This window comes from Eumetopias jubatus, unplaced genomic scaffold, assembly GCF_037043125.1.
Source record: "Eumetopias jubatus isolate StellerSeaLion01/CBP00866 unplaced genomic scaffold, mEumJub1_p1.0 scaffold_4, whole genome shotgun sequence".
In the NCBI taxonomy this organism is placed as follows: Eukaryota; Metazoa; Chordata; class Mammalia; order Carnivora; family Otariidae; genus Eumetopias; species Eumetopias jubatus.
This window is the reverse complement of record NW_028274810.1, coordinates 89,448,141-89,509,088: the sequence shown is the minus strand read 5'-3', so window position 1 is coordinate 89,509,088 and position 60,948 is coordinate 89,448,141. Positions and strand designations below refer to the sequence as shown.

The 60,948-nt window shown below is 44.7% G+C and overlaps 2 protein-coding genes and 1 long non-coding RNA gene across 5 annotated transcripts; 2 read left to right on the top strand and 1 right to left on the bottom strand.

Moving 5' to 3' along the window:
- Window positions 1-2,218: 2,218 nt before the first annotated feature.
- Window positions 2,219-25,109, bottom strand: CNR2 (cannabinoid receptor 2). Its single transcript, XM_028114029.2, has 2 exons — window positions 24,982-25,109; window positions 2,219-5,200 (listed from the first exon to the last, which is right to left on the bottom strand). Exon 2 carries the CDS (start codon window positions 5,153-5,155, stop codon window positions 4,073-4,075), a length of 1,083 nt encoding a protein of 360 aa, XP_027969830.1. The 5' UTR covers window positions 5,156-5,200; window positions 24,982-25,109; the 3' UTR covers window positions 2,219-4,072.
- LOC114217210 (uncharacterized) lies at window positions 24,346-27,800 on the top strand. Of its 2 annotated transcripts, none has more exons than XR_003610927.2 (3): window positions 24,346-24,755; window positions 25,354-25,481; window positions 26,472-27,800. It is a non-coding gene; the product is annotated as an uncharacterized LOC114217210 (long non-coding RNA). The 2 variants fall into 2 exon arrangements; XR_003610926.2 differs by having other exon boundaries at window positions 24,722-24,785.
- Window positions 27,801-54,342: 26,542 nt separating this feature from the next.
- Window positions 54,343-58,671, top strand: PNRC2 (proline rich nuclear receptor coactivator 2). 2 transcript variants are annotated; one of them, XM_028113640.2, is made up of 3 exons: window positions 54,343-54,689; window positions 56,151-56,356; window positions 56,624-58,671. In XM_028113640.2, the coding sequence occupies exon 3, from the start codon at window positions 56,642-56,644 to the stop codon at window positions 57,059-57,061; it is 420 nt and encodes a 139-aa protein (XP_027969441.1). In that variant the 5' UTR covers window positions 54,343-54,689; window positions 56,151-56,356; window positions 56,624-56,641; the 3' UTR covers window positions 57,062-58,671. The 2 variants fall into 2 exon arrangements, with proteins under 2 accessions (XP_027969441.1, XP_027969442.1); XM_028113641.2 differs by lacking the exon at window positions 54,343-54,689 and adding an exon at window positions 55,089-55,282.
- The last annotated feature ends 2,277 nt before the right edge of the window (window positions 58,672-60,948 follow it).

The window sequence follows — 60,948 nt, the reverse complement described above, 5'->3', positions numbered from 1 at the left end:
TGCACCCTGGGAGGTGTTGGGCCCTGTGTTGACAGAACCAAGCACTTCCTCATTTTAGGAGTGATAAGGAAACACAGTAGCTGTTGCTGATTGAACAGCTATTTTATCTTCGGTGTTTCTTTCTCCCCAAGATTATGTTGCAATAGTGCCCAGAACAGTAAGCAGGGACACCTCAAAAAAAAAAAAAATCAAAACAAAATCCATTTTGTTTGCACACACCTTCTAGTGATCAGAGTGAGTAATGGTCTTTTTGATGTTAGAGAACTCATCATGGGGAAGATAAAATGGGACACCGTGACCTTCACTTCTCCTTATCCTCATAACCAACATGTAAATCTGCAGGGACAGATGAGGGACGTGATGACAGAGGTGGACAAAGCTGGAAATTGGGAAACCTGCATTTCTAGCACTGGATACCACCTTGTTGGGGCTTCTTGGGCAAGTCTTGTCCACTGTCTGGGTCCGTTCCCTCATCTAAACAATGAGGGTAGCTCTCTGTCACATCCAGGGTCCCCTTTCTCTGCTTGCTCTCCTCCATAAACTAGTTCTCTATTTAGAGCAGAAATGGAGTGTGAATGTGAAAAGAGAGATGGAGAAAGTGTGGAAGTGCATTTAATTCAATGATTTTTAAACTCTAGTTTTATTCATTAAACATTAAATATTTACTAGGTATGGATATATGCCAGGCACTTGGGCATTTTCTTTGATAAAAGGAAAAAAGACCCCACCAATGAATAAAGAAAGGTATGCCCAAACTTTAAGGAATCGCAAATTTACCTTAAAAACTCATGCCACGTCTTTGCCTTACAAAAAGATAGGTATCTGGATTAAAAGAAAATTTGATGTTCCAAAATGCTTTTCAGGAGAAGTTTGATTCCACAGATATTGACCCGCCCTCTTAAGACTCTATGCTGTTGGGCACCTGGGTGGCTCAGTCAGTTAAGCAGTTGAGTGTCTGGCTTGGGCTCAGGTCATGATCCCAGAGTCCTAGGATTGAGTCCTGCATCGGGCTCCCTGCTCAGTGGGGAGTCTGCCTCTCCCTTTGCCCCTCCCCACTCCCCTCTCCCCTGCTTGTGCTCTCTCTCTCTCAAAAATAAATAAAATATTAAAAAAGACTCTATGTTGTTATCAACAATAGCCAAATTATGGAAAAAGCCCAAGTGTCCATCGACTGATGAATGGATAAAGATGTGGGATATATATAATGGAATATTACTCAGTCATCAAAAAGAATGAAATCTTGCCATTTGCAATGACATGGATGGAGGTAGGGTGTATTATGCTAAGCGAAATAATTCAGTCAGAGAAAGACAAATATGGTATGATTTCACTCATGTGTGGAATTTAGGAAACAAAACAGATGAACATATGGGAAGGGAAAAAAAAGTGAGAGGAAAGCAAACCATAAGAGACTCTTAACAAAAGAGAACAAACTGAGGGCTGATGGAGGGATGTGGGTGGGGAATGGGCTAAATGGGTGATGGGTATTAAGGAGGGCGCTTGTTATGTTGAACACTGGGTGTTACATGTAAGTGATGAATCACTAAATTCTACTCCTGAAAACAATATTACACTATCTGCTAACTAACTAGAATTTAAATAAAATTTTTGAAGAAAAAAAAGGCTCTATGCTGGATTGTCAGGGAGCACTGGGGACCAAGAGATGAACATGGAGCTCATCTCATGGGGAGAGACTAGCAAGTGACTGCCACTTAACACAGTCCATGATATGGGCTGTAATTGAGGAGTTGACTTTGTCCTTGGGGGGCTGTACTGAGTTGTATAATGTCCCCCCCCAAATTTCATGTACACTCAGAACCAGTGAATGTTTTCTTATTTGGAAATAGTCTTTATAGATGTAATTTGTTAAGTTAGGATGAGGTCATACTGGATTAGAATGTGCCTTAATCCAATGATTGACATCCTTAAAAGAGGACACCAAGAGATAAGGTGGGGAGAGGAGTGTCCTATGAAGACTGAGGTAGAGATTGGAGTTATCTTGCCACAAGCTGAAGAACTTCGGGAGCTGCCAAAAGGCGGAAGAAGCAAAGAAGGATACTCTCCTTGAAACTTTGCAGGGAGCGTGCCCCTGGTGATGCCTTGATTTTGGACTTCCAGCTTCCAGAAGCTTCCATGAAGGAATAAGTTTCTGTTGTTTTAGGCCACTTGGTGGAAAAATGTTTTTTTAAAGATTTTTATTTTTAAGTAATCTCTCCACCCAACATGGGGCTCGAACTCACAACCCCGAGATCAAGAGTGGCATGTTCCACCAACTGAGCAGGACATAAAATGAAGTAGGTTGAGAAAAAATGGTGAGTTAAGATTGCAGCAATCTGATGTTATAGAAATCAAGTATTATTCGTAATCAAGCAGCATTTGGCTGAACCAAGCCAAGAGGTTAATGGTAAAGGCGGCAGGCTGTGGAAACCCCAGCTTTGGGTACATATCAGCAGTGTGATCTCAGACAAGTGATTTTGCCTCTTAAATGTTTCCTTATCCATAAAATGAGGGTACCAGGACCCTTGCGGTCAGTTATTGTGGAGACTAAGTAAAACACTTCATTTGAAAGCACTTATCCCAGTGCGTGGCACATAGTAAAGATTCTATAAAAGCCAGCTGTGGCATTTACGTCCAGAGCACACAGTAGGTCTACCCTACCTAAAGTTGCCTCAATGAATCCCTATCATACGACCTGGATGATTTCCTTCATTGTACCACCAGTAATTATCTTCTTTAGTGGCTGTCTTCCCACTAGAATGTAGAATGTAAGCCCCATTAGACAGGGGCAGAGTCTCGTTTATGGCTGCACAACCAGGACCTAGCACAAAGCCTGGCATGTATTTGTGAGAGGGGTGCATTAGTGAATAAATAGTGGACACCTTGTCTTGTAAATAGTAAATGAATATTTTTAATATTCATGTTTAATCAATATCTTTCCTTTTATTCTATGGTCCCACATAATTGCATTAGAATTCCTCTGTTATCCTCCGCACCAACAATTTCTCTAGCCTATTGTTTTAAGTAAGCTGCTTTGGTAGGAGCCTACCTTCCCTGATAAGTAAAATATGGATGTCCTGGAATCTTCAAAAGCATGGGGCTATGTTCTTGCTGGAGATAATGGACTGTGGGATGTCAGTCCCATGCCTGGCACGTAGTAAGGGAATTTCCCCCTCCTCCCACTTGCTCTGTTTATTTTTTGTTATATGGGTGTGGAAGAGACAAAGGAGCTGAACTGAGGGGCAACTGGGAACAATTTGGGGGTTTATGAAATCTTAGTGAATGTCTTCCTTTTTCTTGGAGTTAGACTGGGCCATTGCCTGCTTCCAGTGGAAGGACTTCAGAAGGTCCACAAAATTCTCTGAAAATTCTGTGTGTCAACCAGTCCCAGCCTCCCCTGTATTCCCCAGGGACCTAGGAAGTCACCGTGGCTGTGAATGGAGATTATCAGGATGTCAAGGGGGGCCATTGCCCTAATAACAAGATTCCCTGAACTAGAGGCCTGTCAATTAGCTGTGAAAGAGGTGGATCAACACCCTTGATCCTTATTGTATCAAAGTTTTTGATCCTCAGTAGGAAAAGGTGACCAGAAAATGGGGTCTTTTGTTGCCTTAGAGCCAAGGAGGTCCCAACAATCAAGCAAGAACGAGGTTGGCTAGCCATCCCATCTGACATCTTGAGATGCCAGGAAAATAATCCATTCATCTTCTCAGATTTCCTCTGAGTCCCTCATTGCTGAGCCTGAAGGCTCCATCTGGCTCCTGTGGTCTCTGGAGGATGCAAGCACTAAGCCATCTTGTTAGGGAGGTTCTCCTAACCCAAACGTGCACTGAGCCTGCTCAAGCCTCTCGCTTGAGCACCACTCTTCACAGGGCCTAGCTATCCAACAGTCTGTGTGCAAATAGGCATGGACAGGCTACCTGCCAGGGTCATTACCGTCAGTCATCAGCGAAAAGGGGTAAGTGTCCAAGCCTCTGGGGCCTGGCTCAAGTAAGACAATAGGATCAAGGCTGCTCTCTCTCCTCCAGGGAGTGAAATGATTCTGACTCTGTTTAAAACTGTGAAAGAGGACTCATCAGCATTCAGAAAAGTTTAGTCCTCTGGAATCTGGCCATGGGGTGATTTTCACATCAGCCTCTGTCTCAGTGACTGAGGACCTTGGGACTTCTTTGTTTCCTTCAAGCCCGAGTCTCCTCAGATGTTTCCTCCACTGGGCCAGCCAGTGGTGGGCAGAGGAGCGGATCTCCCCACTCCGCAGGGCATAGATGATGGGGTTGACCATGGAGTTGACAAGGCAGAGCAAGGAGAAGAAGGCAAAGACCTTCTTGACCTGGTCACTTAGGGTGGTAGTCAGGCTGTAGACCATGAGGGCCAGTACTGGGAGCCAGCATATGAAAAGCACAGCCAGCACCACCCCCAGGGTCTTGGCCAACCTCACATCCAGCCTCATTCGTGCCATTCCTGGCACCTGCCTGTCCTGGTGTTCAGCCAAGCTGGATACATGTTGATGGGCCTTCCAGAGGACATGCCCATAAGTGTAGATGATGCCAGAGAAGAGGAAGGCAATGAACAGGAGCCAGCCCAGGAGATAGTCATTGGGGATCAGGGGGAAAAGCTCAGAGCAGGGACTGGGACAGCAAGTCCATCCCATAAGGGGCAGGTAGGAGACCAATGCTGAGAGGCTCCACATGATCCCCAGAGTTGCCAGTGCCCTCCCCCGGGTGAGTAGGGCTTTGTATGTAGGTGGGTAGCACAGACAGAGGTAGCGGTCAATGGCGGTCAGCAGTAGACTGCCTACAGAGGCTGTGAAGGTCATGGTCACACTGCCAATCTTCAGCAGGAAGACAGCCTTGGAATCCATGCCATGGAAGACGTGGAAATTCACAAAGTTGCAGGCAAAGATCACACTGGCCAGGAAGTCAGCCACAGCCAAGCTGCTAATGAACAGGTATGAGGGCTTCCTGCGGAGCCGGTGGGAGAACAGGATCAGGTAGAGCACAGCCAGATTCTCCAGGGCACTTAGCAGGGCAAGGGAGGTACACAGCACCGCAACAGCTATCCTTTGGGAACTGTTCAGGACCATGTACTCTTTCATGGGGTTGAAATCCAAGCCATCCTTACAGCCATTGGCTGCCTCCATCACCCAGCGTCTCTCCATGTGGTGGGTCCCTTGGCTCCTGTTGGGCTTGCCAAGAAGCCTTTGCTGTAGTACAATGAGAAGAAAGGAATCTTTTTCAATTAGCGCAATAATGACTTCACACAACCAATAGCTCTAGACAAACCCTTTACCTGTGTAGATGAATCGTATACTGAAATAGCAATTTATATTTTGTTCCTTTATATTTTGCCCTCTTTCCATTCTACTGGGTCACTAGATCTTCCTTCCTGATTGCCTTAGGAGAGGTATGTGGGAATTCAAGAAGCAGAAGTGGCCTGTGAGGATTTTAGTCTTTTGTTTCCAAAAAGACCAATCCTGAGACTTCCCTTTGAAAGTAAGAGAAATCTCCAAGGGCCAAAAACCAAGAGGAAATCAAAACCAAGAAAAAATGGAAGCCAGAATGATGAGATGAAGGGGATTTTTTCATTGGTATTCTGTTCTGTTTTGTTCTGTGTGCCCACTTTGATAAGTAAGATGCTGAAGTTTTATTTTTATTTTTTAATTTTTTAAAAGATTTTATTTATTTATTTGACAGAGAGAGACACAGTGAGAGCAGGAACACAAGCAGGGGGAGTGGGAGGGGGAGAAGCAGGCTTCCCGCTGAGCAGGGAGCCCGATGTGGGGCTCGATCCCAGGACCCTGGGATCATGACCTGAGCCGAAGGCAGACGCTTAACGACTGAGCCACCCAGGCGCCCAAGATGCTGAAGTTTTAACAACAAAAACAAGACTTTGGCTTCACACCAGCAGCATTGACAGATAAAATATAAGAATCCAGATAAATCTGAATGTCAGATAACTAATCTTTTTTTTTTTTGTAAGTATGTTCTAAATATTGAGAAACACCAAACCAGAGCACCCAAATATTGTATGGGACATCATTAGAGACTATTAGAAAGCAAACTTGAAATTTTTCCAGAGGAATATACTTTCTAGCCAGGTCACACAAGTTTCCCACATGAAGCGGCCCATGGAATTTGAGCTCCCAATGCAAAATAACAAAATGTATAAGGACATGTGAACAAGAGTTCACAGAAATGTCAGACAGTAGAATGGGACTTTCAAGGACTTCATGTCATTCTTGGGAATATGTTTAATGTAATTAAACAATAAGGAATCAAAACCATGAGTACATTATGGGAGACTGCCTAGGCAGATTTGAAAAAGAATCAAGTAGAATTTCTAGAAGTGAAAAATAAAAGTCTTTGAAAAAAGAACCCTTAAATGTAGGCGAAAGAACAGAACAGATTAGTTGGACAGCATTGATCCAGAAGGTAGATCTGAAGAGATTTCTCAAAACACAGCACAAAAAGACGAAGAGATGGGACAGGTAAAAGAGAGGTTAAGGATTGAATGAAAAGTCCTAAAATATCTCCAAATGGAGTTTCAGAAGGGAAAAATAGAAGTGGGGGTGGGCTTTGGGGAGGCCATAGAGGGGGTTGCTGAGAGTGGAGAATTGTCCAAAATTCTCCTTAGATTCAGAAATCACGGTGAACTACAAGCAGAATCTTATTTTATTTTATTTATTTTTTAAGATTTTATTTATTTACTTGAGAGAGAGAGAACATAAGCAGGGGAGAGGGGCAGAGAGAGAGGGAGAAACAGGCTCCCTGCTGAGCAAGGAGCTTGACACGGGGCTTGATCCCATGACCCCAGGATCATGACCTGAGTCGAAGGCAGACACTTAACCAACTGAGCCACCCAGGTGCCCCTACAAGCAGAATTTTAAAAACAAACTAATTCCACATTAGTTTGTGGAATTATCATATGTATCATAATAAAACTTCAGAACACCAAAGACAAAGAGAAAAAAACTAAAAGCAATCAGAGGGAAAAGACACAATACCAGCAAATGAATCATAATGAAACTTAAAACCAGATTTTCCAACATCAACAACAGAAGCCAGAAGAAAGGGGGGGGTGGAACTAAACTATAACTCAAACTAAAGAAATACAAGTAGAGTTGTTGACAAACAGACCTTTACTGAAGGAACATCTAAAGGGTATGCCATCAGCAGAAGGAAATTCTTCATAGAGGGAAGAACAGAAAGGCAAGAAGGAATTGTGAGTGAATAAGTTTCTAAATGTATGAGTAAGTCAAAACAAATGTCTATATAAAGCAATAATAATAATGCTAATGACTGATTTGGAAGGTATAAAAACAAAATGGAAGTAAAATTGTGAATGACAGTAACACAAGCCAAGAAAGAGATGGAGATGAAGCTTTATTTAGGCTATCTTAGGCTTTTAAAAATCAAGCATCATCTCTTACCTGGTTGACTTTGATAGTTTACTAACTGGGCTCCCTGCTTTTAACCAGACCCATCTTTAGTCTAATTTCAACACAACTAGACTGATCCCTTTAAAATACGTCAGATCATGCTACTCCTCTGTCCGAAACCGTGTGTAGGGCCCATTTCATTTAGTGTAAAAGCCAAACAAGGTACTTACGTGGCCTAGAAGGCTTTATGTGTTCTGGCCCTATCACCTCTCTGATCTCCTTAATATCATGCTTTCCTTGGTCAGCCAGCTTTAGCCACATTGGCTGCCTGATGGGTCCAACCCCCTGCCACAGGGCCTTTGCACTGGCTGTTCCCTCTGCCTGAGCACTCTTTTCCTAGATATATGCTTGACTCAGGCTCTCACCTTTTCCAAGTCTTGGCTCAAGTTTTACCTTTTCAATGACATCTTTCCTACCACTCTAATACAGAAACTCACCCCACGCTCCTGCTTTTCTGGTCTCCCTCACTCTGCTCTATGTTTTTCCCCCCATATCACTTATCACCTTCTGACATATACTTTACCCTACGAAACTTACCTATTTATTATGTTTTATTATTTGTTGTCTGTTTATTCTACTAGCATCTAAGTTCCGTGAGGTCAAGGAACTATTTTGTCCTCTGATATAGGGTCTTAGAATAGTATCTGATACATAATAGGTACTCAATAAATAATTTTGGACTTGAAGTGAAATGAAATTGAATAGTGACTGATTCTAGCATTCTTTTCTCAGAAGCTGATAGATTAAGCAGACAACATACTAATTAATAGAATGTATAAGATCTGAACATGCAATTAACAACCTGGATTAAGGGCGCCTGGGTGGCTCAGTTGGTTAAGCGACTGCCTTCTGCTCAGGTCATGATCCTGGAGTCCCAGGATCGAGTCCCGCATCAGGCTCCCTGCTCGGCAGGGAGTCTGCTTCTCCCTCTGACCCTTCCCCCCTCTCATGTGCTCGCTCTCTCTCTCTCTCACTCTCTCTCTCTCAAATAAATAAATAAAATCTTAAAAAAAAAACAACCTGGATTAAATAATCCTATATAGAACTCAGCACCCAATAACTGGAGAATACACACTGTTTTCAAGCAAATGTGGACATTTATCAAAACTGACTAAGTCTTGGGTGAAAAGTAGATGTCAATAAATTCTGACTAAGTCTTGGGTGAAAAGTAGATTTCAATAAATTTAAAATAATCTGTAACATACAAACCATGTTCTCTGACCACAGTGCAATTTGTTAAAAATATCAAGAACTTAAACAACATAACAAACTTCATAAATACAAAGCTTTAAAAACACACTGCTGAATAATTCATGGGTCAAAGAATCCTAAAGGGAAGTAGGAAATACTTAGAATTGTAACATTAAAATCTGTGGGATATATCTGAGCATCAACGAAAAGGAAATGTATAGCCCTTTGTGCTCATATTAGAAAAGAAAAAAGACGAATGTGCTAAACATCACAAAATTAGAAAAAGAACAACAGTGTAAACACAAAGAAGGAAGAAGACAGTAATAATAAGACCAGAAATTAATGACATAGGAAAGCAATGGAGACTAGAAAAAACTGGAAAGACTGAAGCCAGTTTTTTGAAAAAATAATGAAACAGTCAAACCTCCATTAGATTTCTGAAGAAAAAAGAGAACCCACACAGAAGAATATAATGGCATGAAAGAGAAATGGTCGATGATCCTTTGAAAAGTTGTTGAACTTCAGTAGCAACCACAGAAATGCAAGTTTCACTCCCATCAGATTGGTAAAAAAACTCAACTTGATGATAGAGTGCTGGAGAAGGCGCGGACCAAGGAGGACTTTCAGCGCTGCCCAGGGAAGGGGTAAGTTGGCACAACCACTTTGGAGAGCAGTTCAGCAAAATCTGGTGTGGTCCACGTGCCTCCGCCCTTGGATGCATCAGCTCCACTCCTGGGACTATGCTCGCAAGGGACCCTGACACGTGTGACCGAAGAGACGGCTACAAGAGTGTTCATTTCATTCTCTTGTTCCATTTATTTATTTATTTATTTATTTATTTATTTATTTATTTATTTATAGTGTGGCAACTAGGAAATTGTAAATGACAGGTGTCTCCCGTTGTGTCTTCAAGGGTCAGCGCGGGCCCACGCCAACATGGTGTACTGGGCGTGGACAGCCAGGGGAGGGCATACTGCCTTGTTGCCGCTGCCGGAAGCCCCGCCCAGTTCTCCGTGCTCCACCGGATGCTCTACCATTTCCCAGATAGTTCTACTTTCTTGCCATTTTGCTCACACCTTCGTCCCAGGCTTCCTTTCTCTGGCCACCCTTCTTTCTTGACCTTGCGTCTGGACTCATCTTTCAATCCGTGAAGGCTTCCCTGATGCCCTGTCACTCAGGAAGCTCCCCGCCCTACCGTGCTTAGGTTGTAACCAGTTCCTCACTAGGCTTTTCTCCAACCAGATTAATAACGGAACTAACCAACATTTGTATGGACTTTAAATTCTACAAAGTAATTTACACAGCCACAATCTAATGTAATCCATACAACTTTATAATATAAAAATTATGGGTATTGGGGTGCCTGGCTGGCTCAGTCAATATAGCATGTGACTCTTGATCTCAGGGTTGGAAGTTCCAACCCCACATTGGGTGTAGAGCTCACTTAATAAAATAAGGGGCGCCTGCGGGGTTCAGTTGGTTAAGCAGTAGATTCTTGACTTCAGCTCAGGTCATGATCTCAGGATCCTGTGTTCTAGCTCCAGGTCAGGCTTCATGCTCAGCGCAGAATCTACTTGAGATCTCTCTCTCCGTCCCTCCCCACCCCCGGTGTGCTCTCTCTCTCTCTAAATAAATAAAATCTAAAAAATAAAATAAAATAAAATAAAAATTATGGGTATTGTTATTTCACAGATAAAGCATGCTCGGAGATATTAAACCACTTGGCAAAGACCCCACAGCTTGTCAAGGTCAGAGACTGGGCCTTCATTATTTCTGGGTCTTCAGTGCCTTGCACAATGCCTACACACAGTAGGTGCTCAAAAACTCCCTAATGAATGAACCCCATTTGGATGGAAAGGGGCTGCCTCAAATGGAGTGGACCCCAAGTAAGAGTGTAAGGGGGAGGGCAGCACATCCTGTAGCTTGAAATTCCAACCTGGTGGCCTTGTTCAAGATACCAAATGCCTTGGGTTTCCCATTTCTCATCTGTAAGATGGGTTTTGTAAGGATTTAAGTAAATTAATGTAATACATGGAAGTGCTTATTATTATTATTATGAGCATCTTCAAATGGGGATAATTCACATACTGTGTGACGTTATTAAGAATAATATGCCTGGCATATCCCAAGAGCTCGATAAATGGCAGTCCTTATTATAATCCAGTATATTTAAATTTTTTAGAAAATATTTTATTTATTTACTTGACAGAGAGTGAGAGAGAGAGAGATCAAGAGAGCAAGCACACAAGCAGGGGGAATGGCAGAGGGAGTAGGAGAAGCAGACTCCCTGCTGAGCAGGGAGACCGATGTGGGGCTCGATCCCAGGACCCCGGGGTGATGACCTGACCGAAGGCAGACGCTTAACCAACTGAGCCACCCAGGCACCCCTGTTTTTAAAAATTTTAAGAGAGCAGAACAATTTTTACAATCAATGGAACCCCTATTCCTAAGTCAGGTAAAATCTGCGTTCATATCACCCATGCCCTCTCTTCAAGGCAGTCTGAGGAGCAGATCGAAAACTTCATCTAATTCAGCTCCATCATTTTAGCATTGAAAAAACAGTCCAAGGGTGGGGATGTAGTCTCCTGATGTCACCCAACAAAACGGCAGTGGAGCTGGAACTAGATTTCACATCCCCCAAATCAGAAGACAAGACCCTTGCTCTGTAGGCACAGAGGTGACCCTGCCCACAGAAGCTGAGAAGGGGCGTTGGCCTGAGACAGAGCAATTGCTGAGTGTTGCCAAAGTCACACCTGAGCTGAGACAGGAAACAGTGCCAGTTTAGTTCTCAGCCCTGGTCACGAATGAGTGACAGACAGTGCAAGGCTTTCTCAGTTCCCATGTCCCCGCCCTGCCATTTCTGGAAGCTTCCTCCCTGCACCCAGCTGCCCCAGCCAAACTCCCCCGCTCTCCATAGTTCCCTTAGAAAACAGCCCCCTCCCATCCGGGAATGGCTTACCCCACGCCGAGTCCGGCCTAGAAAAGGGATGCCAGCGTGGTGGCTGCTGGCATGTTGAGCTTCACCCAGGTCTGGTGTGGCCACTGACCTGTGGTGGTGTCCAGATTAGGTTAAGGGCAGGAAATGCAGGCCTTTGGTTGGAGGGCCTAACGAGACAACATCCGACAGCAATAGGATGCACAGAGCAACAGGAAACCCAGCTCGCTGCCTGGTTTCCTTGTGGGCAGATAGAAATACCTTCTGGAATCAGAGTATCTGGCTCCTCAGACGGGCCTCTTTCCAGGGCAAGGATGCATCTGAGTACCCAGCATGGAGGGAGACTCTGCAGGGGCACTTAGTTCCACCCTCTGCCATGGCTGGTCATGTGACTCTGGGCAAGTCCCTTCAACTTTCTGAGCCCCTTTTCTTACATACCAAATGACAAGGACAATACCTGTCCCATTCTCCTTGTAAAAACCAATTGGCGGATGGCCTCTCCTGGGGCTTTTTCACTGGGTCAGCTGTGATGGGGTCTCCATCCTTCCCAGGTGTGCCAAAGACTTTACATCTGTGCCTTTGTCAGGGGAAAGGGTTCATATTTTTTATCCCTGTGTCAGGAGAGTTCCAAATAGTGGGAAGCACCGAGGCACACAAAACCTTTTTGTGACCTCAGTACAAAAGGATGATTAAAAGAGAACCGACCCACCAACCAAGTGCCATCCCCACCTAAGAACAATGCCAAAGCCCCCAAAGTACCTGACACGCTCTGCTCAGACAGCGTGTCTGTCCGTGCTCGGCGGGTGCCCCGCAGCCTGCAGCCTGACTTAGGCTGAGGGCGTGGGAAGGGAACCTTCAGGTGAGGGCATGTGGGTGGGAGGGAGTAGGGGGTTGCCCCTGGGGGGTTTTCCTACCTGAACTGAAAGTGTGAAGTGAAAATGAAGGCCATAGTTGGCGCCTGGGTGGCTCAGCCGTTAAGCATCTGCCTTTGGTTCAGGTCATGATCCCGGGGTCCTGGGATCAAGCCCCGCATTGGGCTCCCTGCTCGGCAGGAAGCCTGCTTCTCCCTCTCCCACTCCCCCTGCTTGTGTTCCCTCTCTCGCTATCTCTCTCTCTGTCAAGCAAATAAATAAAATCTTTAAAAAAAAAAAAAAGGAAAGAAAATGAATGTCGTAGTAACAAGCTGCCCCTGCATTCCTGGTGTTTAAAGCCAGGTGGGTAGACTTGGTGATTTCTTAGGTCTCCTCCTGGATATTCACCACATTGAATCCCAGTGTTGCAGGTTTTGCAACCAGACCTACCTGGATTCAAATCCAGCTCTCTACTTTATGGGCTGTGTGAAATTGGGCAAGTTACTTCACCTCTCTGGGCCTCTGTTTCATTCATCTGTAAACTGGGAGAAATACCACCCATATCACATTGTTGTGCAGAATAAGTAACAGAGGTTTACTAAATTTGTGGCACTGTGCCTGCCCTCCAGCACATGTCCAGTGAAAGGCAGGAAGTGACTCAATTGAGTTAGTTTATAGGATTTTACAGCCTGAGAGCTGAGGCAGATAAAAGCCCTCCATAGATTCTCAGCTGACATTTTACCACCATGAAGGCCAAGCCATCACGAACACAAAAACCTGTTTGGAGGCACCTGGCTAGCTCAGTCGGAGCAGCGGGTGACTCTTGATCTTGGGGTGGTGAGTTTGAGCCCCACATCAGGTGTAGAGGTTACTTAAATAAATAAAACTGTAAAAAAAATAAATAAAAATAAAAACCTGTTTAACCTGCATGACCTTCTTGACCTGCTTCCCAGCAGGCTGGGCTCTTGGTGCTGTGTCCAGCTGTAGGAAGGGAATCATGGGGGTTTCCTTCCACATTTCTTCTCGCAGTTCCCCTTGATGCTTAATAGCACTTGGCTGTAAGTTGCAAGGAAATTCTCTGGAATTTTGGGCTATAGGCTATTGTCTTTTGCCCAAATCTTATCTATTTTTTTTCAGGTCCTATATTAAGGCCACCTTCTCCAGGAAGCCTTCTCTGATTTCCCCCAACCCCCCCAGGTGGATGAAACTCATTGAGTCCTGCTGCATGGATCACCGTCAACCTTCTATTCTTTGTTTTTTGTTTTGTTTTGTTTTGTTTTTTTAAAGATTTTATTTATGTACTTGACAGAGAGAGACACAGCAAGAGAGGGAACACAAGCAGGGGGAGTGGGAGAGGGAGAAGCAGGCTTCCCGCTGAGCAGGGAGCCCGATGTGGGGCTTGATCCCAGGACCCTGGGATCGTGACCTGAGCTGAAGGCAGACGCTTAACGACTGAGCCACCCAGGTGCCCCCAAGACCAATTTCTTTTTTTTTTAAGATTTTATTTATTTATTCATAAGAGACACACACAGAGAGAGAGAGGCAGAGGGAGAAGCAGGCTCCCCGCTGAGCAGGGAGCCGGATGCAGGACTCGATCCAAGGACCCTGGGATCATGACCTGAGCCGAAGGCAGATGCTTAACCATCTGAGCCACCCAGGTGCCCGAGACCAATTTCTTTAATACATTTTTCCTGGGATTTCCAGCATTTGAGTACAGGACCTGGCATAAAGTAGGCACTTAGATATTTTGAAATCAACTTATTGAATAAATGAATAAATGAATGAATGAATGAACAAATGTCCATTGGGAAAAAAGCAGGCTTCTTCAGAGAGACTTTGTGTTTTCTTTTCTGTCAGCTGCCAGGAAGCTCAGAACTAAGGTTGGTTCCTGATCCATTTCTTCTTCTTCTTTTTTTAGTTGTTTCTAATGCTTTGCTTTTATTTCTACTGCCCTAATTCATAATATAGGCCACCTCAAGTCCTTTAAGGAAAGAATTTGTAATTTATAGAATTGGCACAAAGGATCATCATTAAGGCCGTTCTCAAACGTCTAGTGGTTGGCAAAGAAACTCACTCCTCGGGCGCCTCGATGGCTCAGTTGGTTAAGCAACTGCCTTCGGCTCAGGTCATGATCCTGGAGTCCCTGGATCGAGTCCCGCATCAGGCTCCCTGCTTGGCAGGGAGTCTGCTTTGCCCTCTGACCCTCCCCCCGCCTCATGTGCTCTCTCTCTCTCATTCTCTCTCTCTCAAATAAATAAATAAAATCTTAAAAAAAAAAAAAAGAAACTCACTTCTCATGAATCTGTCCTGTGGGGCTGGAAGATTCCATCCCAAGTCCGCTGTCCACTCACCATTCATCACTCCCACCCAGGAGTCTTTGGGGCCACCACCTGCTGTCTGGACATTCATTCTCCCTGGACCTTTCTTCCTCATCTGTCTGTATCATCTCCAGCCTCCCACCTGGGAGGAATTAAGCTAAATGGTGCCTGAGGCCTCTTTCCACTGTAGCAAAGGTTAAGGGCTAAGGCTTTGGAATGAAACCTCGCTGGCTTCACATCCCAGCCCTGCCTTGGGTGGGCTGTGTGACCTGGGGGCAAGTTATTCAAACTCTCTGAGCCTCAGTTTCTTCATCTGTGACTGGGGAAATTATTACTACCTGAATTCTTGATGTGCTGATTAAATAATGATGTAAAACAATTAAGCAGTAGCACGGGTGCCTGAGTGAACTGCAGTGTGTTTTTGTGTGATATGGTGGAAAGAAAAGGGTTCCAAGTTGGAACCGGATGCTCAGGGTTTGAGCCTGGCTCTGGCACCCTTTGGTTCTTTGGAGAAGTCACTTTCTCTCCCTCTCCCCAGCACTGCTATTTGAAAAGACGATCGGAGGATAATGATGATGAGGCTTGGCCTTGGACTAGCGCTCTCCACACATTATCTCATTAAAAAAACAAAACAAAACTCAAAACAACCCTGCAAAGCTGGTATAATTATTTTCTGTATTTTACAGATGAGGAAATTGCAGTCCAGAGATTTAAGAAACTTGCTGGGGGCCCCGGGAACCTGCACTCTTGTTCATTCCTTTCCTGTTGTTTCACATTCTTTAATTCTTGGTAATCAACTAACTAATCTGAAAACTCCCCACAGGACAGTTTTGTTGAGTCTTTTAAAATATCTTCCTCCTGGGGCGCCTGGGTGGCTCAGTCGTTAGGCGTCTGCCTTCGGCTCAGGTCATGATCCCGGGGTCCTGGGATCGAGCCCCCCATCGGGCTCCTTGCTCCTCCCTCTCCCACTCACCCTGCTTGTGTTCCTGCTCTTGCTAACTCTCTCTCTCTCTGTCAAATAAATAAATAAAATCTTAAAAAAAAATAAAGTAGATGAACAGAGTGAGGCTTTAAAAAAAAATCTTCCTTTTTTCAGCTACCTTATTCTCCACCAACTTCCCTTTTAGAGAATGAACTAATAATGCCCATATCATATTTGACAGTTGTGCACAGTGGGGGAGGGCTTGTGACTGTTATCTGAGGCAGGTAGCATTTCTTGAGCAAACAGGTTCAGAGAAGGCACATCATCCCAAATTTGCAGCAAGTGACGGGTAAAGCTAGGACTTGAGCCCTTGTACTATGACAGAGTCAGGATGGTGAAAGGACAGGATCGAATGTATGACCCTGCCCAGGTTGATTGCCCTAACAACAGTCGCAGGCAATCTTTGGTCTTTAGCCCCAGGGGCAAATCGCATCGTTTTTCTTTCTGGCCTTTTCCTCTTCGGACGAATTTCACTCAGTAATGCCTCCCTCGCTACATTAGCAGGTCTAGATTTTAGTCTTATCCCCACCAACCTGGTGGAGTCCTGATATCCTCACCCCCAAGGATTTGCCAGTCAGGCTCTTGGGCTTTGGAGTCAGACAGACCTGACTTCCTGTCCTGGCACAGCCAAGTGTTAGCTCTGTGCCCTCAGATGAAGTCATTCACTTGTTTTCTTCAGTTTCTTCATCTGTAAAATGGGAATAACTAATAGTACATACTCCACCGGTAGTGGTGAGGCACAAGAATTAATTGAGATAGCATCATGCTTAATACAGTGCCTGACACACAGTGAGCCCTCCACTGATGGCAGATTGTATATATTTATAATATATAGTATAGAGACAATATATATAAGATATGCATGCATATTACAGCTTTCTCCTCACTTCCCCAAGTTCTTTGCTAATTGGCACTGAACGAGAGTGACAACGTCCTCTCTGTCATGCCCGTGGGCTGGTGGAGGGGGGTCAAGGAGAAAGGTTGAGAGACGGGGGTTGGGTGGGACAGTGTTAGGAGAGCAGGGGGAGAAGGTCCTGTTTCCATTCAGGATGTTTGGAGTTGAGTGAACGTGAAGCTGGGAATGTGCCGGGGAGCCTGATGGATTATTAACGGGGCTGGGCTAACCAAGTCCACACCTGTCAGCCTGAAGTCTGGACAAGAGGCCTGGGCCAGGGAGACAGGATTCTGGCTCCCATCTGGGGTGGGAGTGACGGCTGGGTAACCTCAGGCAACACCTCTTCTCAGGATGCCCTCTGCACCACCAGTGGGTTTCTGATGACACCTCAAAGGGTCCTTCCAACTTGGAAGCTGTGCAGTTAACCACACGGGACAGGGGAGTGTTGTTAGGTTGCAGACGAGCTGGAGGTGTGAGAAGGCCAGCTCAGGAAAGCCTGGAGCAGCAGTTCTTGAACTCTGCGATCTCAGCACCCCCTTTACCCTCCTAAAAGTTACCCAGACCCTAAAGGGCTCTTGTTGAGGTAGGTTTACATCTTTAACTATTTACTGTATTAGAAAATAAAACTGAAAACTTAAAAAAATATGTTGAATGAACCTATTACATGTTAACAGAAATAACATATTTTTAATGAGAATTTCTTTCGGGGCAACCTCTTAATTGTCTGGCAGCTGGATTCTCATCTCTGCTTCTGCATTCAGCCTGTTGCCATATGTCATTGTGGTTAAAGTAGGTAAAGAAAATGAATTTGTCACTGTCCTTTAGTACTTTCTTTGTGGCAGGCACTCTAAGAGGCTTTTTACCTGTATTGTCTCCTTTATCCTGTACATTGCACTTGTGGATAGATTGTCTTATCCCCCCCCCCCACCTTTTTTTGAGAGGGAGAGGTGGGGGGAGGGGCAGAGGGAGAGAGAATCCCAAGCAAGCTCCACGCCCAGCACAGAGCCCGATGCGGGGCTCAATCTCATGACCCTGAGATCATGACCTGAGCTAAAATCAAGAGTCGGACGCTGAACCGACTGAGCCACCCAGGCACCGCTTTCCTTATTTTAAGATGACGAAGCTGAGGCTCAGCTAGACAGATTTGCCCAAGGTCACACAGTTTGCAGGTGACAGAGTCAGAACTCATAACTAGGCCACTATGCTGGTGGCCAGCCTGGAAGGAGGGGTATCTCTCCCATACTTTGAGCAACAATCTCTTCCCTCTCCTTTTCATCCTTTCTTCCTTGGACTGTTTGCTCCAACCAGGGCCTCCAGCACCACCATTAACTGCTAGTGCAGTAGAATCTCAGCGCAAGGGAGCAGGTGCTCATCGTCTGTTTTGTTCACTGCTGTGTCTCAAGTGCCTGGCACACTGCCTGGCACGAGGTAGCTTCTCAATGAATATTTGACGAATGAATTGGTTGAAGGACTTCTTCCAATACTTGTGAAAATCCTCAAGGAGGGTGACCTTCTTCAAGATTTTCAAAGGGGACACAACGGATCTCTTTACAGGGGGAAAGAAGGCTGTTGGAGTATATATCAGCAAGAAGGGCATGCCTGGCTTAGCATTTCAGAAGTGATTCTCAAAAAATCTGTGGCAAGAAGACTCAGGACAAGCCTTTCAGAGCCTTGCCTGCCCTGCTGTAGACGTGCGTGGGGGTGGGATTGTGGGCGACCGTGCCTTAATACCGACAGGTTGCTATGTGCCAAGCATGGCTTTGCTTGTGAATTCAGCTAATCTTCACCATATGCAAGGGAGGGGCGGTACTGTTATCATGGCCTCTGTTTGCAGACGTGGAGACAGGAGCACACAGAGATGAAGTGACTTGTCTGAGGTCATACAGAAGGGCAGAGCCACTTCGAACCCAGGCTCAGGCCCATAATCATCAGACCTTCTGCTCCCGGTTGCTCAGCTGGCTCCTCCAGCTTTCTCCTGGGGACCTCTATCCTTTCTGGGGGGCTCCTTGAAATTCTGTGAGTAGCATAAGGTTCCCTGTTTCCCGCTTCACCAGATCCCAGGGTTCAGGGTCTCAGGATGGGCTGTCTGATGACATGTGTCTTAGTTCTGTCCCAGCAGGGAGCGCCCCTGTGACTCAGGGCATGTCACTCTGAATCTCTGCCCTTCACCTTCATCTTTATAATAGGAATTAAAAGGCCTCTACCTCTCTTTCAAAGAAAACTTGTTACAGAAAATTTTGAAGCCTCAGTCACAGTAAAGTCTAAATGACTGATCACAGCTCACGGATCTCCCTGACCCTGAGGGTAGCTTGCTACGGGTGAAAGCTTGGCTCTCAGTCACTGGGAAGAGTGTGTGGTGTGGCGTGTGTGTTGGGTGGGGGAGGTGGGAGTGGGAGGGCGTTAGGGAGCATTTTTTTTTTTTAAGATTTTATTTATTTATTTTAGAGAGAGAGAGAGAGCACAAGTGGGTGTGGGGGGGGGTGAGGAGGGGCAGAGGCAGAGGGAGAAGCAGACTCCCTACCGAGCAGGGAGCCCAATGCGGGGCTCGATCCCAGAACCCTGGGATCATGACCTGAGCCGAAGGCAGATGCTTCACCGACTGAGCCACCCCAGGTGCCCCAGCTAGGGAGCATTGTTAAAATCACACCTGGAAGTGGCTGGTTACCCCTTCTGGCCATGAAGTGCCTCTCTGTAGGGCAAACATGTAAGGCAAACAAGGCCATATAACCAGGGAACAGAGAGGTGTTTGATGACGAGGATTTTCAAGGGGGCTTCTCTATACAGCAGAGAGTAGGCAAGGGTTAAATGAGTGGTGGGTACTCAGAATCACCTGCAGCTTCCCCCAGCCTCCTCTACTTCTTCCTGGCTGGCCCTGATCCTAAAGGGCGGGGTCCCTGCCCTAACCTTGATTCTGGTTCTTTCTAGTTGCAGCAGTGGGGGTCGCAATTCAGACTGGTTCTCCCAGCAGCGGTGGGAGTGGTGGGGTGACAGAGCTGTGGAGGACAGTTCTTGAAACACAGTGGTGAGCATGACAATAATAGGAAGTAACACTGAATGAGCGCTTGTTGTATACTGTGTGCTGGACACTGTTCTGTGCACTTGACATATTAACTCATATATTCTGCATGACAAGCCAACCAGGGCACTGGTAGCACTCCCGTTTTATAATTGGGGAAACTGGGGCTGATTCCCAGGCTCAAGGCCACTAACGTCTGTGTGGTGACAAAGTGGCTAGAGATCCCAGGGATAGCTGGATGCAGGCTGATGAATGAATTAAACCTGGTGTGGGCAGTCAGGCCATGGAGAGATGAGGAGAAGCCAGAGATGAGCCAGACATCTGGGGAGGTGATGCTCACGCACACTCCCCCTACCCCTTTGTGACAGAACGAATTAACGTGCACTTGTGCATCTGTTTGCTTTGGGGCCCGGGGCGGTGAAGAGGAAAGCATGTTACCATTTCTGGCCTGGAATTTGGGATCCGACCCAGTGTACTGATTCCCTTGGTACACTAACTTGCAAGGAGACCTGGATTTCCGTCTCCTGCTTCCGTAAAGAGAGGTAGTAAACAGATAAGGATCAGCTGAGAATAAGAAGAGGCGCCTGAGAATAAGAAGGGGCGCCTGGGTGGCTCAGTCGGTTAAGTGTCTGACTTCGGCTCAGGTCATGATCTCGGAGTCCTGGGATCAAATCTGGTGTCAGGCTCCACGCTCAGCGTAGAGTCTGCTTCTACCTCTCCCCCAGCCCCTCCCTTGCTCATTCTCTCTCTCAAATAAATAAATAAAATCTAAAAAAAAAAAAAAGGAGGAATTTACAGACAGAGGTTTAAGAGGCAGCCTTAAGTCACAGTTGTGAGTTCTGATTCTGTCTCTTACTACATCTGTGGTCTCTTGGCCAAATTGCCACACCTCCCTGAGCCTCAGCGTCCTCATGTGTGAAATGGGGATAATGAAAGTACCTCCACCGTTGTGAGGAGTAAATGGGGAAGGTGGCATGTAGCAGATGAGTAGCACAGTGCCTGGCTGACACTTAATCTACCCTCAATGAATGTTAACCATTATGTTTATTGTCCATGTGCTGGGCTCTCTGAGGATCATGCCCCAAACGAAAGAGTAAAATAAAATATAATGAGGGGGTCGGACTGGAATGTCTCCAGTCTCTTCTGACTCAGGAACTGTTTCACAGTAATATATCATGTTAGAAACCCCAAGCGGAATTAGTTGAGGCATTTCATGATTTTGTATGGCCTGTGAAGAAGGAAGCGATTTTAAGTCAAATGTACTGTTTTCAATAAGCGTATCAGTTCAAAAATTTCCCTCACATTTATTTTAAACCATTTAAAATATATGCATGATATGTGAAGATAAATTCTAACTTCTCCTCACTTTCCAAGTGGCACCTGTGCTTGATCTACTTTACATAAATGACAGAAGAGAATGCATGGTTGGTGAACACATTTTGAAGTGATGTTTTATTGGGGGACCAAATGGACATTAAAATAGGCTGAGATGTAAGAAGAGAAGGGAAATCACTTTCAGGACCGGAGGGTTTAAATTCTGGCATCTGATGCTTAGAAAGCCGATTTGTACCTTTTTAGAAGAATCTTAATGTTTGTCTTATGCAAGAGAAAATAGATCTCAGGTCTCTGTAGGCAAGCATCTCTCTGCCATGTGCCCTGCAGGCGTAGATCACCTTTATGTCTGACACAGGTGATGAAAGAGCACATATTATTTTCTCTTTTTAACACTCTTTGAAGTTTTGCGAAGTGCAAGAATTTCCCTGATAAGCTATGTAAGAAATGTGATCAGATAAACACGATTTATGAATCTTGAGGGAAATTTGCAGGGGAGGTATCAGCTTCCTTCTCCTTATTTCCTTGTGTTTCTGACATCAGAGTTCCTTTTGCGTCCTGACTTTAATCACTGGTTCATTAAAGGTATAAATTAAATAATAACCGATGAAGAATAAGACCAACGTAAAACCATGTATCAGCCAAAGCCACTGCAGTGGCCAAATGATAAACATCCTGGATGGGAGAAATTAGATCGTCATTTGTTTGATCACCACTAACTTTTGCTTTTGATTCTTCTGTTTATCCTAAAAAGCTCTCACACTGAGAAAAGTATCTTTTAAGTAGCAAAATAATTATTCACTAATTTTTAAAAAAAATGGAACCAAGCTCCATGACCTTCGATTGGTGTGAACCTTCTGGAACACCTCCCTCCCTGTTGGGCAAAGCTAGCGGAAAGTAGTGAAAACACAGATCTGGGCTTGAGTCTTGTCTCTGCCATTTACCTGCTGTGACTGAGCCTTGGTGATCTCATCTGCCAAGTGGGTACTATTAAGATAGGACTCATGTGAAGTCTTGGAGAAGGTCCATGAAACACCTTGCACCCCCTCCCGGTTCTCAGCAGGCTCTCATCCCCTGCTTTCAGCTCTGTCAGACGCCCCGCCCCCCCCAGGACCCAGACAGATCCACGGGGACACACAGAGGACGGATTCACTGTCTGGCAGAGGCAACACTGTGAACCAGCTGTAGTTCTCAGAGGAACTTTGGGGCGGACCCAACCCCCCAGGGAGAGAAGGGCAGAGGGGAGGGGGGAGCTGTGGTGGGAGGGGCCGCCTCTGACTCACTGTGTGAGCAGAAGATGGGGGGCCTCATCTGTAGGAGTAGGAGCAGGTAGGGGAGGAGAAGAGAGGCAGCAAAGCCCACAGGACGCCCAACCCAACTCATTTCTGCCCAGAGGTCTCACCAACACTCTCCTGATTCGGATGGGATCCTGGCAGCCTTCTTTCCCACACTTGGCTTTAATGAGACGGGGGGGTGGGGGGTGGGGTGGGGATCCTCCCCTTCTGGTCTACCCCATTGATCTGCCCTTTTCTTTCTTTGGCATTTGGGGTCTTCACTGCCTGGGGGTGGGGCAGGATACACCCCATGCTCTGTGGACCCTATCTTTCCAGAGGAGATGGAGGGAAGAGGGAATAATGGTCTTAAATTCTTTCCTGAGCTCAGCTGGAAGAAGGCTGATGGTTCCTGGAGCGTGCCTTGCACCATAGCCCTTTCGAGGAGCTCTCCACGCCCGTGTCCCCAGCTGGTTCTCACTGCGGTATAGCCAGTTCTGCATTCAGACAGCCCCAGGTTTGACGCTTGGCTTTGCCATTTACCACCAGCTATGTGACCTTGGGCAAGGTCTTAATCCTGTGTGAGCTTCATTTTCTCACCTCTCAGATGTGGGTGGTGACAGTGTGTCTCTCTCAGGGCTGTTGAGAGCACTGGACAAGGCAGCAGTGCTGAGCTCCAGCACGTAGTGAATGCACTGTAAACGTGAACTTAAGAAAATAAATGAGCTTCCCTTTGAGGCAGGTTGGTAATGTTTTGCTTCATTTTTGGAGTTGGAGAAACTACGGGTTGCATGTGAGGGACGCCTGGGTGGTTCAGTCGGTTCAGTGCCTGCCTTCGGCTCAGGTCATGATCCCGGGGTCCTGGGATCGAGTCCCGCATCGGGCTCCCTGCTCAGTGGGGAGTCTGCTTCTCCCTCTGCCTCTCACCTTGCTCGTGCTCCCTCTCTCAAATAAATAAATAAAATCTAAAAAAAAGAGAAAAGGTGATGTGGCTCATCCAAGGCCACCTGACGCCTTGGTGAGGGGAACTTGGGTTTTCCACAGGATCCTGTGATCAATAGCACAGATTTTGGAGTCCACAGAGCTGGACTTGACACTGGCTGCACTCTTCCTTGGCCAGGCGACCTTGAATGAGTCACCATTGCCTCTGAGCCTTGATTTTCCTTCTCTGTAAGTTACGGCTGCCTGTCTCCCTTCCAAGAACAGCCTTGGTGTCTCCTGGCCCAGGGACGTTTTGCAGGGGTTGAGGTAGAAAGCAGAAGTTATCTGAAGACAGCCCTTTTTTTTCTGTTCTTTGTGGAAACCTGAGTTCACTGAGAAGGTAAAGCCAGGGTCCCAGGTGGCTGGGGAGAAGAGTGATCCAAAGCCAAGGATGCAGGAGAGATGGTCCCAGGGTCACGGGTCCCTTGAGTTTTGACATTCTGGGCTCTGCTGCCTTGGGGAGGTGGTGGGGCCTCTGGGTGAAGTTACCGGCTGGTAACCCAATCCTGAGCTTAAACCCAAGGCACAGTGGTTTCAAATCTTGGCAAAGAATCTGGACTCTAGGCACACGAGGGAAGTGGACAGGGCTGGACTTCAGGGGATCAAATCCCTTTGGACAATGGGCATCCCTCATAGGGGGAGCCAGGGTGGCATGAAGGCCAGGTGCCCTCCCCTGTTCTGTGCTCTGTATGAGACTCTAGGATTCGATGTGCAATGCTGGAAAGTGAGAGAAGCTCACTACACACCGAGACTCCATCTTTGACCAGCCCGGTAGGGTGAGAACTGTGAGTCCCATTGAAGGTGCTGTGACAAGAATGAACGAAAGAACATTCTGCGTACATCTGAGAGCACAGGGTAAGAGTGACAGGTGCAACCCGATGAGGAGGGAAGGGAGGAGAACCATGCAGGGCTCTGCTCAGCTGAGCCACGCTACCATTTTGCCCACCTTAACCACCTGGTCTTAACCCACCAAAATGTGGTTCATTGGTAGAAATTAGTGCTGGGGCCAGGGTCGTTGGGGCGCTGCCTCCCAGGGCCTGCCCAAATTCCTCTCGAGCCCCTCCCCTGCCTCAGTCCTGGCCTTTGTGTTCTCGAGGTGTCCACCTGCCACGCATTCGAGGGGAAAACAGCTTGCAGCCTCATCCTCCTCATCTGCACTCGCCAGCAGCGGCCGACGGTGCGAAGATCAGAATCTCCGCCATAGCCATTTGCGGGGCCCGGACACCCATCCGGTGCCAGCATCATCCCGCCAGCCCTCACCACAGGCCCATGAGTGCTGGTCTCGGGCCCAAGATTCTCAGAAGAGGAAGCTGAATGGGAAAGAGGGGGGCTGACTTTCTTGAGCCATGGGGTGACCAGTGCTGAGATTCACCTGGGTGCTGGCGCGGGGCACACTCGTAAACACTGCTGAGCAGGACCTCCACGGAGCGGAGCCCTGGCCTCCTGGGTCTAGCGTGGTGCTAACTCCACTGAGCCGCCCCCATCAGGCTGTCTGCGTGTCGGTGACTACTTCCTTCTGTGAGTGCTGATTTGCGGTCCTGTCCGACGGTGAGGCCCGCACCAGCCCCGAGCCGTCCTGTGAGTTGTCCTCACATACGTTAGGAGTCCTCCTCATATGGTATCAATTTCCTGGCCCCAGACAGGCCTCCCAGCTTCTTACATCCCTGGGGGGGGGGCGGGGAAGGGGTAAGGTAGGAACACAGGTTTCATACAACACAGGTTTTCTGAAATGAGGAAGAGGCCCCAAATAAAGCAACAACAGAAAGCTACTCACGGGGTGGTCTCTGGCTGAGCTCCCTGACCCTGCTGGGTGCTGAGGAGTCCTGGCGGTTGTGTGTCTAGGAGCTGGCCCTGGGTCCTGGTCAGAGCTCCTCTTCAACAGCCACCCCAAGTCAGCTTTCTCTCACTTTTACTCTTTCTCACAGATGAGTGAGCATGAGGAGGTCTGGCCTTCTGTCCCTGTCACCACTTCCCCTCTGGGTCCCCAGTGCCACAGGCTTCTTGTCCCTGTAATTGAGCGATTTCTCACAAGGAACTCTGCCCAGGGTGGGGCAGAGGTATAGGCCCCGGAGTCAAGGGACTTGGGTTCTACTCCAGCGGAGCTGTTGTGACCTTGAGCAATTCATTCCATCTTCCTAAACCTTAGTTTCTTCATCTGCAAAATGGAGGTACTGCATCAGCCATACACAGACCACCTGGAAGGACATTCCATTCCAGTCCCTCTTGCCTATCCGATCAGAGCTTTGAAATCCAATGCCTATGGGCGCCCGCCAGGTAACAGAGATGGGTGAAGGGTGCTGGTATGGGGCAACAGAGAGTGGTGGGGACTGTGGGGGGACAGGGACACGTGACCTAGCCGAAGGCACTGGCATCTCTCAGGGACAGCCAGGACTCACTGCATGGGAATGCAGACCCAAGTGCCAGCTTCCAAGCATTTGGAACATGTGCCTCATTTTCCAAGAGAGGATAGAAATCCCGACTTTTATGTAATGGCTTCCAATTTTAGAATGTTGACCACAAAGTCAAATCTTTTAAAAATGCTATGTGGGTCAAAACCAATCCCATTTTTCATTTATATTTGCTAGACCACGGGCTCCCTGAAGGCAGGGATCATGTCCCTCATGCCCAGTCCTGGGCTTAGTAAATACACAGGTACCTGGTCCAGATAAAAGTGTTTTCAGACCTGTTATCAGATAGAATAAATATTTATTTATTGTTTAAAGTTTTTATTTAAATTCCGGTTAGTTAACATACAGTGTAATATTAGTTTCAGGTGTAGGATTTAGCGATCCCTCACTTACATACACCACCCAGAGCTCAGGACTACAAGTGCCCTCCTTGCTGCCCATCCCCCATTTAACCCATCCTCCCCCCCCGCCCACCTCCCCTCCACAACCCTCAGTATGTCCTCTATAGTTAAGAGTCTGTTTTATGGTTTATCAGATAGGTAAAATGAAAATCTACTTCTTCCTAGGGGCACAGAGATGAGTATGATAAGGTTCCTGCCCTCCCTGGTGAATGGCATTTGATTATTTCATCAGATCTTTTTACTTACTGCCCCCCTATCCCAGACCCCAAGGGATGGACCTGGGCCAGTGGTTCTCAGGAAAGGAGATTTTGCCCCTGAGGCAGAGCTGCCAGATTCAGCAAGTAAAAATATAGGATGACAATATCTGACATACACAAACTAAAAAATTATTTGTTGTTTCTCTGAAATTGAAATTTAACTGGGAATTCTGTATTTTCTCTGGCAACCTTACACAGAGGGGACATCCGGCACCATCCGAAGTGGCACAGCTGGGACAGTTCTACTGACGTCCAGGGAGTGGAGGCGGAGAATGCTAGAAAACATGCAAGAGTGTGGTGCGCAGGTTCAGTGTCCACAGTGCTGGACGCAGAGGCCCCACCGCAGCGCGCGGTGGGGAGTGGCGGGCTGAATGCATGAATGATGCTCGAATGAACGAATGAATGAAGAGAACAAAGAAGCTACTTTAAGACTAAGGGGGAACAAACACCAGGAATCTGGGTTCTAGTGGGGTGTGGGCCCCTGCCCGGCTTGTGACGTCACTTCCTTTGTCTCGCCTGTATTTCCCCATTCCTAAAATGAGGAAGTTGGAGTTAATTGGTGTTTCTATAACTTCCGCAAGCATCGGAATCACCCAGAGGGCTCGTTAACACACAGATTGCTGCCCCTCCCACCCTAGGTTCCTGGCTGAAGTCGGCTCCGGGAGGCCTGAGAATCTGCATTCCTAACAAGTTCCCAGGGTGTGTCGTTGGTCCTTGGACACACCTTGGGTAGCCCGGCCGGTGAGTCAGGGCCCTTCTTACCTGGTGGGTCCAGGATCTCCAGGTTCTCCGGGGTACCCTGGGCAGGGCTCATGGGACCCGCACAGGAAGCCTGTTCTCTTTTTCCCCCGAGAGGGCTAGGTGCATCTGCACTAGGGCCCAGGAGCTGATTTTCTCAAGTTGGTTTTTCCAGTGTGGACAGCCAGCTTCACCAGCCCGTGTCCAGTGAGACTCCGCCATCTACTGGATGCATCTATCCCATGCTGGGCCTCAGGATGTGCTATATTTAGCTCCTGAGGGAGGGAGGAATAGTCAGGGTGGCGTCTCTCCCAGCAGGCCCCGGGGAAGCAGCCTTTGTTAACATCTGGGCCATCTGACCCCTTCGGATGACTCAGTTTCCCATATGCATGTTGGTGCCTGAATTAACCTAGGAACATGAAAACAGTGTGCACTTGCAAGCATGTGGGATAAGTTTTGACCAAACTGTTCCTCTTTTTAACTTTTAAAAACCCGGTGTCCAGCTATTTTAATTTACTAAAGGCAAATGCTGGTGGTGATGTGTATATGGAAAAGGATTGTGTATCTTTACAAAGTTTTACTACAGGTACTCTTTTAGGTGGTTGCATAAGGCATGTTTAAAGCGTGGTGAGGGGCGCCTGGGTGGCTCAGTCGTTGGGCGTCTGCCTTCCGCTCAGGTCATGATCCCAGGGTCCTGGGATCGAGCCCCACATCAGGCTCCACGCTCCGCAGGAAACCTGCTTCTCCCTCTCTCACTCCCACTGCTTGTGTTCCCTCTCTCACTGTGTCTCTCTGTCAAATAAATAAATAAAATCTTAAAAATAAATAAATAAATAAATAAATAAAAATAAAACGTTGGTGATTCACTTACCAAGCTAAGAAAAAAACCCAAACCAATAGCACCGTCGGCAAGCAGGTACTGAGACAGACACGCTTGTACCCTTAGTGGGAGTGTGACCTGAAAGTAAGCCGACACCAGGTGTTACAGTGAGGGCTGGTGGTTTGAGTGCAGCCTCTGGAACTGGTCTAGACCTAGGTTTCATTGCGGGCCCAGGAAGAACCTATGTTATGTGCGTCAAAGCACTTTCTTTTTCTGGTCTTAATTTCTTCAACTGGAAACGAGGAGCTTGAAGATGGTGGATGTTTCTCAGACTTTATTTTTTTAATTTAATTTTTATTCTTCTAAAGATTTGTACTTATTTGAGAAAGAGAGAATGAGAGCATGAGCATGAGTGGGGGGAAGGGTAGCGGGAGAGGGACAGACTTCCTGCTGAGCCCGGAGCGCCAAGAAGCTCGATCCCAGGACCCCAAGATCATGACCTGAGCCAAAGTCAGATGCTTAACCAACTGAGCCACCCAGGCGCCCGATGTTTCTCAAACTTTAACTTCATCGTAATCAGCAGGAGGGCTGGAAGAGCTCAAAGTACAGAGATGCTGATTTGACAGGTCCAGATGGGCCTCACAGTCCACATTCTTTTTTTTCTTTTTTTAGATTTTTTTTTAATTTATTCATTTGAGACACAGAGATACAGAGAGAGAGAGAGAGAGAGAGAGAGAGAGAAAGCATGAGCAGGGAGAGAGGCAGAGGGAGAGGGAGAAGCAGACTCCTCGCTGAGCCAGGAGCCCGATGCGGGGCTCGATCCCAGGACTCCGGGATCATGACCTGAGCCGAAGGCAGACGCTTGACCATCTGAGCCACCCAGGCACCCCTACAGTCCACATTTCTTAATCAGCTCCCTTGTCACCTATGTGACACCTGGGTCATGCGCCCCTCCAAGCCTTAGCTTCCTCACCTGGGAATCTTCAAAGGGTGATTGCAGGTATTATGAGAGACAGCGCCGCACAAAGCTGTTGTTGCTCTCATGAATCTTAAACATGCTCATAGCATTTGAAATAATAATTAACTTATAGAAATCTATTTTAAGAAATTAATCATATGATCAAAGATGGTTACATTGGTATTATTTATGATAGTGAGAACCAGGAGCCATTCTAAGCATCCCATAATAGAAGAATTATTTAATAAATTATGGTACATCATGTGCTGAAATGTAATGCAGCTATTAGAAATTGTTTTAAAAAATCACAATCACTTCGGAAAATGCTCACAATATAATATTAAGAGAAAAGAGCAATAGGCTTGGATATTATGAGATGATATCTACATGTTAAATATATGAAGAAGTGCTCAACAGGGGCAGGGGTGGGAGGTAGGGATTTGGGGTAGGAGGTTAAGTCCTTTCCCCTCTCCCTTCTGTATTTGAGCCACTGGGGTCTGGGGCCTTATTTCAGTTTCTCAAAGATGCCCCACTTTCTCCATCCTCAGGGCCTTTTGCCGTTCTCTCGACTAGAAATCGCTTCCCTCCATCATTCAGATGTCAACTGCAATGCCATTGCCTCCCCTGGGAAGCCCTCCCTGACTACCCAGGCAAGGTTAAGCCCCACTGTCATAAGCACTTCTTACACTATAGTTCTTGTCCTTCCCTCTCACATGACTGTCCACCCCATCACAGCACAGGTCTCCCTATCATATTCCCTGCTGTATCCTTTGCAACTGGCTGTAGTGCCTGGCACCTAGCACGTGCTCAATAAAATACTGTGACCAAGTAGACTTTGATGAGGTCACTCAAGTTTTATTTGGGAGGCAAGTTGGAAGATTTGGTGAGCATCATGTTAATCCTTAGGCAATGCTGTCCTCAAGCTCTGCAGACCTTGGGCAAGTCCTTTCCCCTCTCCGGGTCTTGGTCTCCTCTAAAAGATGAAATGATTGGGTTTCCAGGAATGGCAGATAGATTTTAGCTTCAGTGCCAAGTCTGGTACGTTGGTGGTTGTTACCCGACCATAGTGTTGAGAAGGATTCTGAAGCTGAGTACAAGCTCCGTAGGAAAATATGTCTGATCAATTAATCAATTAATGAGGTCTGCAGTGGCGTAAGAGGGGTCACAGTCGTCCACAGGCCAGGTTTTGGCATCCTTGGGATGTAATTCTTAAGATGTCCGGGGGGTCAGGGTTTAAACCCTTAAAGAGGTTTAAGGATCTGATAAAATTTAAGGCCAGTATTGCAAACGCAGCTTGGTGCAAGGGCAGGTGGAGAGCTGGTTGTAACTTCAGAGCGGAGGCCGCAGGCCGGCCAGCAAGTCCTGGCCTGACTCAGCTCTGCTGATTGCTCCTCGTGGGAATGGGCTTGAGTGGCCAGACTATAGGATTTCTCAAAAGAAGTGGAATTCTTTGATTTTGTAATCGAACACGGTGAGGAGCAAACAGCACACGTCCGTCCGTGGGGCTGGATCTGTCCTGTGGGCCCTGCCGGCTCTGGCGTTTCCCTTGGAGCCCATTTGCTCCCCCTCCTGCCCCTCCCAGCGAGAATAGCTGGAAACTTCTAGATGAATACACATACATCCCCTCTCCAGGGGTACCTCCTCTTTTCCAAGGCGTTGCCTTTGTGTTTCAGAAGAAGGAAACATGTGACTTCAGGGGCGCCTGGGTGGTTCAGTCGTTAAGCGTCTGCCTTCGGCTCAGGTCATGATCCCAGGGTGCTGGGATCGAGCCCCGCATCGGGCTCCCTGCTCGGCGGGAAGCCTGCTTCTCCCTCTGCCACTCCCCCTGCTTGTGTTCCCTCTCTTGCTGTGTCTCTCTCTGTCAAATAAATAAATACAATCTTTAAAAAAAAGAAAGAAAGAAAGAAACATGTGACTTCACATCCCTTCACAGCTCCCCCTGACGTCCCTCAGACTCAACCTTCCTTAGTTGTGAGGGTTTTTTTTTTTTTTTCTGATTATGAAAGTAAACAGTAACACACAAGGGCCACAGAGGTGTCAAGTTACAAAAGAGAAGACACAGAGTAAGACAGGTAGGACACTACTATTTTTGTAGATTAGAAAACACCCGCTCCTACAAAGCAATGCAGCATAGTTTACAAGGATACATTAAAGTCAAGGAGACTTAGGGACCCAGGAGGTAACTCAGAGGGATTACCTGTGGCAGGGGAGGGAGGAAAGGAGAGAGAAGAAACTCAGTACGTCAGTAAAACTGATACAGCAGAGGGGCCTTGCCCAGAGAGCGATGATGGTGAGCTACAGACTGAAGGGGCCTGCTTAAGACAGTAAACTCGCCCAAGGGTCCCCCAGAACAAGTAATACTTTTCAAGGCAGACATTTTTTGAAATTTAGAAAAATATAAGGAAGAAGACAAAAATGCCCCCAGAACCTGCCACAGGGGAGGAGGTGGCCATCGCTAACTCTTAGCTGTGTTTCTTTCTTTCTTTTTTTTTTTTTTAAGATTTTATTTATTTGAGAGAGAGAATGAGATAGAGCACGAGAGGGGGAAGGGTCAGAGGGAGAAGCAGACTCCCCGCCGAGCAGGGAGCCCGACGCGGGACTCAATCCCGGGACTCCAGGATCATGACCTGAGCCGAAGGCAGTCGCTTAACCAACTGAGCCACCCAGGCGCCCTTAGCTGTGTTTCTTTTTAAGCTGCCATGCATTCAGGCCAGGGGTGTTGAGGGACTCAGCATGCCCAGGGGGGGCCCTGGGGACAGAGGAGAGAGGACAGGTGAAGAGATACTTACAGCGGTGATCAACAGAACTGGACTTTGGAGCCAAACTTTGGGCTGGGTGCTCAGCCCCCACAGGGGGGTATTTTAGTCTGTCCTTTGCCCTTGCGGCCAGCCCAGCTCCAGCAGTAAACAACCCGGGCTATAAATGACAGCGTTGGCTGGGGTGAGCGCAGATCTGAGCCTCGGGACTCTCAAAGCATTCATTAACAGCCTGGGTGCTCATCAGGGACTCAGACAGCGGTTCAAGCATAGGCGGGTAACACCCCGGCATCTTCAGTAGCAAAATGCTGAGTTTGGATTTTTGAGAAGCAGGATAGCACACTGGTTAAACATCTGGGCTCTAAGCACAGATGGACCTGGGCCTCTATTCCCAGTTCTCCCGGTGAACAGCTGTGTGACCTTGGTCAAGGGACTTGTCCTTAAATCTCAGTTTTCCCACCTACTAATACTACCGAGCATTTACATGCAAAAATCGGAAAGCATATAAATATCAGGGACCAGTGATGAGTGGAAACACAAGATATATATAAGATAGAGAGAGGTGTTCTCACTGATGAAGACTCTATGGAACGGTAGTTGGGCTCCTCCGAACCTTTTTTCCAAGTTGGCCTTGACGTTGGCCCCTGTCTTAATTCTGCCCAGCCAGGTCTTAGCAAAGAACCCTGCTAAATCATCCCCCCACCCCTGATACTCATTAAGTTCCTCATCTCTCACCTTTGATGTCCAAGTCCTTGGCCTGCCTTCAGCAAGAACCCTGTTAGGTGGGTTTAGAGTGCCCCTACGCTGGAGGTCTCCTGTAACCGACTCCTCACCTTGCTCCTTGGCTGTGAATCCCCAGCTGCCCGTGCTGTACTGGGAGTAGAGCCCCATCTCCCACCCCTAATGCAGTATTCTTCAATCAAATCTTCCCTACTGTTTATTTTTTATTTTTAAAAAATACTTTATTTATGTTTGAGAGAGAAAATGAGAGCACAGGAGCAAGAGAGAGCAGGAGGTGGGGAGGGGCAGAGGCAGAGGGAAAAGCAGACTCCCCGCTGAGCAGGGAGCCCCACGGGGGCTCGATCCCAGGACCCTGAGATCCTGACCTGAGCCAAAAGCAGACGCTTAACTGACTGAGCCACCCGGGCACCCTTCCCTACTGTTTAAACAAGTATCAGAATACTTTTTAACATCCCCAATCTGAAACAAAAAGTGTAAAAGTTAACTCAGGAGAAAACTGGTATCAGGCAGTAAATCCTACACTTGCATTGTAAACTCCATACCATCCCAGTACCTGGCACAAAGACCCAACCCAGGGTAGGCCCTCAGCAAGGATTCATGGAATGAATAAAAGTGAAGTGTCCCTCATGAAAAGATGCTCAATGTCATTGATCATCAGGGACATGCAATTTAAAACTACAATAAGATGCCACCTCACACCTGTCAGAATGGATAAAATCAACAACAACAGGTGTTGGCGAGGATGCGGAGAAAGGGGAACCCTCTTGCACTGTTGGTGGAACGGCAAGTTGGTGCAGCCACTCTGGAAAACAGTATGGAGGTTCCTCAAAAAGTTAAACATAGGACGGTCATGTGATCCAGCAATTGCACTAGGAGATATTTACCCAAAGAATACAAAGATACTAATTCAAGGGGATACATGCACCCCGATGTTTCTAGCAGCATTATCTACAGTAGCCAAATTATGGGAACAGCACAAGTGTCTGACTGATGAATGGATAAAGAAGATGTCACACACACACACACACAGGAATATTACTCAACCATAAAAAAGAATGAAATCTTGCCAAGTGCAGTGATGTGGATGGAGCTAGAGTATTATGCTAAGTGAAATAAGTCAGTCAGAGAAAGACAAATGCCATTTCACTCATATGTGGAATTTAAGAAACAAAACAAAAAAGCAGAGGTAAAAAAAGATAGAGAGAGAGAGGCAAACCAAGAGAACAAACTGATGGGTACCAGAGGGGAGGTGGGTGAGGGATGGGGGAAATAGGTGATGGGGATGAAGGAGTGCACTTGTGGTGAGGGCAGGCTGATGCAGGGAAGTGTGCAATCACTATATTGTACACCTGAAATAATATTATGCTGTATGGTAACTAACCAGAATTTAAATAAAAACTTAAAAAAAAAAAGTGGAGTGTCCTTGGGATGGTAAAACTAATAGGGGCCAGTGTGTTGAAGAACTGAGTTTGGTCTGCTCCATCAGCAGGGGAAGGTGGGACAGTGTGTAGAAAAGGAGCCCCGTGGGCAGGAGGTCGGCGTCCAGGCCCCTGTTCTGCCCGAGCTGCCTCTCTGAGCCCCAGTCTCCTCAGTTGTAAAATGAGGAGGGGTTGGTAAGAGTTTTGTTTTGTTTTTTTTTTAATTCTTTTTAAGTGTAATCCATGATAAATTCGTTTTACATCATGACCCAGTCCACCTCTATTACTTACATACTGTATCTAAAATTGCAAGGTCAATTTCAGGAAATGGTAATAATCCTTACAATGTGGGATACCCTCTGACATTTTCATTTCTATCTTCTTTACTTCTACTCTATTTCATTTTTTAAAAATGCTCTTTGTAGCCAAAGAAACAATTCTGATCACCCACTGCGGGGTCACGATCTGAAATTTGCAAAAAACTCGTTAGAGGTCCTCGGGTCTCTATCTGAATTCAAGGCTGCCACGTATTCCTGCCTCCGAGTCTGGGTTCTGCCCTTCTGCCAGCCTGCAGGCCCATCCCTCCTGCTTACATCTTTGATCTTGACTCTTCCAGGCCTAACCCAAGTCCTTCCTCCCACGGGGAGTCTTCTCTATCACAGCACCAGTCCCTCTTCTCAGTCTGGCTTGTTTTCGGTAAAGGGTCCTATATCTACCGGTTGTGTACTCAGGAGTCTCCACCTGTTCTCGGGACAGTGGAGGAGTTAAAAAGGCCAAAGACACATTCAGGGTCCAGGTGTTGAGGTGGAGTGAGCAAGACTCAGTGAACAGGGACTGTGAGAAGGCGGCTTGTGAGGGGGTGACAACCTCCTGGAGGTGGGGGGAGCACTCATTTCACTCCTCAACTGCACCCCTGCCTGAAGGAATTCAGGGGAGGGGCGGAAGGGGAGACAGAGGGTTGGGGACAAAATGAGCCGCTAGGCTGGAGGAGGAGCAGGAAGAACTGTCCCCTGAACAAAGAGGGGCCTACATCCAAGGTCCCAGTGCAGGGGTCAAGGGAAATGGGTCAGAGGGAGGCGCTTCCTGCCGCCTGGCTGGCTGGGCCCCTGGTGATTAAGCAACCCTGGGGTCAGCAGCTGCCATTTCCACTCTGGGCAGAGGCCAAAGCATCCAGTTGGCTGAATACTCCTGACCCCGAGTTGGCTCGAGAAGTATGGATCAGTTTATCTTGAGCCTTCCAGGAAAACAAAGTTATTTCATAGTATTAAATCGTCAGCTGAAAAGTGACAAACACACTCCCCTTGACCAAACTCTATTCAGGCTCCCCTGAACTTCTCAGGCCTCGACTTTTGGATTTCTGTGCTCATCCCTGCATTGTCCAGTTGCAGCAAGAATCTCATTAGGTCAGGTTAACCAGAATCCCTCCTTACTCCTGCTGTTTCTTCTCTGTCATTTTTTTTTAAAGATTTTTAAAAAATTTATTTGAGACAGAGAGTGAGAGCGAGAGTGAGAGAGAGAGAGAGAGAGAGAGCACAAGCAGGGGGAGCAGCAGGCAGAGGGGGAGGAAGAAGCAGGCTCCCCACTGAGCAGGGAGCCCGATGCAGGGCTCGATCCCAGGACCCTGGGATCATGACCTGAGCTGAAGCCAGATGCTTAACTGACTGAACCACCCAGGCGCCCCTCTTCTCTGTCGTTTTTTATCCATGGACCCCAACCCTGCTGCCCCTTATCACCTTCAATAAGTGTTGTGAATAATTTTCTTTAACAATAGCTTGCAAGACCCACGACTGGACATAGGAGACAATCAACAAGCGGGGGTGGGGTGGGGTGGGGAATCCTTGGCTGGGTGAGGGAGCAACAGTGCAGGGATGAGGGACCAAGTTCTAGTTCTGGCCTCGTTGTGGCCATGTGATCTTGAACAAGTCTAGGCCTTAGCTCCCTCTTCCATAAAATTAGAGAACGGGATGGGCTATCCAGGTCTGACTTTCTGTTGGTACTGAAATGTGCATGGAGTGCATGAGAGGAAAATGATAATAATCGCCACGGTGGTGAGCTTGTACCAGGCACAGAACTAGACTCACCACAGATGTTTTCTCATCTCATCCTCACAACACTTAGCAGTCGGGATTTTTTTAATCTATGCGATTTTATATATGGAAATGTAGCATAATATTCCCCAGGAAGGAGGTAGGATGAGCTCCAGGTGCTTTGGGTAAGTCCTTTGTGCCTTGGACTCTCACCTTCACATGGTCCCATAGGCCAGGAGGCAAAGCTCCTCCCACCTCACCCCAGAAGTCCCCGTCTCCCAGGTTCTCCAGAGCACTTATCATCTGAAACCACTATGTATTGCACTTACTAGTGCATTTGTCTGTTTCTCCTCCTTGAAATAGAAACTCCCCCCAGGACAGGAATCCGTGTCTGTTTTGGTCACTTCTACATCCCTGGTGCCAAGAACAGTGTTGGGTACACGTTAGGTGTTCAGCTAATATTTGCTGAATGAAGAAATGAATGAGTGAATTAGCTGAGCCAGAGGGAGGTTAAATAATTTACCCAATGTTATCCAGCCAGCAAGGGGCAGCGCTGAAATTCAAACCCAGAATGGTGACGCCCTTGGACTGAGCTCACTTATCCTCGATCCCATAACTGCCTCATTCATTATTGAGATCCTAATTCCTGTTGGGCACTGTTCTAGGTGCTGGGGATACAACAGTGACCAAAATAGACAAAAATCCTCACCCTGCTCGCATCCAGATATCCTCCCATGTGAAAAAAGGTGTGACTTGAGGTTGGGAAGGTACATGCAAGGCCCCAGGCTCCTGGTGACATGTCAGTGGTAGACAGGACTAGTCGATCGAGGTCTGGATACTACTGTCAAAGCTCCTTAAAGGCAAGACCTATGTCTTAGTTTGTCTCTATTCCTGCACAGCATCCAACCCAGCTCCAGGGACTGAACTGGGCCTGTGGGATAAAAATGGGCACAGTGTGGATCCCCTTTTAAGCTGAAGCATGAAGGCAATTACACCTGCTCCCCAAAACACAATGAAAACAAGAACACCATTTAAAAACATTCTCAACATTTCTGCAACACTTTTTTTTTTCCCCCTGAAACACTTTTAACTCAAGCTTTCTATCCTGGGCTTTAAAACACAACCCAGTGTTTTCCTTCTGAGAGTTTTCAGATGTGGTCACAAAAGAAGGAGAACGAGAAGCCAAGAGTCTTTGTGACTCCATCAGACACTCCCCAACACATTCCCCAGGCTGGGAAGGAGGCCTTCCATTGCAGGCGGCAGCATCTGATTGGGGAGGTGGGGGGTGTGGGATTATTTGAAAGCAGAATTCTCTTAGGCCAAGAAGTTCTGTGGAAACTTGTTTTCACAGAGTTCTCTTGTGTGTGGCCTGACCCAGAAATTCTGGGGAAGTTCAAGAGAAATTTGATGTTTTGAAGCGGCTGCCCATGAAATCAGGTCCAGAAGCTTCCCTCAGGCTGAGGTTCTGCTTCTAGAAGCCTGGGGAATTTAGTTTCCAGGGTAGCAAGAAGGGAAATTCTTCAGCATGTCTGTGTTAGTGAGTTTGTCCTTCCTTTTCCACAGTGGGTAGCAAATTTCCATAATGCACTGACGCTGAACCAAAATAGAAGTATTTCTCAAATTCATTTGACTAGTGCTACCGACAGCTAAAAGAGCTCATTCTACTCATGAGCAGTCATCTGAGATTTAGCCAATCGTAAATGTAAGCTCTAAGTTAGAACTAACAACATTTTACATTCATCTGAAATATTGAGGCGGCCAAATGTGCGTGGATAGTAAGTGCAACACTTACAAGTATAGCTTTGGATTTGGACAGGTTGGGTCTGAATCCCAATTCCATCATTTGTAACCATGGGGCCACAGGTAAAATGATTTAATCTCTTTAAACCTCAATTCTTTCTAGTTAAAATTAGATATAATGAGTTCCGGATTCCTAGGGTTATTGTCAGGATGAAATGAGTAGATATACATATTGCTTAAGTATTAAGTCCTCAATAAATGTTAGCTATTGTGGTAGGCAGCCCCTAAAATGGCTCCCAGTAATCTTTGCCTCCTGGTATTCCCAACCTTTGAGTAATCTCCTCCTCTTGATTGTGGGCCAGACTCAGTGACTAGCTTCTAACAAACAGAATATAGCGAAAGGGATTAGGTGTTAGGGACTCAGAAGGACCAAAACAAACTTGAAAATAGAAGAGCGGAGTCAGAGGTCTCACACTTCCTGATTTCAACACTTACTACAAAACTACAGGATTCAAAACAACATGATACCAGCATAAAGGCAGATTTGCCGATCAGTGGAATAGAGAGCCCAGGAATAAATCCTCACGTGTAAGGTCAAATGATTTTCTTTTCTTTTTTTTTTTTTTTAAAGAATTTATTTATTTATTTGACAGAGAGAGAGAGAGAGAGAGAGGGAGCACAAGCAGGGGGAGCGGCAGGCAGAGGGAGAAGCAGGCTCCCCTCAATCCCAGGACCCTGGGATCATGACCTGAGCCGAAGGCAGCTGCTTAACTGACTGAGCCACCCAGGCGCCCCAGCCAAATGATTTTCAACAAGGGTGCTGCCAAGACCACTCAGCAGGGGACGGACAATCTTTTCCACACATGGTGCTGGGAAAACTGGAGATCCACATGCAGGAGAATGAAGTTGGACTCTCATCCTATACCATAGACAAAAAAGAACCACAAATGGATAAAGATCTAAACATAAAAGTTAAAACTCTTAGGAAAAGTTGGAATAAAAGCTTCACCACATTGGATTTGACAATGATTTTTTTGGATTCTGACACCAAAGGCACAGACAACAAAATAGAAAAGAGGCAAATTGCAATTCACGAAAACTAAAAACTTCTGTGCATCAAACAACATTATCAACAAAGTGAAAAGGCAACCCAAGCACTTAGGTGCCCACTGCCTGCTCCAGGGCCCTTCTGATGAACATAGCGGCCACAGGACTATTGGATATCCCAGTAGATCTCGATTGCCTTTCTACTAGATTTTAGGGATATATAAGCTGATACATCACCTCCTATTTCAGGCAAGAGAGATCCTTGCTCTGTGCTCCACAATTTAGAAGGCCCCGTATCACAACCCGGCATAAAATACATTTATTGAATAAGAGGTACAACTGAAATATCAAAATCAAAATTTTAAAAAGATTTTATTTATTTATTTGAGAGAGATAGCAAGAGAGAGCACGAGCTAGGGGCAGGGAGGGGGAGAAGCGGGCTTCCCGCTGAGCAGGGAGCCAGATGTGGGGCTCAATCCCAGGACCCTGAGATCATGACCTGAGCCAAAGGCAGACACTTTACCAACTGAGCCACACAGGCACCCCTCAAAGTCAAATTACAAAAAATAATCGTTAACAATGAAGTACACACGCAGGTCATTATCACCCTTTTCCAAAATGAATACAGGAATGCAAACCAGAAAATCTGAGCAAACCTTTCTGTCAGCCAGGGGTTGAATGGCTATGTGGCCACGTGGGTTGCTCCGCATGACAACGGCACGTGGGCACTTCTGGTACTCAGGCGGCCCAACCCAACCCTCAGCATCCACTCTTCTGATTAGCACTGTGTAGGACCAGGGAAATGCTTCTCCACAGCCCCACAGCCTTGAAACAGAAGGCAACTTCACCCCAATGGTATGAAGGTTTGAGGTTGATTTTGTTGTTATAAATGTCCATTTGACAAGGTAGGAATATAGAAGAGCTTTAATTTAGCTTGTCCCATTAAAATATTTAGACAAATGATACGTGGGTCTCCATTTGTACCTTTACCTCGGGCCCCATATATGTCAAGCATGTGTAATGGTATGCTGAGAAAGAAGATCCATGGTATAAAGGAGTATTGGGGTTACCTGGCAGGCTCATTCGGTGGAACCTGCGACTCTTGATTTCTGGGTCATGAGTTTGAGCCCCATGTTGGGTGTAGAGATTACTTAAATAAATAAAACTTAAAAAAAAGAAAACATATCTTTATTTTACTTTTTTTCAATTTTTTTTATTGTGGTAAAATACATATAGCATAGAGTTTACCTGCATAAGCATTTTTAGGTGTGCAGTTCAGTGATTAAGTATTGTATTGTATTGTATTGTATTGTATTGTATTGTATTTTGAAAAGGTTTACTCCATGCCCAGTATGAAGCCCAACTCAGGGCTCAAACTTACAACCTGGAGATCAAGACTGGAGTTGAGACCAAGAGTCAGTTGCCTAACTCACTGAGCCACTCAGGCAACCTGATTAAGTATATTTTTAAGTACAACTATCAGCACCACACACCTCCAGAACTTTTTCATCTGGTAGAACTAAAACTCTATACCCGTTAAACAATAACTTCCCATTCCTGCCCTTCCCCCAAACCCCCCACAGCCCCTGAGTCCCTGGTAACCACCATTCTATTTTCTCTCTCTGATGTTGACTACTCGTGGAACTTCATGTAAATGGAATCAAACAGCATTTATCTTTTGGTGATTGGCTTATTTCACTTAGCCTCATGTCCTCAAGTTTTCTCCATGTTGTAGCATATGTCAAAACTTCCTGCCTTTTTAAGGCTGCATAATATTACATTGTATGTATATACCACAGTTTGCTTATCCATTCATTTGTCAACGTATACTTGGTTGTTTCTAGGAATAAGCTGTTGTGAATAATGCTGCTGAGAACAAATATCTGTTTAAGACCCCACTTTCAATTCGTTTGGGTGTATACCCAGCAGTGGCCTTGATGGTTCATATGGTAATTCTATTTTTAATTCTTTCCAGAACCACTGTATTGTTTTCCACAGTGGCCATATCAATTTACTTTCCCACCGACAATGCACAAAGGTTCCAATGTCACCACATCCTTGCCAAAACTTGTTATTTTCTGCATTTTGTTTCTGTTTTAATAAGAGTCATCCTAATGGTTGTCAAGGGGTATCTCATTGTGGTTTTGATGCGTAGTTCCCTAATGATCAGTCATTAGCATCTTTTCACAAGTGTTTATTGGCCATCTGTAGTCTTTGGAGAAATATCTATTCAAGGCCTTTGTCCATTTTTGAACTAGGTTATTCTGTTGTTGATTTTTAGGGGTTCTTTATATATTCTGGATATGAAGCCCTTATCAGATATATGATTTGCAAATATTTTCTCCTATTCCATAGGTTGCCTTTTCACTCTACTGATAGTGTCCTTTGATGCACAGAAGTTTTTAGTTTTCATGAAGTCCAATTTGCCTATTTTTTCTTTTGTTATCTGTGCTTTTTTTTCCTAAAGATTTTATTTATTTATTTAGAGAGAGTGAGTGGGGTAGGGGCAGAGGAAGGGAGAATCTCAAGCAGATTCTGAGCTGAGCGTGGAGCCCCACATGGGGCTCAATCCCATGACTCAGAGATCATGACCCGAGCTGAAATCAGGAGACAGAAGTTCAACCAACTGAGCCTTTGATGTCAGAATCCAACAAATTATTATTATTTTTTTAAGATTTTATTTATTTATTTGAGAGAGAGAGAATGAGAGATAGAGAGCACGAGAGGGAAGAGGGTCAGAGGGAGAAGCAGACTCCCCGCCAAGCAGGGAGCCCGACATGGGACTCGATCCCGGAACTCCAGGATCATGACCTGAGCCGAAGGCAATCACCCAACCAACCGAGCCACCCAGGCGCCCCAGAATCCAACAAATTATTGCCAAATCTAATGTGGTGAAGTTTTATTCCAAGTTTTACTTAGAGTTTTAGCTCTTTTGTTTAACTCTGTCTATCTATGGGGTTATTTTTTGTCTGTGGTATAAGATGAGAGTCCAACTTCATTCTCCTGCATGTGGATCTCCAGTTTTCCCAACACCAGGTGTGGAAAAGATTGTCCCCTCCGAGTGGTCTTGGCACCCTTGTTGAAAATCATTTGACCATATACGTGAAGATTTATTTTTGGGCTCCCTATTCTATTTCATTGATCTGCAGATCTATCTTTATGCTGCTATCATACTGTTTTGAATCCTGCAGATTTGTAGTTAAGTTTTGAAATCAGAAAGCGTGAGACCTCCAACTTCGTTCTTCTGCTTTTCTTGAAAGATTGTTTTAGTTGATATTCAGGGTTTTTTGAAATTCCATATAAGTTTTAGAGTGGATTTTCCTATTTCTGAAAAAAAATGTCATTGGGAGTTTGATAACAATTGCATTGAATCACTTTCGCAGTATTAACATCTTAACAATATTAAATTAACAATATTAAATCTTTCAATCTATGAACTTCGATATCTTTTCATTCATTTATGTCTTCTTTAATTTCCTCTAGCAATGTTTTGTAGTTTTCATTATACAAGTCTTTCACTTCCTTGGTTAACTTAATTACTAAGTATTTCATTCTTTTTAATGCTATTGTAAATGGAGTTGTTTTCTTAATTTCCTTTTCATATTTTCATTATTACTGTATAGAAATGCAATTGATTCTTGAGTGTTGACTTTGTATTCTGCTACTTTTCCAAATTTATCTATTAGTTCTAATAGTCTTTTGGTGGAAACCTTAGGGTTTTCTATGTATAAGATCATATCATCTGTGAGCAGAGGTAATTTTACTTGTTCCTTTTCAATTTAGATGCCTTTTATTTAAAAATTTTTTTTTCTAATTGCTCTGTCTAGAACTCCCAGGCTGTCTAGAACTCCTAGGACTATGTTTACTAGAAATGGTGAAAGTGAGCATCCTTACTTTGTCCTTGCTCTTAGAGGAAAAGTTTTTAGTTTTTCACATTGAGTATGATGTTTGCTGTGGGTTTTTCAGATACAACTTTTATCATGTTAAAAATAGTTTACTTCTATTCCTAGTTTGTTGAGTGTTTTTATCATGAAAAAAGGTTGAATTTTGTCAAGTGCTTTTTCTGCATCAATTGAGATGATCACGTGTTTTTCCTTCATTCTGTTGATGTGGTGTATCACACTGATTGACTTTTGTATGTTGAACCATCCTTGCATTCCCAGAATAAATTCCACTTGGTCATGGTGTATAATTGCTTCACTATGTTATTGATTTCAGTTTGATAGTATTTTGTTGAGGGCTTTTGTAGAAATGTTCATAAGAGAGAAATCGGTCTGTAGTTTTCCTTTCCTGTAGTGTCTTTGTCTGGATTTGATATCAGGATATTAAAGAATGAGTTCGGATTTGTTCCCTCCTCTTCAATTCTTTCTTTTTTTTGGCGGGGGGGGACATTTGAGAATGATTAGTGTTAGTTCTTGAATATTGGTAGAATTTACCAGTGAAGCCATTAGGTGGAGGGCTTTTCTTTCTCAGGAGATTCAATCTCCTGATTAAATCTCCTTACTATTATAGGTCCAGTCAGATTTTCTGTTTCTTCATGATTTAGGCTTCGTAGGTTTTCTGTTTCTTGGAATGTTTCCACTTCATCTAGGTAACACAATTTCTTGGAGTACAAGTGTTCGTAGTTCTCTGATAATCTTTCTATTTTTGTAAAATTGGTAGTGAGGTCCCCACTTTCATTCCTGATTTTAGTAATTTGAATATTCTTTTTTTTAGTCGATCTAGTTAAAGCTTGTCCGTTTTACTGATTTTTTTTCAAAGAAACAATTTTGGTTTCGTTGATTTTCTCTCTCTCTTTTTTTTTATTCTCTATTTCACCTATTTCTGCTCTAATCTCTATTATTTCCTTTCTTCTGCTTGGTGTGGGTTTAGTTTGTTCTTCTTTATTTCCTTAAGTTGTAAAGTTAGATGGTTGGTTTGAGATTTGTCTTGTTTTTTAATGTGTTTGTATCTAAACATTTTCCCCTCAGCACTGCTTTCACTGAGTCCCAAAAGTTTTGGTAGGTTGTACTTTCATATTCATTCAACTTTAAGTATTTTTTAATTTGTTTCATGATATATTCTTTGACCCATTGGTTGTTTAAGAGTGTGTTGTTTATCTGTGGTGGCCATGTGTACAGTTAGTGTTGTAGTGTGAGGGTGAAGACCCTGAACCAGAAGGTAGGTGTAAACCATCTCCAGGCCTTTTGCAGGGGGCCTACATGGTGTTAACACTGAATTTAAGCTTGCCATAGTATATAAGCTATATTAATTATGTGCTTTACATAAAATTGCCAAAACACAGTAATGGTATATAGTGGTATAAGACCTTCCTTGAAAAAAATCCATATGTTGTGCTTTTCCTCTGTGAATGGGAGAGCCATTTTTTAGTGGGTGACTGCCATTTGAAGACTCAGTTGGATGTATACCTGAATCTTGCATCATATTGTACAGTATGCATATTATTGTTAGTGGTTGCTTATGGCAATGAAGAGTTTGTTTTATTAAGAAAAAAATCTGTTATGTACAGTTGAAATAAATTTTGCATTTTCTGAAAAAAGTATGTTGTTTAATTTCTACAGTTTTGAGAATTTTTCAGTTTTCCTTCTGTTATTGACTTCTAACCTCATCCTGTTATGGTCAGAGAAGATACTTTCAGTGATCCCTGTACTATTAAGTCTATTGAGATTTAACCTGGGACCTAAAAGATGGTCTATCCTGGAGAATGTCCCATGTGCATGTGAGAAGAAAGTATATGCTGTAGTTGGGTAGAGTGTCCTCTACATATTTGTTAGATCTGGTTCATTTATTATATTGTTCAAATCCTCTATTTCCTTACTCACCTTCCATCTGGTTGTTCTAGCCATTGAGAGTGTGGTGTTGAAGTCTCAAACGATTATTGTGGAAATGTTCTTTTCCCCTTGGTTCATACATTTAATGATCTGTTACTAGTTTCATAAACAACTTCTCCTCCTCCTCTGTTTCCTTCTTCTTCAAGATTTTATTTTTTAAGTAATCTCTCTACCCAGTGTGGGGCTTGAACTCACAACCCAGACATCAAGAGTTACATGCTTTACTGACTGAGCCAGCCAGGTGCCACAAATTTCTTCTTCTTTTTAAAGATTTATTTATTTATTTTAGAGAGAGAGTGAGAGAGTGTGAGTGGGGGGGGAGGGGCAGAGGGAGAGAATCTCAGACTCCGCACTGAGGGGGGCTCAATCTCACGACCCATGAGATCATGACTTGAGCTGAAACCAAGAGTCAGATGCTTAACTGACTGAGCCACCCGGGCGCCCCTATTCTTCTTTTAAATATGCTCAAGGTTGATAATTCTTCTCCAACTAGTGGACAAAACATCCATTTTCATGGCGAGGCGACCTTTTTGCTTACTCCTGGGGAGGGCTGACATTTAACCAGTATGTTCCTGATGGCCCTACTGGCTGTTTAATGTTGATTAATCAAATGTCTAATTGGATTTTGTGTGTACTAAACTAGTTGATATTTTCATTACCACCCTTTCTTTTGGGTACTAAAATCCTGTGGTCACTTTAAATTTTTTTTATTTTATTTAAATTCAAGTTAGTTAACAGTCTAGTATTAGTTTCAGGGATAAAATTTAGTGATTCATCAGTTGCATATAACACCCAGTGCTCATTACATCAAGTGCCCTCCTTAATCCCCAGCACCCAATTACCCCATCCTCCCACCCCCACCTCCAGCAACCCTCAGTTTGTTCCCTAGAGTTAAGGGTCTCTTATGGTTTGTCTCCTTCTCTTTTTATTTTTCCTTCCTTTCCCCTTTGTTCATCTGTTTTGTTAAATTCCACATATGAATGAAATTATATGGTATTTGTCTTTCTCTGATTTATTTCATTTAGCATTATACCTCTAGTTCCATCCAGGTCATTGCAAATGGCAAGATTTCGTTCTTTTTTTTGTTTTTTTTTTTAAGATTTTATTTATTTACTTGACAGAGAGAGAGAGAGAGAGAGCACAGCAGGGGGAGCAGCAGAGGAAGAGTGAGGAGCAGGTTCTCTGCTAAGCAGGGACCCCGATGCAGGGCTCGATCCCAGGACCCTGGGATCATGACCTGAGCCGAAGACAGACGCTTAACTGACTGAGCCACCCAGGCGCCCCAAGATTTCATTCTTTTTTTGATGGCTGAGTAATATTCCATAGTATATATATGCCACATCTTTTTTATCCATTTACTCATCGATGGAGATCTGGGCTCTTTCCATATTTTGGCAATTGTGGACATTGCTGCTATAAACATTGGGGGGCAGGTGCCCCTTCGAATCACTATGTTTCTATCCTGTAGATAAATACCTAGTAGTGCAATTGCTGGGTTGTAGGATAGTTCTATTTCTAACTTTCTGAGGAACCTCCATACGGTTTTCCAGAGTGACTATACCAGCTTGCATTCCCACCAACAGTGTAAGAGGGTTCCCCTTTCTCCACATCCTCGCCAACATCTGTTGTTTCCTGAGTTGTTAATTTTTGCCATTCTGAGGTGGTATCTCATTGTGGTTTTGATCTGTATTTCCCTGATGATGAGTGATGTTGAGTATTTTTTTCATGTGTCTGTTGGCCATTTGTATGTCTTCTTTGGAGAAATGATTGTTCATGTCTTCTACGTATTTCTTGACTGGATTATTTGTTTTTTGGGTGTTGAGTTTGATAAGTTCTTTATAGATTTTGGATATGTCACTTTAAATTTTATTTTTTATTTATTATTTTTTAAAAAGATTTTATTTATTTGAGAGGAAATGAGAGACAGAGCATGAGCGGAGGGCGAGGGGCAGAGGGAGAGGGAGAAGCAAGATCCCTGCTGAGCAGGGAGCCCGATGTGGGACTCCATCCCAGGACCCCGGGATCATGACCTGAGCCGAAGGCAGACGCTTAACTGACCGAGGCACCCAGGCGCCCCATGTCACTTTAAATTTTAAACTCAATTTTGATTCAGTAATTAAAATTGGTCAGCCCGGGTGATAATCAGAACTCTAAGCTTGGTTAACAGTTGGATGCTCCGCAATTCCTTATTCTGCCTTCTGCAGCAGGCTAGTTTTTGACATCTCTGGGATTGCAGTCGGGGAAGAAGAGTAAAGGAGAGCAAGAAATTCTCTCTGGACCAAAAATCTTGTCAGATGGCTTTGTGTTTTCCTTGCTTGATGGATACCTAAAGCCGTCTCTTTCTATCATGGGCACCTTTGGGGGGTCCTTCAGCGACTCCTCTTCATGAGTTCACCTGGTTACAATTTCTTTGCAGTGGGCGGTGTTCCCCTCAAGCTCACTGCTGCAGAAGTTCCTTAAGCTTCTGTCTCTTCGCAGCATCCGTTCGTGGCAGGATATACCCTTGTAGCAGGATGTACCTTCGTGGGCAGGATGCCTTTGAAAATAACCCCATATATGGAGGAATATAAATGTTCTGGTTTTTCTTTGCCTTTTTTTTTTTCTTTCTAAAAGGCATCAAGAATATATATGCAAGTTTATTGGGCTGCTGATAGCCTGGACTCAGAAAGGCTCCCATCCCACAGCAAGCTCTATTCTGAGCCCTTCCTAGGAATATGGGCCCTGGAGACCATGCAGTGCAGTAACAGGGCCACGAGCAGAGGTTTTGGTATCACACTGACCCAGGTTTGTGTTCTCTGTGTGTGACTTTGGGCAAATCACTTAACCTATTTCTCTGAGCCTCAGTTTTCTCATCTGTTAAATGGGGATAGAAATATGACTGACCTCGGTAGGGTTATGGTGAAAATTTAATAAGATAATGCATATAAATTGCTTAGCACAGTGTCTTGCTCATAACAAAGTGCTCAATACTTAATACTATTATCTAATGAGGGGCTCATTTAGAATATGCAAAAAATCATACCTTTGAATCCTACAAGGTGACAGTTATAACAAAATAAAATAAAGATATTATCAGTTAAAGGCGAGGAGATGATATAAAAATTCAGCCATGATGAACTGGAGTCAAGAGATCAGGCTGTCCTTGGGCAGGTTTTTTGTCCCCATGCCTTAGAAGCTGTGGGTTTAATGGAGACACCCTTGGTGCCTGCTCTTCTCACGAGTGGGAGTCACCCCATGGAGTCAACTAGACCGAGCACTTTTAATCATCTATTAAAACTATGTCAATCTGTGCGTTTTTGTCAGTTGTGGCAAAAACCAGTCTCTTGTGCCACAGAAGCTCAACTCGCAGTCTCTGCCCAAACCCAAGCAGTCAGCCAGAGGACAAACATTGGCTTGCCTGAGTCAGTGGAAAAATCCAGACGTTTGTCAAGTTGACAGCTATGGAGGTTGTCAGCTGTGATGAATAAGTAGATCTTACTAGCATCAAGCTTCCTGAAGAAAGAGCTGTCCCACAGGCATATTTCTTAGAAGTGGGGGCAATACATAACTTGTGGTCCATAAAACAAAATTTTTCAAAAATACTTTTGACTAATTCTTTTCTACATTAATTCACCCACTCCTCTGACAGAGCGAATGTTAAGAGAAGCAGCTCTAAGTAACCAGGAGGGAGAATAATAGAGCCAGAGGCCTGAGATTTGACCTTTACACCCTGATGGTGGGGGTGGGGGTGGGGTAAGTCAAAAGTCTTACCTATATATTTACCGTAGCAGTTTCACCTCTAGGAATTTATTTTAGGGAAATTTTTTTGAGAAAAGGGAGATTTATCTGTAAGGATATTCAGCTCAGCATATAATAGCAAAGAATTGGAAACAGCAGTCAGGGATGGCAAAATTAATGACAGATAAGCCGTAACATAAAATAACGGTTAGTGAGGTAGGTAGGTAGGCATATATACACAGAACCAGGCTCACAATATATTGAGTTTAAAACATGAAAAGTAAGAGTCAGGTAACAAAAGAATATGTACCATTTATTACCATTACCATTTTTAAGAAAAAACAAACAAACAAAAAACCCCAAAACAAAACCCAAAACTCAGTAATGGAGGGCTTTCTAAGTACTTGTTCTAAGTACTTCAAAGATGTTGATTTGTTTAATCCTTACGCTGTTAGGTGCGGTTATTATCCCCATTTTACAGATGAAGAAACTACCATTGCAGAGGGTTGGAAAGCCCGCCAACATCGGACGCTAGTGAGCTGCGGAGCTGAGCCTGTGGACAGGCTCTGGGGTCTGTGCTCTTCCCACTTCCCACTGCCTCTCAGTATGGAAAAAAGACTGGAAGGACATTCCCTCAAAACCTTAGCAGTGGTTATCCCTGGGAGGTAAGATGTGGAGTGGTTTTTGGTTGTTTGTGTTGTTGACCTGCCTTTGCTACAGTTGATACATGTCAATTTATGTAACAAGACAAACTCCAATAAAAATGTTTAAGATAGAAAATATTTGTTGCAGACCCCGAACAAGTCTGAGTCTCAGTTTCTTCTCCTATAGAATGGTAATAATGCCTTATCCTGGATAGTGAATGCCAAGATTGAGTGAGATAATGGATGTGAAAAAACTCTGCTATTGTAGATGTGGAATATGTTAAAAATGCAAGATGCTGCAAAAGAAGGCAGCGTAAGAGAAAAATGTCTATAGGAATTCAGCGATTGTCAAGCTGAGAAAACATGGTGGGAGCTTGAGTGGCTTCATATCTCACTGGATTCATTTTAGAGCCTTCCATGAAACCTAAGGATAGTGTGTCTCTTCTTCATGCCATGGATGTGAATAGTTGGGAAACAGGGACAGTCACGCTCTTACATAGAAATAGATGGCTCCCATGTTCCACTACTTTTTTTCAGTGAGTGTTGGGTGTCCCAGATTTCCTTTCCTTATCAATCCGGTTGTCAGCCTCAGCCTGTTTGGGTTGTTCTTCTCAAGGTTGCCACCCATCTTTCTGTTCACACAGCTGCTGGCCTGAAGTACTGAGAACTCAGACCTTGGAGCAGGCCAGGAAATGGAAAGCTTGGAACAGACTAGCAAGGAAACTGAGGGTAGACCCCGGGAGTCCACCTGTGTGATGAACACTTTTCAAAGCTGATCTAAAATAACTCTGGGTGCTCATTTTTTTTTTTTTTTTGTGGTTGTTTGGTATAATCACCACCTTTGAGGATTACAGAGGACAAAGGGGGTCCCCTTCATGCATACATTCCCACATCAGGGGATTCCTCTTAGAAAAACTTAGAGCAGTAGTTCTCAACCAGAGTGAGACATTAGAATTAGCTGTGTAGGGGAAGTAAAACCTTCTTTCTACCTTCTTAGGGTCTCTGGCCTGAGAATTAAATTGACAGAAGACATTAACAGGAGAAAAGCACACAGATTAATTTCATGTAAATTTTAAGTGATAAGGACATGAGGACCCAAAGATGTGGCAAAGCCTAAGTGCTTTTATAATAGGTTGAATAAGAGATACAATTGTGGGAAAATAACTAAAATATATGGGGAGTCTAAAGGAAGGTAGGAGTTATTTTGACCGGGTCTGTTTGCACAGAATTCTCTCAGCTTCCGCCCCCATCTCTGGTGATAAGAATGTTTCTCTCCTCCTGGTGTAGGAGGACATCTTTCACATGGGAAATGTTCTTTTTTGTTTTCAGGAAGAAAAAGGGAGGGAAGGTCAGAGTGACCTTCTGCACCTGTTGTTTTTCAAGTGCCTTTAGTTCAAAATAATCCTCATGCCACCATGGCAGATTCTGCCACCCTTTAGCTGGAGCTGGAGCTGGAGCACCCAAGTAGCCATCCTCAAAGATTCTGATTCTGGGGTGGGAGTCCATGCATCAGAATCCTTTAAAGGTCCCAGAGGTTGAGGAGCCCTGGGTCAGAGTCACAGGAAGTGTGGGAATTTAGCATGACTTCCTGTACCCCATTTAGTGATTACACCGAATTGGCTGTAATGGCCGAGAACTGATTTGCAATGGCTGGGGAATGGGTGAGCAACTGGGGAATGTGAGGCAGATGCTTCCCCAGGAAACACATTCGCGGTGTGTGGAGGGGTGTGTGTTTTGATATCAGTCTGGCAACAAGATTAAAGCCCTAAGGCACATCAAAACACCAGACAGGTGTTCTACTTTGCTTTCTTGGCAAGTTCCAAGAACTTGCTTGCTTTGAGTTAGACAAACTGGGAGGTGCATGATCCAGCCTGAAAGCCAGTGAGTCCGACTAGAAACGGGTTTGGAAGGTGTGGCAAACCTGTGGGATTGCCTCACTCGTGGGGTTAAATACGAGTATCAGCCTGCAACTTGCTGATCCTGCAAAGCCAGACTTTCTGAAACACCTTTTTGCCCCACTTGTACTTAGGTAGGTAAATGTTACGTAACAGATTCTGTTGATTTTGGCTCCCACTGGTATGGAATTCAAAATGTATCCTCCTGGGGAAAGGATTTCAGAGAGTGCAGATCCCTTTCCTTTTCCCTTCCATTCCAGGGAGCCCAGGTTCAATGTTTGTAACCCCAACTCTGTAGCAATGTTAGCAGGTTAATTTCTGTGTTTACAATTGGCATTGTCTGTCCTTGACTCTCAGGGGAAGAACTGAGGAAATGAATCTCCCCAGACACCCAGGTTTCTTCTCTGATAAATTGTCAGGGGAAGAGCCTTTGAGTCTTTTACAGCTGGGATGGAGCCTCATTCACTGTTGTATCCCCAGGGCTTGGCAGAGTGCCTGCCTCAAAGAAGGCACCAGATAAATCTTGGTTAAATAAATGTTTTGTATTAAACACCCACGTATTTATTATGCATTTGGCTCCCAGCGTTTGTGGCTGATTTACATCCTGAGCGCTGTTTCTTTGTTTCACCACTTTCCTATTTGAACTGAGAACCACTAATTGGAGTGTGTTGGTGGCACCGACTTTAAAGACTGGCAGGGGATAGGCAGAGAGGCTGCATCAGATGTCCTGAAGAGGGAATGTTTTTGGCTCCCGCTCTCCAGTTCTGAGCTGTTACCAGCACTTGGTAAATATTAACGAAGGATGAGGCTGGAGCTACATTGAGAGGTTGCTGTGGGTCTGGGACATGGTAAAGGCTTTAACGGTGCTCTCCTGAGAGCAGCCTGACTCTGACCGGGCAGACATGGAGGCTTCATACTGCCCTAGCAGCCCTGCCAGTCCCGTCAACAGCCACTCAGTGTCCGCTCTGGGCAGAGTGACTTTCAGGCACGGGAAGACAGAGGCGACTCAGACACAAATACTGCAGGGGACACAGAGCCTGGGCTCTGGGGTCTTAGCGTGTGGCTGTCTGCTTTAAATTTTACGGGCCTCACGTTTTTCATCTGCACGGTAGAGATCAAAATAGCACCTACCCCGTAATTTGTGCAGATAAGCAAAAAGCAAGGTAGCACAGGGAAGGGGAAGGCAGAGAAACTATCCAGTACATTGTGTGTGTTTATAAGTGTCTTACACAGGTAAGAATCAGAGAGCAGGGTGACTGAATTCTGTAATACAATTTGGAGCCAATGAATTTTTTTTTTTTTAAAGTAACACAGGGGTGCCTGGGTGGCTCAGTTGGTTAAGTGTTAGCCTCCTGATTTTGGCTCAGGTCATGATCTGAGGGTTGTGAGATCGAGCCCTGTGTGGGGCTCACACGGGGTGTGGAGGCTGCTTAAAATTCTTTCTCCCTCTCCCTTTGCCCCTCCACCCCCCTCTAAAACAAACAAACAAATAAATAGTAACACAATCAAATTTGTGTAGAGAGAAAGGAGGACGGGGTGGGTGTGGTGGGGATGAATTTGAAGGATACTTGGATGATATGAATAAAAAAGAATTAGACCTACTGAATGGGAGAAGGTATTTGCAAACAACGTATGAGATAAAGGGCTAGTGTCCAAGATCTAAAAAGAACTTATCAAACTCAACACCCAAAAAACAAATAATCTAGTTCAAAAATGGGCAGAAGTCATGAACAGACATTTCTCCAAAGAAGACATACAAATGGCCAACAGACACATGAAAAAAAAAGCTCAACATCACTCACTCAACAGGGAAATACAGATCAAAACCACAATGAGATACCACCTCACACTGGTCAGAATGGCTAAAATTAACAAGTCAGGAAACAAGTGTTGGCGAGGATGCAGAGAAAGAAAGGGGAACCCTCCTACACTGCTGGTGGGAATGCAGGCTGTACAGCCACTCTAGAAAACCGTATGGAGGTTCCTCAAAAAGTTTAAAATAGAGCTACCATATGATCCAGCAATTGCACTGCTAGGTATTTATCCAAAGGATAGAAACATAGTGATTCAAAGGGGCACCTGCCCCCCAATGTTTATAGCAGCAATGTCCACAATTGCCAAAATATGGAAAGAGCCCAGATCTCCATCAATGGGTAAATGGATAAAAAAGATGTGGCATATATATTCTATGGAATATTACTCAGCCATCAAAAAGTATGGAATCTTACCATTTACACTGATGTGGATGGAACTGGAGGGTATTATGCTGAGCGAAGAAAGTCAGTCAGAGAAAGACAATTTCATATGGTTTCACTCATATGTGGACTATAAGAAACAGCGTAGATTATCACAGGGGAAGGGAGGGAAAACTGAAGGGGAAGAAATCAGAGAGGGAGACAAATCATGAGACACTCAACTATAGGAAACCAACTGAGGGTTGCCGGAGGGGAGGTGGGTGGGGGGATGCGGTAACTGGGTGATGGGCATTCAGGAGGGCACGTGATGAGATGAGCACTGGATATTATATGCAACTGATGAATAACTGAACTCTACATCTGAAACTAATGATGTACAATTGAATTTAAATAAAAAAACACATTTAGAGATATAAAATACACTTTCGTGTAAGTATTCAATGAGCTAGAATATGTAAAATGCAGTGATAAGCCCTTAGCATTTCATAAATCTTTGCTATTAAAGAATTAGAAAAAGAAAGTGCTCAGACTGAAACCAGACTGTTCACCCTACAAACCATTATATTAAAAAACATGTCATAGTGGGGCGCCTGGGTGGTTCAGTCGTTTAAGCGTCTGCCTTCAACTCGGTTCAGGATCCCAGGCTCCTGGGATCGAGTCCCGTGTCGGCTCCCCGCTCAGTGGGGAGTCTGCTTCTCCCTCTCCCTCTGCCTGCCGCTCTGCCTACTTGTGCTCTATTTCTCTGTCAAATAAATAGGTAAAATCTTAAAAAAAATATGTCATAGTAAGAGTCTTTTCTGAAGTTAAAATCTTGAACTCATTAAATACAGCCTGGGTATTATCTGGCCAGATGTCTAAGCCAGCTTCCTGAGTTTTTAGGAAACAGATTACACTTTCAGTAAGCTAGTAGGTGCTTATTATACACATTTTATTTGACTACAATATGATTAGCACCAGAAAGCCCCATGCTCAAAAATATCTCCTCTATATATTTTACCAAATTAATTTGATTAACAAACTTCTCTTTTAAAAATGCAGTTGCTTAAGGAAGTTTTCTTAAGAAAACTTAAGGTCCATGGCTAGAAAGACATAGGGGTGGGGGATGATGGTAGCAAAAAACTGAAGATTAAAAAACGAATTATGTGGGACCCATAAAAAGTATATATAAATCCTGCAATGAACATGTATCCTATGTTCAAAGAATTTGGCGTCTCTTTTAAAACACTCATTTTGGGCCGCTTATCCATTTACCCCAAAGAAGTTGCCCTTTCCCTCTTCCCTGCACCTCGCTGGCATAATCAACGGAACTATCGCTTTTACTACCCCTTTCCACTTAGAACTGGGCAGAAAGGGGAGTAAGGGAGCCCCCGTTCTCTCAACAAACTTTTCTTGCGCACTTACCAACGTACGAGATACTGTGCTCAGAAAAATAAAACCCGGCCTCGCCCCTCGAGGGTGTGGTGATGCGGGGGTGGGGGTGGGGGTGGGGGTGGGGGTGGGGTGGGTGGGGTGGGAGGGGGTGTGACAGATACGGACACGAGCAGTTACCAGGCGGGACGATGAAGGGCTCTAACTTAAGTTAAGGACCAGTGCGGACACAAAGGGGGAACTGACTGACTTGATCGGCGCATGTGTGGGAAACGCCTTCACAGGGGAGGCCACTTCGGAAAGTTTCGAGGCGGGGGTCGGGGACTCAAGAGGGAACCGCAGGGGAACCGCAAGCTTCGGGGGCAGCAAAGAAGTTCTCGTGACCGAGGAGAATGAGAGGAGCGTCAGGAGCAAAGTGCGCAGGGGCCAGGCCTCGGGAGGCAACTTTGTTGAGGATCTTCCGGCTGTAAAAACTGGTCACGAGGCCCAGCGAACCCACTTCGGGAACCGAGGCCGCTTCGGTAATGCCCCCGGGGGGCTGGGGACCAGTCGGGCTCTTAGGGCCGCAGGGCCCGCGCGCCGGGCGCCCAGGCTGAAGCTGGGGCCGGGAGGGCGGCTGACGTCCCTTCCAGGGCGCCGAGCGCGCGCGGGCCAGGCGGGCCCCGGGGGTCGCGGGCGCCCCCGAACCCTGCGGGGCCGGGAGCAGCGGGGCGGGCGCGTCCGCAGACCCGCGGGCTGCCGCCAGTGCCGCAGCAGTTGTTCCCGACATGCTCCTCTCGGGGGAGGATTTCAAACCCTAGGCCACAAGCTCGCCTCCCTCGCCCCGGCCGGCCCCAGCAACAGGCGGTGGCGCGCGTATCATTGGCTGGGCGGCGCGTCGGCGTGTGTTGATTGGCCGCCGTGCCTCCCGGCCCTGCTTCGGCCCTCGTCGCCACCTCCATTTTGTCGGTAGAGGCGGAAGGAGGAGGTCGGGTCGGGACGCCAAGGTGGCCAGCAGCTAGCTCATCGGTGCCCGTGGGCTTTGTTCGTTCCGTGCCTCGTCTCTCCCTGGAAGGGGAGGGAGGCTTCGACGCCGAGCAGAAGCCGCCGCCGCCGCTGTCCGAGCTTGAAGTGGGTGAGTGGCGGCGGCGCCGCGGGCGCGGCCATGTTGGCGGCCGCGCTCCCCATTGTTGGAAGGAGGCGAGGGGAGGCGAGATCCGGAAACCGGGTCGGGCGCGGGCGGCCAGGGAGCACCCGGGCCCAGGGCCGGGCTCGAGAACGGTGAGCCGCTCGGAAGCCAGACCCCGTCGGAAGGCCCGAACTTTCTGGGCTCGCGCGGTGGATGACTCAAGGGCTGTTAAAACAAGTCTGCAAGGCCCTTACTCTTCCGAAGAGAGGGCTGATTTGTTTGGTAAACCGGTTTCTTGGGATAGTAAATGAAACCTGGAATATTTAATCCTCACTCAAAGGAGGCATTTTTTGGTATATTTTAGGTGGAAAATCGGCTTAGGTTATGGCCTGTGAAAACTTTTAAGATGCGGAAGAGTCGAGAGTTAATAACTAAAGGAGACACTTTTCATGACGTAGACGTGTTGGGAGAGGAGGCTTTTTGAAAAAGGATACGTGATGTGTCGCAAGATTGGAAAATTCGAATAAGACGTGGTCTCCTTAGGAAACTCATTTTAAATGTTTCTTGGCATGGCTGTAAGAGCTAGGCTTCCCTGGTTTGAACATTTTGGGACAAAATCAGTGTGAAACTCTGAAAACTTCCCCCGGGAAAAAGATAACTCGTTGTGGCACTTGCAGACCCCCGTCCCCCAGTTCCCGGATCGCAGGGCTGAGAAGAGTTCCTAAATGGTGACAGTTACAAGATTATTTTCTGTCTTCGTTCAGGAAGTAGCCATTCTAAACTATTTCTGTAGTGAATATATATAAACGATCACTTTTCCCCGTTTTTTTTTTTTTTTTTAATTGAAGTAACGAAGTAATCTTCACTTTTCTAGCTAGGACTTCTCTCAAACTTGTGTGCTGAGGAGACTCAGATGTTGGCCTCAGCTCCTAGGCTGAACTCAGCAGATCGGCCCATGAAAACTTCTGTATTGAGACAAAGGAAAGGATCCGGCAGAAAGCAACATCTATTATCCTGGGCTTGGCAGCAAGGAAGGGGACAGGTAGTGGAAATCCTGCAATCCGAAAAGCAGACTGAAAGGTATAAAATTCATTATGGGGCAAACATCCTAAACTAATTGTTTTTATTTTTAAAGTGATTATTCAAATTTGCAGATAAGGTTTTTTAAGAAGGTAATAAAGGCTGTGCATATAATTGTGAACATACAGTGAAGTTAAAGCAGATGAATAGCAGTTTTGAGTCTTTTCGAAACGATTCTGGAGTTAGAAGTTTGGGCTACAGAACCTTAACGTTTTTAACTTTTCTTACTGGATTTTTGCTCAGTATTTTACTTCCACTACTTAACAGGTGACAAAGAAGCTGAAGATGGGTGGCGGAGAGAGGTATAACATTCCAGCCCCTCAATCAAGAAACGTTAGTAAGAACCAGCAACAGCTTAACAGACAGAAGACCAAGGATCAGAATTCCCAAATGAAGATCGTTCATAAGAAGAAAGAAAGAGGACATACTTATACTTCATCAGCAGCTGCACGGCAGGCCATGCAAAATGGGGGGAAAAACAAAAATTTCCCAAATAATCAAAACTGGAACTCTAGCTTATCAAGTCCTAGCTTACTTTTTAAGTCTCAGACTAATCAGAACTACGCTGGAGCCAAGTTTAGTGAGCCACCATCACCAAGTGTTCTTCCTAAACCACCAAGCCACTGGGTTCCAGTTTCTTTTAATCCTTCTGATAAGGAAATAATGACATTTCAACTTAAAACCTTACTTAAAGTACAGGTATAAAGTAAGATACTAATGTTTAAATTTAGTTATATTTGAGGGTAGTTGTCCATTGTTCAGACCAAATTCACTAGGGAATTTATCTGTAAAACTGCTAATTAATGTAGAAAATACAGACATCATCTTAACCTGTTTTCCCTGTTGTGTGCACTGTGTTGTAATGGTAGTATCAGTGCAACTTAAAATTAACTAAATTATTGGTAATTGTACTTGATATTGTGTTCTCAATTGAGTAACTCTTAAACCTGTCAAGTTTAGATTTGGGGAATGGTAATAAGCTTTTCCTGTTGGTTGGGCAAAAATACTAATTTAAGAATATCATTCATGGATCAGATTTACTTGTTGAAAACGAATCAATCTGATTATAAGCATCCAGTTAAAAGACATACAGGGATTGAAAAGTAGTTGAATATTTGAGTTTTAAGTCCTAGAACCACCCAAACCAGTAATACGCCAACAACCTGATGCACTGCCAAAAAGAAAATGTGAATTTTTCTTAAGAGAATAGTTGCATTTTAGTAAACTGTGTGCTGGTGAATGTGGAAAGGGCACTAGGGGCTATCTAATTTAGAATGAGACCAGATACCCCAGTGGCCGTTTTCTTTCATGCAGTATCTGCCAACTAAAGCACCAAAACCATTTTTTAGAGACAGTATTTGGTGGTCACTGGGTAGCTTTCAAAATACATTTTTGTATTATAGCACTGCATAAGCTATTCTGACAGTGATCTGGTCTCAACTCATTCCCCGCAAAGCTTAAAAGTGGGGAGCTATATAATGTGAAAGTTTTAAGTACCTAGGAAAGAGCCATGTAAATATATGTAATAAACTTGTAGCATATGTAAAGTTTTGTTGGCATTTATCCTACGAAAATAGAATATTTTAGTATGAATTTGCTGAATGTAAGACCATGGACTCTGTTTTTATACTATGGCCTGATTTTAAAGGTCCAAGATAATTTGTTTTTAAAGTTTGCCCTTGTGCTAAAGTGCCAGTGTATGTATAATTGATCTGGTTGTAAACTATATTTCAAAGTAAATCATAGTGTAATAAGTTTTATATAACTGTAAAGGTTTTAAGCTGCTAAAACACTTCCTATTTTTAAGAGATGTGAAATGCAGTATGGGACTGTTTTAATTTTTCTTCCTTAAGCCCAAAGATTAACTATTAAAGGGTCCCTCCAACCTTAAAGATTCATTTTGGCTTTCAATAATTTTTGTAATCTATAACAGATATAGTTTAGCGTATGTCAGTATATATATTTTTTGTTACTAGTCAAAGTGCAACCCAGGGGACCATTTATGCAAAAGATGTAATTTCTTGCATAATACCTTGTTGATACCATGTTTTACCTAAGTATAACAGCTAACCCAACAGTAAATTACAAACGTGTGTGGGCGAGTCAATTTAAAATTTCTAAGTGCCCTATTCTAATTTGGCAGCTTTTTGACATTTTAAAGCAGAATGGCCAAGTAGTATTTCTCCAAGTAAACTTAGATGAGGTAATAATATTGCTCAAGTCAAATAGTGCTATCCTAAATTCAAGTTTACATAGTACTTAATGTACATAAGTGAATTTCAAGCATGAAATTAAAATAAAATTGCTTCTCCCCCCCCAGTGGTTTATTTGTATTTTATAAAAAACTTATGACTGTCTTACTCTTAGAATGCACATAATTAACCCAACTGAAAAATGGAAGGACTGTTGGTTTTTAAGACGCAACCAATGTGCCTGATAAAAGACATTCTATCATGATCCCCCCACCCCAGCAGGTTTAACAGTAAAAGGCCACAGGATACTTTGAAAACTAAGCTTCTGATTATCAAGTCAAAGCAGGTTTAATTACCTGCCTCTCCCCACTTTTTCTACATTCTAAGGTGACTGAGGTTTGTAGAAAACAAAAGAATTCCTCAAATTGACAAGAACCCTTAATGTCTCTATATTATATATAAAAGCATAATTTCCACCAGGGGGCTTTGGGGGGAAAAAAAGCACAACAAGAACCACACTTGCTAAGAGGTTCCAAATGAGAGGGGGTAGCTTCAACTTGTTCAATAGGTGGTGAACCCCAAGGCAAGGCCATTACATTATCATGCAAAGCATAGGAAATAATTTGGAGGAAATAAAAATTTGAGTCTTTTTTTTTCCTGTTCTATTCCCAGTGTAAGGTCTATGAACAATGCCAAGGACTGTTAAATTCTGTAACTGCACAGGAATTTCACTGGATTTAACAGTTCGCAGCCCAGGTGTGTTAGTTTTGGACTTAACACAATACATACTAGGTTTTTGGTTTGGGATTGACTCAAGTGATAAAAGTGTCCAGATTTGAGGATGGGAGTACAAAAAAGGCTTTTAACTATAATAAAGTTTTCAATAGCTAGGGATGACCTAAAGAAAAGATCAACCATCAGATCAACGTCTCATTCCTTGGAGAGCTACTAATAGTTTTGGTTAGCCTACAGGAATTTCCCAAACTATTGTACTTGTGAGAACCAACCTATCCTCTAAGGTGAAGTCAGCCAAAGCGTGAGTCTTCAGTGCTGGAATTTTAATTTGTCATCTTTCTGATGGCAGTGTATAGTATGGAATCTGGGTCCATGACCTATCCTACATTTAATTTCTGGTTAAGTTCTATTCTTCCCAAAAGCAAGCACAAGGTGGAAAACTGAAGGGTTTTGGTTTTCTAGTTTCTTTAATTGCATTCTCATTGGCAATTCTCTGTAAAACAGGAGGGAGAGTACATCTCAAAAGCCTCAACACAAATGAGGAAAGCCTACCCAGCTGCAAACATGGAAGGCACAGCTATACCTAAGGGAAGAAAAAAAAAAAATAAAACCAAATTTTTTGGCTCCTAGACCAAGTTTATTTCACTCTAGCATTCAAAGAAATGGGATCTACAAAAATCTAGACACAAAGGCCTTTTTTCACTTCTTTACAAACTACTCTGTCAGTTATCAATGAAAGGAATTTTTACATGCCTTGCTTTTTATTCCAAATAAAAGAGTCCCGACTTCCAATAGGGTGAAACAACTGTTAGGGATACATAGAAACACAAATGCAATAAACATAACCAACACTGTTGGAGGAGAGGGGCAGAGGAAAAAAACCCAAGAGAAGGAAACTTTTCTCTAGCAACTACCTCCATCTTATAGATGTCAATAGTTGAATGAAAATAGGCTGCTTACTTCATTTATCAATGAAAACGTTTACTCCTAAAAAGCTCTGACCTTCTGGTAGAAATGCTGTTAAGATTATTCCTCAGCTATCACTGTACTGTCTTAAGTCATAGCCTCCCTTTTTCAAAGTATCTCAGGATTTTGTAAACAAGAATATGGCCAAAATGCAATACAAGGAGATTGAAATTTGGAAAGCCAGGATGGAGAGCCTGAGTCGCAATAGCTGTGAGATCTTGATTTCTATTTAACCTCTTTTTCATCCAGAAAGATTACAAACAAAATACTTTCTGGTATTAAGTTTTTCTTAAGTCTATTAAATCTTCCTGCGTCGTGAATTGTCCATTATATTACTTCTGTTATAAAAAATTTCCCATTTGATTAAAAAAAAAGGCACAAAACAGTAAAAAGGAACCACCAAATGAAAAAACCATGAACTCTAACCTGGATCTGCCACTTATTTGCTGTTGATCTTAGGCAGGTTTGAAAAAATTTTTTTAATCAAACGGGGGTAAAAATGCCTCCATTTCGTATCTCCCATAGTTATGTGTATTCTGCAATATTTTCAACATTTTTTTATAAAGGCTTAAACACTTCTGTATTTTTAAATGAATAACTTTACACAAAAAGCTTAAAATGTGTGGCAGAAATAGGACAAAAATCAAATGTGAGTGATGGAAGAGTCAACATATAAACTTCATATCCTAATAAGGAACT

Bases quoted from the DNA above. Each gene is read 5' to 3' on its own strand.
- CNR2 (XM_028114029.2), bottom strand. From the start codon at position 5,155: ATGGAGAGACGCTGGGTGATGGAGGCAGCCAATGGCTGTAAGGATGGC.
- PNRC2 (XM_028113640.2), top strand. From the start codon at position 56,642: ATGGGTGGCGGAGAGAGGTATAACATTCCAGCCCCTCAATCAAGAAAC.